Source organism: Oryzias melastigma, linkage group LG7 (genome assembly GCF_002922805.2).
Source record: "Oryzias melastigma strain HK-1 linkage group LG7, ASM292280v2, whole genome shotgun sequence".
Lineage (NCBI taxonomy): Eukaryota > Metazoa > Chordata > Actinopteri > Beloniformes > Adrianichthyidae > Oryzias > Oryzias melastigma.
Genome location: NC_050518.1, coordinates 11,681,974 through 11,754,062, shown reverse-complemented (window position 1 = coordinate 11,754,062; position 72,089 = coordinate 11,681,974). Strand labels below are relative to the sequence as shown.

Genomic DNA, 72,089 nt, shown 5'->3' with positions numbered 1-72,089 from the left:
CAGCAGCCAGCACTTCAGTCCCAGGCAGATTTTGCTCAACTCTTTCAGAAAGAAGCTGTAGACATGGAGAGACTGTGATCTAGGGCTGCCACAAACGATTATTTTAATAGTCGACTAATCACCGATTATTTTTTCCGATTAGTCGACTAATCGGGTCATGCACAAAGTTGATGTAAAACACAAATCTTAACCATCATTCATTTTAATCTAACTAAAAACTATATATATATATATATATATATATTCACACTAGCATCATTATAGATGAAATGTAAGCTGAATTTGGCCGCAAAAGATGCTAGTGACGATGGCTGAAGATGCTGATAGCCAACTAAAATATTAGTTAAAGGCCAAATTAGCCTAAAAAAAGCCTAAGTTAGCAAAGACAGCTAGCATGTAGCTGAAATAAAAACTCCAAAATAGCCTAAAAAACCTTAATAAATGCCAAAATAGTCCAATAAGCTAGCATAACACCATTATAACTTTCAACTTTACTACACTGACTACATTTAATATAAAGTAACGACTAATCGAATATTAAATTAGTCGTCGACTATTTTAATAGTCGATTAGTCGTCGATTAGTCGACTAATCGTGGCAGCCCTACTGTGATCAGAAAAATAAAAAGGATAAATGGTATAAAGGCCACTCTACCTTACGCTGAGCTCACGCTGTAAGCAATTGTGGAAGGGAGGGAAAGTGAGACAGCACTCCATCAGTGGCATGCAGGTTACGGTGGTTACGGTGGAGAAGCAAACTACACTGTAGCACTAAGAGGTCTCCAAAGTCCAAAAAGGTGCCTTTAGTGAGCGTTGGGATCATAGACTGTACAATTAACCAGGACTTAGATTTAATGTTTTAACCCCTGAGGCGTCGCCGGTGATGCTTAAACACAAAATCTTTATCATACTGTAACTTTTCAACCGTTAACACGATCAACGTCATTCCAGTAGATTTTGAAGGAGAAAAGCGGCGTCAATATGCAGTATTTTTCTCCAAACTTTTTTAACCGATGCACTTCTAATCAACAGCTAATTTAAAGGTAAATAAACACATCAGACGCATTATGCGTGGAAATTACTCTGCCTGAACCGAAGCGTTTAATGACTCATTTCAGTACAAAAGGGTCTAAGGTTGCAGGGGTCTGCAACCTATAATGCTAGAAAGAAAAAAAAACCAAAAACATTTGGCCCAGTTTCTTACAAACCAAAAACCCAGTAGTGAGAGCCGCACCTCACTGTTTATAGGAAAAAACGCTTTATTTATACTTTTGTGGTTTTCAATATTACTTTTGACAACAGCATATACAACTTCCTTTCAAAATAAAATGCATCCTGTGTCAAATTTACTTGCAGTTATACTCTGAGCAGCAGGTAGACCCAATAAGAGTTTATTCTTTTAATAAATCTAACTTTATACCAACATTTTGCTAAGTTATCTGACATGTGTGCATTTTAGAGGAATGGTAAAATGACTTGATTTAGTGAATTGTCAGCAATAGTAAAAAAAATGTTAATTTTACTGATGTAAAATCACCTCAGTTTAAAAAAAATAATAAATACATGATAAAACTTCACTAACAAACCTTATATTTATTCAACTATTTCTCTTCAAAGCCAAATGGAGGAATAAAAGAGCCACTAGTAGGTCCTGAGCCTCAGGTTGCAGACCCCTGGTCTAAAAAATGGTCAAACTACATAAAACTGGCAATTCCTCTCTTTTTTTTAGGGTTAAAAATGTCCTCAAGGATTATAGAGGGAAATTCCTTTCTGACATTTAAAGTACACATTGGAACACATCAGCATTACAGAAAGATGCTGAATAACAGAAAAAATACATCTTCCATGCTCCAATTCATGTCGCAAGGGAAACCCTCAGTGAAAAATGTAAAAGAAATCAGTTTATTTAAAGATATGGGTAGTCTATAAGTTTGAATTAGAATAATATAAATATTTTTTTGTTGTTATAGTTATAACAGTCTATTAGTACTGTTAAAAATAGGTTGCTTCCTTAATCGTGTTTAAAACTTTATCTTTAGTGATTTTTAATTTTATTCAGAATGATCATTGTGGGAGGAAATGTAATAAAAACAACATTTTATTTGATATAAACTTATCAGATGTTTCTGCTAAAAAAAGGCTTTAAATGAATAAAAATTCAAGTTTAAAAGCTCAGTAATTGTATAAAAGACAATCACTGAGTTAACTGATAGTCCCCCCCCAAAAAAGGAAAAAAATAAATCAGTTCTAATAAATCAGCAGTTTTTCTTTTGTCCACTAGAGGGCGTGCTGGTGCTTGCTGACAAAAAAAATGGCTGCAACCACTCCTTCACATGAGAGCAACAAATCTTGACGCACTGTACTAAAACTCAATTTAAAAATAAAAATAACCACTTCTTAAGGGTTTACCTAAAGCTTCTTTATTTTAATATTTCATCTTATGATATTATGTTTGCATTTGTATTTGATTTTTACATTACAGACTGAATGTGATGTCTCTTACCTCCTCCAGCTGACTGTGAACATGCTGAACAATCAAATCAATGGCCACCATATTGCCACCACCTACAGGATGATGAGCAGAGAAGGTTGTCTAAATTCATTTCCTTAAAAATCTACTAAAACAGACAACTTTAGAAGCACTAACACATTTATAGAAGCCCCAAATGATTATTAAAAATAATGTCATGATGCTGATGCAAACACAAAGATGAGTGTGCACGCACCGCGTGGCACCACGATGTCGGCCAGGCGCATGGTAGGCTCGATGTACTGCTCAAACGCGGGCTTGACAAACTTGTTGTATTGTTTGATGACGCCCTCTGTGTCTCTGCCTCTTTCTGTGATGTCCCTCCTTAATCGGCGAACCAAACGGATATCGGAGTCTGTTTCCACAAAGATCTTCATGTCCAGCAACTGCAGCCAAACGGAAAAAAAAGTAGATCATCAGTGATGCATTAGGAGTTTGATAAAAACACTAAATGGTTCCCAACCGCGGCTGTGTCTGCAGCTCACCACTTCCCCGGGTTCAAATGGAGAGAACACATTTTAAATATATAGGTTTTAACTTTTTAAGATTTTCTTTACAGGTTTATGTCATTTGAAACTAAAAAATATGTCACACTAATGAAAAAAAAGACCTAGTTGCTTGTTAAATACTAACTATTAACCACACGATGAACTTCATAAAATGTTGGTATTGATTAGAGTAAATGCTTTTTTTTGATAATTCAAAGAAAAATATTGTTTTTTCCACAGAGAAAAAGACTCCCCATGCTTTATTTTATAATAGAGAAATTAACTGAAATGAAAACACAGATTTTCCTCAGACATAAGAAGAAAATGTGTCAAATTAAAAGACAAAACAAACAAAAAAAAACTGGTTTAAATCAGTGTCATAACAGAGTTTAAGCATCAGAATTAGAAAATATTTAATTCAAAAAATAACAACCAATCAATTTACTGTAGGAATTAAACCCAGAAACAAAGTTACAATTAACAGTTAAAAATACAACTTTCAAATGAAAGAAGTTTGGCAGATTGCTCATTTTTTAGACAAAAATGTAAAACATATCAGTACATTTTTGAGATTTAGTAACATATTTGACATAAAGTGGGTTCAAAAAATAAAGGAGGAGCTTAGTTTAGCTTAGTAGTAGATTTACGCTACCTTTAAAAGTTCTTTATCTGCAAAGGACATGATCCCCTCAAAGATGATAACACTGGCTCCATACACTGTTTTCTGCAGTAGAAAAAAGCATCATGGGTAAATATTTAAACCAAAGTTATACTGACACAAAGGCTACACATATAGCAAAGGCATGAATGCTTATAATTAAATGATGATGAGAGCAAAATGTAGTCAAACAAAATAAACTGAAATCATAGTGAAAGTTTCTAAAAGATTAGTTTACAAACTCTTACCCAGTCCTTCTGTCTGCCATGCATCGTGAAATCGTACACCGGTATCTTCACGCTCTTGCCCTGTTTGAGTTTTCGTAGGGTGTGTGTAAGCAAATCAAAGTCAAAGGCATCAGGGTGGTCAAAGTTGTAGTCGCTGTTAGCAGCCTGGATCTGTTCTTCTGGAGACAAGACCTGAAAATGACAATTAAAAAAAAAAAACACACATAATAAAGACAAACAAACAAACCAAAAATCTGTGTTTGACTTCCATTTTCAATTAAAATTAATTTAAAAAGCTGTAATCGTAATGATAAGCGTAAATACTATTGCTGTTGAAGTTAGAGAACCTAAATTTAGGACAACCTCGTGTGCCAATTTGATGCGTATACCTGGTGTTGTATGAGGGTGTGTGGGGGTGTGTGTGTGTGTGGGTGTGGGGGTGTGTGTCCTTGGGCTGTTCAAGCATGGAAATCTCAGGCCTGATATCTCTGGCTGTTTATAAACAGCAACACCGCCGTCTCAAGTGAGTGGCGTGCATGCAAAATATGATGCAGGGATCCTAAAAGCTCTGATTGGTCTGTAAGCAGCAACAGAAGTAGACCATTTATGAGGAATATGAAGACAGAAAATCCAGAAAAGTAATATAATATGCATGCAGAGTTCAAGTACAAAGATGAGAAATCTGTCAAACTTCTTTTCTGGCTGTCAGACCGTGACAGGATGACACAAGAAGAGTAAAAAGAGATGATATGGGGAAGTGGAATGACTGTTGATTGGTCTGCTTTATATTTGCAAATATGCTTCCTCTTTTTACCATTTACACTTGCTGGTTTCACTTACGTTGACCTCTTTATACACATTTTGTGTAAAAAATGAAGATTTAAGTGTAAGCGCTAGCTCCCTCTGCACCACCATTAATACCACACGCACCGCATGATCATACATACCTTGTAAAACGAGTCCATGGAGAGTAAAACAACCCACGGAACATCGAGGGCTTCAATGATTTTCCTGGCCACAGTGGTTTTTCCTGAGGCGCTGCCGCCGCACAGACCTGCGTGCCAAATCGACACAGACGTTAAGTTATGCTTTCATATATTTTCAAAGCATGACTTTGCCATATACAAGAACATGGACCCTGAGGCTGCCTGAGGCTAGCAGTGAGGCAGCAGTACTGCCAGTGTCTCTGAGGGGAAACGCTTCCTTCCCAGCTGGAACTTCACTAAGTGATTCTTTTTAAACTGAGATTTCCAGACAAGAACCATGTCTTTATCAAGCAAAAGACTTAAACGTTTAAATATCTAGAAATAACATCAATATTAAATAGCTGCAAAGCATAAATAAGTCAAATCTTTTAAAGAGATATCACAATCCAAACAAACACAGACGTGGACAGAGACAGAATCCAGGAGAAGTGAGAGTTTCCTACCGATGACAAACGCCTCTTTAGACTGCGTTCCGTGCTCATTATACCAGGGCGGCCGTCCGGCCGTGTAGATGGTCCGCTTGGACGTGCGCAGCAGAGGCGGCTCAGACTTGCACTGGCTGGTGGTCCTTTTTCTGGGGGAAAGGCCTGATCCCACTGTGGGAAGTAACCGGTCTAGAGATCCTTCTGTGCTCCCACTGCAAATACACAAACACAGAACTATTTTTATTTTAAGTGAAAACAAGCTTCAGAAATCATACGTACAGGTAATCGTAAAAAGATGTTGATTTGCAGAACTTTTTGTTTTATGTCTCAAACACTGACTTTTCAACACTTCAGTGACAGTAAACCAGATTAGACAGAGGTTGATGTATTACCCCTGTTGTTATGAGTTAATGTTTATATATTTTTAATCTTCATCCAGTGAACTTTGTGCAATCTTGTGCAGTAGACCGTTTTACAGGTAACAAAAGTACAGAACACCACTGCTTTTCTGTACTATGGAAATGTCACAGCTTGAAGACAAAACAACAGCAGAGATCTGCTGATCCACACTGTTTTCTAACATCACAATGATCTGCTTTCTAAGGCTATGGATGTAACTGACATTATATGTACAGGATTATATATAAATATATGACTATTACAGGTGTGTACTGACAAGTTCCAATAAGTCAAAGGAGAAGTAAACAAAGTAGATTAGAGCCCTCCCAGTAACCACTTTAACATCTAGAAAAGCTTGTTTGGCAAACATGAGAGGATGAAAATCACGCTAACAAACCAAACTGGGTTTTCAGTACTGTATACTATTAAAATATTTTTTCTTAAAGGCACAGTTAAATAATACAGCAGTAACAGGAGGATATGTTCTGTTCATTTGTGTTTATGAAACCCATTCTCAACTAGGGCTGCCACAAACAAGCAAACTATTTTTCACAAAAGAGAAACTTTTGATCTCACTGACTCAAATAAATAAAAATGCATTTTCTGGTGCTGTGAGCTCACTGATGCATTCAACTTCACTAAACTCTGACTCTATATGATTCCAAACTGTACGATGCTCTTGGTCGTCGCCAGGAAAGTTAGCATTTCTACATGTCTTACAGAAAGCCTTGATCTCTTCTGAGAGCAGATGTTCCCTTCAGCAGAGATATTTTTTCTCCAATGAGGTAGAAGTTGCAGAAATGCACAGAAAACATTTAGCTCATGTTAGCTTAGTTTTCCTAGACTGTGATCCCTCTTGAGCATAATCATATTCAGTCACTCTTCAGGTGTTCATACATCACCGTAGTGCTCCCATGGAACACCAGTTCTGCCTTGCAGTTATTGCATTGGACACTTTTGTCTTTTATTTATAATCTTTCCTACTTTCAAACTCAGTTGGCGTGTTGTTAGGGTACCCGAGTCTTCCAATAACTTCCTGTAGTTAGCACTACTGCACATGTGCAAAGTAGTGCAGCCACAAACGATTATTTTAATAGTCAACTAATCACCGATTATTTTTTCCGATTAGTCGGGTCATGCGCTAAGTGGATGTAAAACACACATCTTAACCATCATCAGCTTTAAACTAACTAAAAACTAGATATATAGCACTACCTGCAGTAATGCTAGTGTGAATGCTGTAAGCTGAATTTGGCCGCTGAAGATGCTAATGCTGATAACTGAAGATGCTGAAATGATAGCTAAAAACGCTAAAGCTAATAGAGGAAAACTTAGCCAGCTATAATAAGAGTTAAATGCCAAATTAGCCTAAAAAACTGGAAAAAAAGACTAAATTAGCCAAAACAGCTAGCATGTAGCTAAAAATACGAGCTAAACTCCAATCTACCCTGGAAAAAACACTTAATAAATGCCAAAATAGTCCTGAAAGCTGGAATAATACCATTATACCTTTAAACTTTACTACACTGACTCCATATAGTATAAAGTAACGACTAATTGACTATTAAATTAGTCGTCGACTATTTTAATAGTCGATTAGTTGACTAATTGTGGCAGCCCTAGAGCAAAGACAATGGCAGACGTGGCATTAGAAAGCCCGCACCATAGTTTGAGATAAAAAAAAGATAAACTAACGACTAATTGACTACTAAATTAGTCGTCAACTATTTTGAAGTTAAAGAATCTGGCTCCTACAGGCCAGTTAAGGATTATTCTCAAAAAATTGGAAGTGAGAAGCACAGTTTGTGAATGTTTTAAATATGAATTATATTGTTGATTGTCCCTTAGTGTTCATGTGTATGACTCTTTCTTCACCACCGGGGCTTCTATGAAAAGGAGATTTTTAATCTCAATAGGAATTCCCTGGTTAAATGAAGGCTAAAGAAAATAGTCGTGACTAACTGACTAATCATGGGAGACATATTCTCTACTGATTTATATATAAGCAGACATTACCTCTTCTCTGCTGCTATGTACCCAAACATATCTACAGCCCTGCTTTAGTGGAGATCTTTAATAAAAAACCAAAAAAAACAAAACTACATTTAAGTATTCACCCTTCCTCTTTTTACCCTCTCAATGATGAACTTGATTTCCTGCGTTCACTGCAACATACCAGGAAGTTTAGTAGAAAAAAAACATTTTTTTCTTCTTTTCTACTTCTGTAAATAGATGCTGATTTCTTGTAAACACTATTGCAATCAGGCCATGCTGTAAATAAGATAAATTGTCTTCACAAACAAATGCCAGCAAGTCTATTCAAATCAGACAAGATCCAGAGCGTTGAAGCGAATTTGCATGAACTATACAAACTGAACTCAATGGTCCAGCCGTGTCTTCAGCAACACAATGATTGGCTTTTCAGAAAAGTGTTTTTAAAAATGTAATGCAGTATGCAGCGAGAATCATGATTTAATCCAGAAAAAGTGTGAAAAAATAAAGAGTAATATTTATTTAGTGGTGGTAGGAATGACCCTTAGAGGCATTGACTAAAGCAAATAAAATTAATAATAAAGCACAAAATAGAGGGATCTTTGTACAGTCTGTTTACTGGTTTTGTCAAAATATACCAATAGCCTCAAACTAAACTAATCTTTGCAGAATGAAACAGAAAAATAATGCTCACAATCAACCAGTTAAGAATTAAAAGTCCAATCACTTCTGAGACATCTTCACTTCATTCAAAGGATATTGTAAAATTGCCACAGATTGTGTAAGACATAGCACTGAAACACTCTTTGTTATCCAGACAAATTTCTGCTAATACATGTTTGATTAAGCCATACACATCCCAAGGTGGAGCGTCATGAGGTAAAAGGTGAAGCAAACAAGGGAGAGGAGAGATTTCTCTTATCTCCTCGGGTCACCTGGGCTTTGAAAAAGTCGGGAAAACAACAAAAGAGAGCGTGTCTGAGATACGACCTGTTCCAGTCGGGGTTATCAGTTAGAACCAAACCTCGGTGCCATAAAAGATTAGCCTAGTTTGCTGTGCTGAATCATGCTCTGCCTCACCGGTGAGGTGTTCCTACAGCCTAATGACTGAGCCAGGATTCACCTCTTTGAGGATTCTCACAGATGTTCAGCTGCTGCAGACGGAGAATTAACTGATAAATAATAGCATTTTTAATGTTGATCTTTGACATGATTAATACATTGACAAAAAACTATTTTTGTTTGTCACATACATAAATTATTCATTTTCAAAACTGTCAAATATCACATTAAATTTCAACTTTTTACACGAAGCAAAAATGAGTAATAATCTGGTTTAAAAGAGAAATAAATAAACATAAAAAGTGACTTACCTGCCATCAGATCTTAGAGTCCAACAGCCAGATATTCTAGCTCCTGAGTAAGATGGTAGAGAGTTCATAGCTACAGAGAATATACAGGAGGCTTCCAATATGTGTACTCCACACGTAGTATTTTAATTTTGCAGTACTGTCTGCAGGTATGCGCTGTAGTTTGACCACAATGACCAGCACTCTGGTGCAGCACAGATCATAGAGGGGTGGAGGAGGGATGTCGACTTGGGAGAAACGAAAGCTAAACCATCTGTTTAGATTTCTGTTTCCCCTCTTCTCACAAGAGAAAGAAAGTGAAGGCAGCCCGTTCACGAGAACTGCTGAACGTAGAAGGGCAGCCCCGCTTTTCCCTCCTCTTTCACCATTTCTGTGCTCCTCCCCTCAGCCGCCTGCCAACAAACGTAAGAGGATAACTGAGCCTCCAGATTATGTTCATTAGCTGGTATTAATAGCGTCGGGTTTGAGCCAGACCTCTCTACTACTGACACATACACAAACACGTTGAGCTGGAGTTGCCTGTCTCTATTAGTCAGGGTGCTTGAAAGTAAAGGAAGAAACAAAACAGAAGCAGAGATCACCCCTCCCTCTACAGGAGAAAAACTAATGATGACAAACAAATAAACAAACAAACAAAGTCGGGTAGAAATGAGCAGAGTCACAAACAGAAGCAGATGACTGAAGTCACAAGGGGGACGCCTCAGGCTGTGTTGGGGAGGTGACAAGAGGGGGAAAAATGAGAGGGGAGGAGCGGGGCAACACAGGGGAAGGGCAGGAGGACGTGCTGTGCTCGTACCCTGCAGGGGAAATGAAATGTCTCTATGTGCCAAAAACCAAGTCTGGATACGTCAGCAACACACCAGCTTGCACAACTGCCCTCACCAGGGGTACTAACTTCTAGTCCTGTCAGAATCATCTCTGGATAATGTCTAAGCCAAAACCTCAACCTGCTTCTGCTCACACCTTTACCACAAACTGGTTCCAACAATTTATGATTGAATAAGAAAAGGAGCAACAACACAACTACAAATCCACAAACACACATTCCTACCAGGGCAGGTGTGAACGAACAATCAATAAATGAATTATTCTTAGAGTTAAAAAGAGGCTGTGTAAAAAATATCTCTACAGAGAATCTACCACATTTTATTTAAATCAAAGGGTTTTGAAACATTTCAGGCGTTTTTTTTTCTCCAAAAACCACAAAAGAAAGAGATAAAGGAGCTTCTGGGATCATGATTACAGCTTTGAGGCTGCCACCGTAGCTTTTCGGTGCAGTCAGAGGACAGCTGCAGCACAAGAAAGCCACGCTGAAACAAGAAGCCTGAGCTCGTTGCTATGCCAAACATTCAAACACCTCTGTGAGGCACAGCAGAGTGAAAGCTGCACTAAAGTCTGAATATTCGTAGGAGAACTGGTCATATTTTAAATGTAGTCAACAGATATGAACACAGAACATAAATATATGTTTTTAAATTCATGTTTTGCTGCTTTGAACCCTAAATAAAACCTAATGTTTGCTGATTTTCTCTTTGGATAACATGAAAAAATATGATACAGTATAATAAATATGACAGAGCAAGAAAAAAAAAACTTTAAATAAGCAAGAAAATCTGACAATGGGGTAAGAAAAACTTTCTTATGAAGAATTATTATTTTAGGAAAAACAAATATTGTCACCAAGACATTTTATAAAATAAAATTGTTTTCCTGTAGTAAAAGTTTCTTAATCTGATAAGGTTTTGTTTTTCTACTTTCTTCAATATTTATTTTTTGCAATGCACATAGAACTAGAATTTTTAATTGTAATTCAAATTGTTTAATCACAAAAAAAGCCTTTTAAATGACAGCAAACTCAATTTGAAATGTGTGTCCTTTTTAAAAGCACCCTGTTAGGTGTGTAACAATTCAATTTGTATCATAATTTGTTGCTTGTAAATACGATTTATAGTCGATATTGGTTCATTTTTAACAATCCAATTCACTGACTTGAAATTAGAAAATTCCACCAGTGTGACTCGGAGATAAATACCTAGTACTGAACAGTGCAGGTGAAGTTTTCCAGATTCCTTGTATTTCTTGCAGGATAATCAAGATTAAATTAAAAATGTGTACAAACAAAAATTAAAGGCAAATCCATTCATATTTTAGTTTGATAAAGATCAGCCCACTGTTGTTTTTCCACATCAAAACAATACAAACAGAACATAATAGAATATTCTACCACACTATATGGTTACATGTCTTTGCAAAATTAAACCGTTAAATGTGTTTCCACACATTTAACGGTTATGATGGTTGATTACTTTTTGCTGTCATCACATGGGTATTGTTGGCTGTCATGGTTGTTTTTAAAATTACAGTAAGATAAACCTACCGAGCGTCAATCCGAACAGTATTTTCCATTATTTACACAAATGATGCATTTAATTTTTTAAACAATTTTACAATAGTATAAGTCGATAAGATTAAGAACAATTTGGTTAAATTGTAATAATTAATTATCAGTTAACTCGATTAATCATTACATGCTGCCTTAAAAACAGTTTCACACTCAGCCTCATGTACATCTCAAGCTACATATGAAAAAACAGGATCTGTGTACAGTACATCAAAGTAAAGCCCTCTAACCTGACATGTGGGACACAGTCCACTGATTAGTGTCATAAAACGTCCACACCCGCACTCAAAATCTTACCAGTAGAAGTTAGGTCAGACTCTGATAAGAGAGATGCATAAAAAACCTTCAACACAGTCTGGTTGATTGAAACATTTAGTGCTGGGCAATTATTGTTAAACTAGCAATTAACCTCAAGAAAAAGGCAAAGACATTTTGAACATTATAAATTATCACCAAGACAAACTCAAAATGTGAAATATACAGCTGGAATATAAAGTTCTTCATACACCCGTGTATTTTTTTAAGGTTTAAAATGTTTATAATAGTCTAAACTGGCTGATAATACTTGCAACTTCAGTAAAATCATTGGTGCATTTAAGATGAATTAAAACTTGGTCACTCCTTGAAAGTGCAGCATGTCCTGAATATAAATTTTCAGTTTTCAAACTGTTATATAATATGAATGTCTGGCTGTACACGCTGAGAACACCTAACCCCATGGATCAAGACAGTAACACCCTCTTGTGGTTCAGGGTTGTACCAAATCTAACAAGTTAGGATGTCAATGCGGTCCGTGCGCCACGTGCACAGTTTCAGTCAATGTGTAATAAATAAAGTCGGTATACTACTGTTATTATTGTCCAAACGTAATGACAAAACAAATATGTCATTCTTTTTTATTATTAATATTATTATTTAACAATATATTTATTTATTTATTTTTGACTAAACACATGTTTAGAGGCCGGCTCGTGTACATGCAAATGGTTCTTCCAAAGAGTTTCTAAAGTGGTGAGTTTTGTTTAAATGAAATAAACCCAAAACTATACATTAATATTCAGTTGTTTGCACCCGTCATCTACTGTTACTGTACGACAGCGTGACACTTCGTGTAGATGCTTCACTTAAATAAACCATATAATTAAAAATAAATAATGAAACAACTGAGGCAAATAATGAGCTCACAAATTATGGATTTTTTAAATAGCCTTCATCTGGTAAGTTTCTTACCTATTCGAAACAGAAGTTTTTTCTCCGATGTCCATATTAGCTAGCCTTCCTCACGCTAACAGTGGATTGTTGACAGTTTCCTATTGGAAGTGACGCAACCATTAAGGCATTGTGGGATATGTAGGCAAGTGAGCGTGATGACAACTAGAGCGGCATTCCCCCATAGCCCATGATTTGACTTCAAGTTCCAGAATGCAGGAGCCCTTCACCCTCACTTAAAAAAAATGTACGGTAAAAACTCTGAATATGGTAGCAGATAATGCGTATGGCACAGCAGATATTACTCATACGCATACGTGCCTAAACTAGCTAACATTTAGCAAACCACGTGCAGATACTGCCAGCCACTGTTTCGTAAAGTCAATATAAAGCATTTTTAAAATAAATCATATATTTAAATTATTAGTGAATAAATTAATGCTGACACCAAGAGAAATAAATAAATAAAATTCAATTTGTTCCTGTTTGAATTCATTTGATGACACAATTGCTTATTCAAATCAAGCTTTATTTATAAAAATGTAGGCTACTTAATTAAACTACTGTATAGTTATCAAGGAATTTGCAACCATGCCATAAAAAACAACTAAAACCCATTTTTTACCAGATAACACTTTAAAGAAGTGGAAAAGAGTTAGTTTTTTTTAGGGGGGGGGGGGGGTTATTAGTTGAAAAAAAGTATTACTTGTAAAAATAAAAAATATCCCAGCCAAAACTGGGTTTCAGAAAAAAATGTGGCATTCTAAAAGCAGGTGGGCGAGAAAATGTTCAAAATGCTTTTAATTTTTTTTATGTGACGTTCTAATTTATTATTAATATGTTTCTGCAGGTTCAGTGTGTTGAAGTTTCACTTAGCACACACTGGGGTGCTTCTTCTAAACTACCGGTAATTATCATACAAGATATCTTAAGATCTGAAGATGTTTTTCATTTGTAATTTAATGACAATGACAGAACAAGTCACCAAAATGGAGACATTTCCCTTTTCTCCAATAATTTTGTTTTTTATCTCCTTAACACACCATATCTAATGTAAAATAAACATTATATTAATTTAATTAATTTTTATTCAAAGGTTTCAAATGTTTACAAAAATGCATCTTTGTTATTTTAATATGATTCACAGCTAATGATCACACCTAAAAATACCTCCACTCAAGACAAGGCACCAAATATGGCTAAAAAGTGATGCTAAAAATAAACAAAAAAAAAAAAATCAGACACTCTAGTTTAGTCAACAAACTTTTATTAATTAGTTGAGGAATAATAATGCACAGATAATACAACAAGTTTGGGAGAAATTTGTAACAGATCAGACGCAAAGGAGGTCATGATTCCTCAAATGTTAGATACTGTACAGCTTGATATCAGATTTGGAATATCTTTATTACATAATTAGTCTCATTGTATCTTCTATGTATCATAAATAGTTAAGAGCTGCAATAACATCTCGTAAAACTCTCAAAAGTTTCATCACAATAGCCGGATGTCATTTCCTGCTTTTCAAGTAGGTAGCATACAAAACAAACCACTGTTATTTAAATAAAAGGTTAAAATTCTTAGGTTGTCTAAGGGGGTTGCTAAGGATTAAACCTCGGTTTTGGAAATAACATTGCTGACATTGGGAAGACATTTGAGCTTCCTGTTTCCCCAGGTACAAAAGTCACACCACACACAGTCCAGGTAACTAGAAAGCTCCAACGACACTCCTATTTCAAGCCTAGTTCATGTTATAATAAGTGCACTAAATACAGAAACAAACACACATACATATGCCTTGTTGTCCAATATTCAATAGATATTGAGAAAAGAATCTGTGACCACCATCATGAAATGAAAAAGCTCAATTTATGTGCATCATCAAAATGGATCAAATAACAGTGTATGCCAACACACGGGCTTGCAAGGTTCTTCGCAATCTACAAACTTTTTTTTTCCAATTTTTCTGTAGAATTTTTAACTTGTAAAAAGCATTTTTCAAAGCAATCAAAGATAAAGTAGGAGAGTAAAAAAAAGCCATACAGGTCTGACCAGACACATCGATATCAAAATTGTTGCAAGCCAACAAAAACAGCTAAATATGGTGTATTGCTGTACTCTCTAAACATGTTGCAGTTCGTTCACACTGCGGAATAGGTATGCGTTCTCCACTTAATAGGAAGACAGATAGTAAAGGGAGTGATAAAATATAAAATACTCACTGTTAAAAGCAGTGCTAAACTATCATATTGCAACACCAAAGCTTTTTAGGTAAACCAGGTTAATGTGACGCCATCGATGAGACAAGAAATAAGCAGCTAATGAAGTGATCCTGTGCTACAGCTTAACACTTAACAAGTGTCACCATTTTAACATTCACCCATTACAAAGGTGCTAACTGTTTGAGATACACACACATACTCACAAACGCACAGAAGGTTCCAACGACTCGTTTTGAACAGGTCCACAGACCAATCAGTGCTTGTCTGAATTCCTCAGCAAAAACTCCACAGAAGATAAAGGTCCATCTCTAAAACAAGTGCAGCCATTCCCGACTGAATGAACTCCATCGTCGGATTAGGAATTTAAAAAAAATCAAACTGGATCTCTGGTTTATGCTTTAAAAGTTCAGAGCTGAGGAAATTAATTTATTTTTGAATCAGTTCCTGGTGGTTTTAGGAACACTTGACCAGTTCAGTTCTTCGCTTGATGACATGATATTTTGGTGCAAAATTCAGACAACTTGCAAACATGAAGAACATGGCAGAATGGATCGATAGATGTGCGTGAGTTGTTTCAGGTCTTTAAGGTAGAATGGCTAGTAAAGCACCCTTATATTTTCACCAAAATATCCTCACACCACAGTTTATTTTTAAATTTAAAGAGTCCACATTTCAGTCTTATAGATAGTATTTTTGAATTGATACAAACAATAATATATTAAATATTTATGGAGCTTCCATTTGCTCAAATTACTACAGAATCAAGATTTCCATAACCAAGCGAAAATATTCCACGCCTTAAAATGTATATAATTTTTTTAACAAATCTGAATCTAATAATTAGTGGCAGCACACATTATATTTATAACCAGTTATGGCTTTCTGATGTAAATGTTACTGTCATCCTAGACTCAAAGTGTTAACTGTGCTGATTTTTTATTTAGTTTTTAACCCCAGCTTTCATTGGAGATAAACGTATTCCCACTCCTGCACTTGGATACAGTTGTATATTCTTGGAGTGCAAAAAGGCAAGCATGAAAGCTCGAGTGTTAAAGTGCAAGGCAATAACTTTGAGCTTCCAGGAACTCATGCATATGCATTACTTTCTGTGAATTTTAATCTGATGTTTTTTTTTTCTTTAATAAAGATGTATTTTTCCTCAAATACTCTATAAAAGATATATATATATATTTTAAAATTCTTTCTTCAGCTTAGATGTAAGATAAAGCAGTTGCCAAAGCTTGGCCCTATTTAAAGTGGTGTCACAATGATGTGATTGTGCTGCAATAGTCTTTAAGTTGATAAGTTTCACACAAAGTTCTTCCATTTGTCTAATATTTACCTGTCCTGGGCCAATAATAGAAGGAGATTCTGTTTAAAATATTGAATTAAACATAACTTAAAAAATGTATTTAAGATTTTTTGATAGTTTTTTAGGGGGGATTTAGTATGTCAGTTTCAATAAAAAAGAACTGAAGAAACAATCTGTAAGGCAGACAATCTTTTTCATCCTGTCAAAGTAGATTTCAAGAGTAACTTAAAAACTGACCAACAAATGAAAAACAAAGTAAAAAAAAATGTACGCCCATTAAAACTTAGACTGCCAACTGAAGTAGCTCAACTTGAAAATGAATATTTGCTTTAAATATAGACATATACTGACTGTTTATGTACACAGAAAGTCTATCTGTGACAACACTAGCTTTCAATAAATGGCTTCATCATGCTGATATAATTTCTTTTTTTTTAAAACCTCTCAAGCACAACATATATCTCACAGAGAAAACTCTTCATTTAATATAGAGAATTATGATTGTTATAAAAAAAAATGAATGTTTAAGGTCTGGATTTGCGATTACGACCCCCCCTGCTGTGAAAACACAAATAAAAATGAAAGCTTTAGAAGGAGACAATGGTGGAATGAAGGAAAAAAACCTTTGTGAATATTGTTCATACCAGTGCAAACACGAAAAGTCTTGAATCAGAAACTTTTTTTCCTTCTTATTGGCTGTTTTCTTCATAAGCCCCGAGTTTCTGTGGAGTCCGAGAGGTTTTCCATCATTTACAATGTTTGAAGCTCCTCGCCGGCTCCAGTGGGGGTGAAGGCAGAGCTACTCTAAAAAGGGCCTTTTGGGTTTGCTCCGTCTGGGGGTCGAGGGGGCAGGCTGTCTGTTGTGGTGTGGAAAGTCACCGTCCGTACAGTCGGGAACCAAGGCCGGGGACTGTGCTGGTCCAGAGGGAGGGGCCACAGTTAGGGCAGTATTCTGAGTAAGTGCTTCGATATCTATTTGTGGAGGGGTGTCCACAGTGAGGCGCTCTTTTGGTTTGCGGCCTCTCTTCTTACCAGTGGTGGCACCGTTCCTCACTTCGGCTCTGATCCCATTGTTTTCCTCCGCTTTGCTCTTGTTACCAGACACCACATGGCCGGCTGCGGTACGAAACCAGTTCTGAGAGGGAAGCATACAGCAGAGAAAGAAGTCAACTGCATGCTGAGCTCAATAAAATAATATGAAAACTTGTTTAAAATGTAAAGTAATAATATGCTAAAATGAATATGATGTAAATACTACTGAAACAAATAGTACATTTAAAACGTAAGCTTGTGTGTTGTTTAAAAGAAAAGTGTCAATATTCACAAACATTACATGTTATAATTTGTTAAAAAAAAAAAAAAACACTTGATTTTCGTCCTTTTACATTTGGTTTTCACAAGAGAACTAGTTTAGGAAATTATGCACAAGTACACTTTCTTTTACAGCACTTTTTAAGAAAAGACCACTGTCGGCTGGCTGTAGTGGCTTCCTCACACATTTAGGTCAGAGCGTTAAAAAGTTGGTCCCATTTCTACCAATATGATACTTAGAAGAGCAAGAAAGCACTCAAGTACCACTATTAGCCTCTCATTCACTGCTGTATTATTATTAAATTAACTTAAATTTGATCTTCATTTACTGTTTACACTGTTTATACACACTGTCATTGACAGAAAAACTTAAGTCAAAATATCGCGTTAATTGTGATTATTTAATTACAAATCAGTGCATTTGTTTGCATTAATCTCATGTGAATCTATAACTATTGTTGTGTTCTTAAATATTAAAACACAACAAAACAACACTTTATTTGAACTCAGCTGAAAATTGGCTTACATTGCTCTCAGTGCAGGTCGAACCAGGTGAGCAACTTTGTAGCTCTTAACAGAACTAATCGAAAACAGTGTCACAACATCACAGCTGTAATCTATTAGGTAAGGGATAAAGCCTGACGAGGTGTTCATTATCATAAATTAATGGGGTACGTGGATCACATGGGATAGTTAACTGTAAAATAGGGTTCATCAACATATATATTATGGTTTTAATAAGTAGTTTGTGGTAAATATTTTTTTGATTGCTCAGAAAAGTGTTAAATTAGAGCACTCTGGACCTGATGTGTTGTTCTTGTTTTTAATTGAAAAAAAATACTCCATGGGGGTTTAATAGTAAGGGTTGGAAGTCTGTCTGTCTTCTTCGAAGAGGACCTGGTGGCAGACAAGATGGTGACTGAAAATCATTAGCTGGAAGCAGAAATTCCACAAGATTTTAGAGTTGTAGCCACTTTTACTAAAACTTTTTTAAGTGTTCGAGATTATCTTAAAATGTGTCAAAAGAGGGTAAATGCTTTATTAAAGTATATTAACAAAAGTGTTCAGATTTGTAAAACTATTAAGACTTTTATTTTGGTGCTTTAGCTTCAGAACAGTGTTTACATTTGACTGCAGCTAGCTTCAACCCATTACGCGATCAATGTGAATCAGCTCTGTTGTGGAGAAAAAATTACTTTATATTAGTAATGTGTTGCATATTGGTGAAAAGCCGCTTTAAATCTCACTTTGTTTAAAGCATGTCCAACCAAAAAACAGCTACCTTTCAACCACTCTCAATAAAAGCACAAGCAGCCATTTCAATGCAGACGTGTTCCTTTGAAACATGATGGAAAAACAGCTCATGTCATTGAAGACATCAGTGTTTGTTTTATGGCTATGAGGTTTCCACGGAGGGGGAGGGACCCACCTGTGAGTGTGTCTTACTTATGTGGTACTTGACACCACTCTCTGAGCTAAACTCCTTCTGACAGATCAGACAGGTGTACTTTCCCATCTCACCAGCACCCTGCAAAACACCAAAAGTATGGAGGCGTTTTGACATCTGCTCATACTCCACTCAAATTCAATAAGGAAAAATGGAAAATACACGTAACATACAGACAAAATATAACTGAAAAACACCTTTTTCCCTTATTTATCCTTTAAAGCTTTATTTTAGATTATATGTTTGCCTTAATGAATTTGTTTTTCCTTTTGGCATAAATAGTTGCTTTTCGCAGAGGTTTAAATATTACGACAGCAGTATACAAAATGTAAACCAGGAAAAAAACTTCAAGCTTAAAAATATCCTACACGTCTGTGGAGAGTTGTTTGTGTGCAGATTCTGAATGATATAAAGTGTCACCATCCACATATGAGAGCTGGCGGATTTGCTGCAGTTGTGGGCGTGTACCTGGCTGCAGTTGGCAAGGTGGGCCTTCAACCCGGACACACTGGAATAAACTGCTTCACAGTTCTGAGACAAGTGACATAAACATGAGGAAATTAACTGCATTTCTATAGAAGCCCCAGTATTAGCAAACATGAAGTGATCACAAAGAGAATCTCACAGTATTCGAGCAGCAGATGAAACCTTTTTCCTTGACTTGGTTCTTCCAGGACTCTAGAAGCTCGGGGCTGAAGCTGGGGAGGCCGGGTCGAGTGTAATTTAACTGGACAAAGAAGAAGCTTCAGTTAGTACCACATGACTAGAAGGTTTTTGCTTTTTCCAATGTGTTTTTTCTTATTTAGATAAAGTACATGTTTGATTGCTTTCTGGGTGTGTCTATTAATGAGCCAAGTTTTTTATTGGCCCTAATCTGATTCAGTCTTTTGATTTTAAGTATTTGCTGGCAGCGAATTCCACTTTGATACTTTAGTAACATGTTAAAAATGAACACATTTAATAAACAGACCCATATTGTCCCTTATTTCTATTTCATTAACTTTCTTTTATTATTTAACACTTAGAGAACCACTGTGATATAGCTTGAACAATCAGGTGAAATAATGCAACTTTCAACTAGAAAAATAGTTAACTTTTAACCGGTACGGGTCCAGTTAATTCTGATGAGCGTTTCCACTCGGTTAAGCCTCGCTTGCACTGAGCTGTTTGTTTTCCCAGCGTGATTAGCGTTTGTGATTTATGTATTTTTGCGTTTTTGGTTTATATCTTCACAAAAAAAACATTTTCTTTTAAAATCATTATTTTAGCATGAGTATGATGATGAGTATTCATGACTAGCTCATATCAACGGAACAATTTATTAGTTTTCATCAGTTTTAAAACATTATGAAGTTATTTTTTTCAAACACTTTTTCTCAGAGCTTGCACTTTGTAGACGGTCCCTTGGAAGCCATCTCTGTGTCGACAGCCTGGAGAGAGCAAATCTCATAGAAAATAAACAAAAAACAGTTTTTTTATTTTCTTTCTGAAATGCCTTTGTTGAGTGAAGACAAAACCCGAGAGCCACTTGCTGTCAATGGTGAATATTTATTAAAAGTCCTACTAAGCTCGTAAGTCTGAATCTATGAATATTTTGTTAACCTTACAGAACTGTTTTTGAATGCCTCCTGCTCAAACTAATGCTGTATTCTGCTGCGTTTTATGGCAATAAAATGTCAAGATCTGTAAATGATATGGAAAATTCTAGTAGATATTTATCTGTAGAAAAAGCTTGAAGAATACATATAATTAGAATAAAATAAAATAAATATCCAATCCCTAATCAGAATACAACATTTGATTCCGATCTTGTCTGAAACTACGAGATCAAATTGGGACATCCCTGCTTTAGCCTATGTACACTTATGAAATGTGAATCCCACAGTCCGTCCTCCGTGCTTACCCTCTTGCTGTCAGGCACCAGGTCATCCTTAATGCGGCGCTTTGTGCCCCAGTCTTTCGCCAGCTCGTCCTCTGCTATCTCCTGCAGGTGGAACACTGCCACCTGGGCTGACCGCCGTCTTACTCTTCCACTGGGAGTCCTTTCAAAGTCCTCCTCCTGGATCTGAGTTTGTGCTGCTTTTTCCTTGCTTTGCTCCTTCTCTTTTACCTTTACTTGCTCCTTCTCCTTGGGCTGGAGAAGTGGTGCTTTCTCCTGCCAGTCCTTCCTCTCAGGCTCGCTTTGTTCCCTTTTTCGTGCTGGTGCTGGATAATCCTCTGACACCACCTGAAGCAACAACAAGTCATCTTTTAGATTGATAAATATCAGAACTCCACAGCACTTTAATAAGTAATCAATTTGGAAAAGCAGATTTTAGGAAACACTGGCTTTCTGAGATGATCTCACCCTGTCCTTGCCATTATTGTTGTTGGTATCAGTCAGGCTGTCCTTCCTGTCATTGGTGGCTGTGGCTGTCACCGTGGTGATGCTCGGCGCGTGTTCTGTGCGTACGTGGTAGTCCCTGCCTGCCTTGGAGCGGTAATTCTTTCCACAGTGCTGGCAGAGAAAAGCAAGCTGCTCTTCATCAGAGAACTCTCTTCCACAACGCTGCTGGTGATACTGATAGCCCATTAGGCTTGAAAAGTGGGCCGAACACCCCTAAGAATGATGCAGAATGAAAACGATTTTGAGCAGCAATGCAGAGAAACAGCCACAGTTAAGAAGAGTTCTGTGGTAGCTGTTTAAAAGATGGGGAGAGTGGGCAAACACACCACTTTAGAGTGGATTTTTTTTTAGACCCTTCTCTGCCTTTTTCATTCTGGTGTGAGTGATGGGAATAGAGCATTGCAGTTTTGGGCTACATGTTGAGAAAAAGTATTTAAAAAATAAAAGTTAACATGAGGCAGAAACAAAAGAAGAGCTTTAGGGAAAAGGGAGCAGCCAAATTAATAGAATATGTGATGCCAATGGAAACATTTGTAAAAAGTATGTGAACGGAGGTTACAGGAAAACCGGAGGATGACAAAAGAAGTGCATACCTCAGTAGGACACTTGATTCGTCCCATCTGTTTGAGCACTCGTCGCAGCCTTTCTCTCTCCTCGTTCTCGTTGCTGGTCTGGCCTTCGCTCCCTGAGGGCTGAGGAGAAAATAAGCACACCGTCACATCATTTTGTCCCACAACAACACCTCCCACTCTGTTGCGAATTTAAAACTATGAAAATGTGTTTTCCATCTCCGGTGTTCACGCTTTGCCGAGATCATTAAGTGATTGTCATGGTGAGGCTCTTACTAAAGGCATGTTTACGACAACTGTCAAACTGGTGTTTTCACTTGTGTGTCGGCTGTTGCCATGCACAGCCAAGACCAGAACAACAGATGGTGGGGCACCAGGGGAAGGGAGAGAGGTGCAATGCACTTGAGAGTCTGCTCTCACCGAGGGATCCCACTGGAGTCATTTTTATGCGTTTACTCCTGAGGTAACACAGATAAGATACACAGCCCTAAAGATGTTTTCTGTAAATGCACGGAGGACGTATCTGATATAACACTGCAGAAAAAAAAAAAACAGCAACCAGCTCAACTTGAAATTTCTACCCAAAGATTAACACCACAAACTTGATCAGATTAATACCTCTATAGATCAGAGTAAAAGACTGAAAATAAAAAAAAACATATAAGAGGAATCTGGGCTTGAGATGCAACATTAAAGATTAACTGTCTAACGATGCTATTTAGACTCAAATGTGTGATGGTACTCTCTGGATATTTACACAGAAAAATACGGGATTAACATGAAGTGAACAATTTCTGCCAGCAAAATAAAAGGGAACTAAATTCCCCAAGTTGATGAATCTTGCCATTTCTATTTAAGAAAGGAAAAAGGGAAATGTTTTTCTTCTTAAGCAAAAAAATGATTTTTTATTTTTTTAATCATTGGTTTGTTAGATCTATATTTGCCAACGTTGATCTGTGAAATAAGCTGTTTTAACTGTTAGAAATTTCAGACAATCAATAGACACCAACTTCTTCAATCGTTTTTCCACTTGAAAGAATAAAAGAAGAATGCATGTGTGGGAGACTGAGCTCCTGAGAAAGATTTATTAGAAGAGCAAATCAAAACATCATGTGACGGCAAAAGACCATCAGGAAGATCAATTATTGATCCATCTGTCTGATTTCTAATGTCTAAGAAACAATATGTGGACAAAACAGACAAGAAAGGCACTGTAGGCGTTAATAATTATTTTGCTAACTGCAGTAAAGAGTATGAGGAGGGCTCTTTCAGGGACACTTTTTTTTTTATTGGGAGGCAATAAACACAAGAGAGCCTCAAACTTGACTTTGTCTGGGCTCATAGAAGCCAAGGCAGGTTGTTGAGCTGGGCGGTGTGAACTTCAGTTAAAAGTTAAAACGAGATTTATCATTCTTTATTTCTTGCTAATTTTTTATTTTCATTTTTTTGCATGTTCTTTTTCTTTTTACAGCGCAGTGTTCAGTATCCTGACTAGCTGTAGACCTTGTCAATCAATCTCCTCCGCGCCATATGTCGTGTACAGATTGCATTCAGTTTGCCACATCTATGTAAATCTCCAATCTATATACTGATCTTATTTTTTGACAAAGGTTTGAACTTTGAGAGCTTAAACAAGAGAGAAAAGTGTCAAAATGTCTGTCTGAGAAAAGTGTATAACGTGTTTAGTGAAGAGTTTTTTACAGCCTTAAAACATCTAAAACTACTGCAAAAACATAAAGTTAAATACTTTTCACCTACTGATCATTTTAGAACATGACTTCAGCAATAAACAAGGGAGAAATGTAATGTGCCAGTCCCACTGAAGGGTTTGTTTTTGCCTTTCAGAATTCTGTTGGTGGTGTCAAAAATTCAGTGTAATCTGAAAAATGTCTAATATTGAGTAGTATATATATTTCTCTGAAAGCATTAAACACATCTATAGTTTATCTTAAAAAATTAAATATTTTCATAAAGTTGAGAAATTATCTGCAACTCTGGTGTTGTCTTTTCTGCTTTTCTTCAAACTGTGAGAATGTTTATAACTCAAATACTGCTGAGATTTAAATACAAGCAAATGAGTTAACTTGTCACTTTAAAACATCTTGCTGCAAATAATTGTGGGATAGAAATACATATTTTCCTTTAGAAAGGATTATTTAGCTTACAGAAAATAATGGATAACTTCTTGCACTTTGCAATTAAATATATGAAAACTGTTCTCAACAAAGCAGCAGTTAGAACTCATACAAGTCATTTCACAAGTCTGCTAAGTTCCTCTGATTTTAGTGTGTTTAGATTTTGCCCAGTGTTTAGAAAGTAACCTAAGGGGCATAAAGTCTAAGTTCTGTCACAATCAACAAGACTTTGTAAAAATCAGAAAGTCATTGTATTTGCAGCACAAACATGTTCTGAATGAAGAATTGGCACAAAAGAACCTGAAAGTGTCAAAACTAAGTACACTAAAAATATTAACACACAAAAACATAAAATATGATTTTTTTTCATAAATTTAAAAAAAATATTCAGATAATGTATAACTTCTGTCACACTTTGACAAAACACCAAAACCACCTAAAACTACCTAAATCAAAAAAGAGTTTCACATCAAGAGTCTGTAGGCAATATTTCTAAATATCTACTGGTGTCTCACTTCTTTTTTTACAGAACGTTGGGGAAAAAAGAAAGTATCACCTGTCAAGCCAAGAAAGATAAAAGCCACCAATCGTCTTTCTTCCTCTTTCTGCCAGAGGGCCCAAGGGAACCCAGGAAAAGAAGACAGACAGATGGAGAATGTGTGTGTGTGGGGGGGTGCTCCCTGGCAGTTATACACCTGTCATCAATTCATTGATTCAGCAGAGGGATCATAAGCTCCGCTTTGCCTGCAGTTAAATACCACAGTCATCTGCTCACAGATGACTTTGTCTCATCTCAATTTGTTGTTCTCCCCCTGAAGAAACCTGAGCCTCAGAAGTGACTGAGTCTTTTATGTTGCAGTAGCAGTTGCATAGTTTTCTATGAGACACTTGCAGAACTTTGACTCCTGTTTTGTATTTTTACAATTTGCTGCATTTTCATTCAGATTATTGGCTAATCAAAGCCTGATTTTGAGTTTCAGAATATTGTGTGCATGTAAACACCCCCAGCTGAGAGTCCCTCTTTGGCAGCCAACAGCCTGCCACTGTCTGCCAAGAGTCAACCAAAGTTGGTCCAGAAGAAAAGCGACCTGGCTCTGATGCTGCGTCCTCTGCAGAGCCCCCAGCGCTGGTCAGCAGTGCATCGTGTCCAAAGCAACATTTCTAAAGTTCATTCACGAACTGCGTCTGAGTGTGGAAACCACAGCTCAGAAAACATGAGCTCAGAAAAATCAACACAGCATCATACAGTGCTCTGCACTCGTATAAACATAAACAGAATGTGTTGCAAACATTAATGGTTGAGGATTCATTAATTTTTCATGACACCTTTGGAAACAAGTACTTTTAAATAATTAAGGAAAGTTGACAGAGGTGCCATTGTTCTAATGCAGGTGTCGTGGTAATATCTTATTGTCAGATTTAAAACTGAAAGAAATGTGAGCACTTCAGAGCTCTTATTTTGAAGAGTCATTTAAGCACACAAGTTGCAGCTTGTACGTCCATTTCATATACTATAGATTGAAGACCTAAGTATTAAATGTGAGTTCAAAATGTTCAGTTTCAAAGGTTTCTGCGAAAGCAGTGACCTAATCGCTCTTCAAACAGTTTAATGATTTTGGGTCACAGAGAATAAACTGAGTACTGGCGTTAAAGTGGACGTAAAATTTAGAGTTCTTTTCCGTATAAAACTAGACCTGAAGGCTTACCTTGGTGGTGTGTTCGGCCATAGTGTGGTAGTTGAGGCCGGCCTTAGACCTAAACTGTTTGTGACATTTCTGGCACTTCAGGGCATCCTGGAGCTGTAGAGGTGGAAGGCCAAACATGTGATCAAATAGTCTCTTTGTGTCAAGGAAATACTTTTGCCACCGCTGTCCTTTATTACCCTGTTACTAAACCAGTTTTTCAATTGTAACCTAATACAGCAAAAAGGACGCAGTGAAACGAATGAAGCTGGATTAACACTATCCTCAGTGCAGAAGAGATTCCCTCTTATTTCAGTATTGATTTGAAGACAGAGGTGCTATGATGGTGAGCGACCCCGCGTTAATGTGATAATTCTGTCAAAGCCCAACAGTAGAATGTCACTTTAATAGAGTCGGTCAGATCACTAAGCCAAAGAGCTGTTAGGAAGACTAAAAGGACAGATCTCTCTGGGGGCCAGGCCACTGAGCCATTGCACCTGGTTTAGTCAGTGAAAACGCTTGACTTAACTGAAGTAGTTTTCTCCTTTAAGGAAAACTATCAGCCACTAATGGCCGTAACAGACACTGTTAGCAAACATTGGGTCAGAAATAGCTTAAATAATCAGAAATATTAATTGAACAGCCAAACTAAGGAATTACAGTTTGCTGATGGGTCTTCAACAATCTTCAAATATATATTTTTTTCTGTATAAACTCCTGAGACTATGTAAAAGTGTCAACAACCCAAGATCCTAAACATTAGGAACATTAGGGAAAATGTTGCACTGCAGGCAAAAATGATCTAATATACAACCTTTACTTTTGTTTTTACATGTTTTTTTAAGACATCCTTTTTCTTTAAACACTGTTAGAAAGTTTGCTGGACTCCCGTAGTCTAAGCCTGTTCACAGATGAATGGCTTACTGACCTTCTGGCAGATCTCCATGTGTTTCTTGAGGCCGTGGATTGTTTTTCTGGTGACTATGGAACAGGTCGGACACACAACTTCCCCTCGCTCGGAGATTGTTCGCTGCCACTGAGTGTCGTGAACAGCACCTGAGCAAATCACAGGATGCAGTCTGAATAACACAATAACACAGATTTGATTGTGGGCTACCGTTGTGTAGTGAGGTGAGGGGAAAAATGTAAAAACAAGCGCTGTTAAGAGATGCCTCTGGGCCACAAACCGTTAACTGAACTCTGACTATCAGGTGGAATTCCAGAACAAGGAAAGGTGAAAAACACACAAGTTTGAAATAGAACTAATCTTAATAAACATTGAGCTTCTTTGTTTGATTATTCAATGATAAAAAATACAGAGATCTTCTTCTTTTCCTTTCGGCTTTTCCCTTCAGGGGTCGCCACAGCGAATCAGTTTCCTCCATCTAAGCCTGTCTTCAGCATCCTCCACTCTAACACCAGCCACCTTCATGTCTTTATTCACTGCATCCATAAACCTCCTCTTTGGTCTTCTTCTAGACCTCTTTCCTGGCAGTTCTAGACTTAGCATCCTTCTACCAATATATTCACTGTCTCTCCTCTGTATGAAAAATACAGAGATAAAATATCCATTTACCAGAGCTTGATAGTGCAGGCTCTTTCTTTGAGGACTGACTTGAGGAAGGTCGTCTCTGATGCTCCTCATTGAATCCGCTCCCTTCTTGTCTTTTCATTCGACCGGCCTTTAATTTTTCCTCTACTTTAGCCATGCCTACAACGATACACACACCGTTATGGCAGAAATCAAAACATTCAAGAGGAAATGACAACAGAATAAATATGCAGATGTCAGACAATGATGGGAAAATTAGGGAAACAAGTGAAAATGAAACGAAAACAAAAAATAAAAGACAGGAAAGGAACTGATTGAAAATGATAACAGTTTTCATATACAGGTTGGTAAGTGAATATTTAGAGCATATGAATGAGACATTGGTGTAAAGAGGTTATCAAACCTGTAAAAACGATGTAGTATGTTTCTAAAATGAGATGCACATTTATTAAGCTAGTTGGCACTCTGGTGCAGTTAAAAAATAGCTGCTTTAAACAAAAGGTTTTATTATAATGAGTCTATATGTGTTGTTTTATTAGAAAAGTCATCCTGTAATCTTCTGGAATTCACCTGCGGTTAAAAACATTTATCTAAATACATTTTTATGAACTCTTTTCTGCATGAGCAACACGCTCATGCATTACAAATAAAAGAAAACAACGTGTATATAGTGAAGAGAGAGTACCTTTCAATCCAAATGTTCCAGATATAGATGGCTGCTCTCCAGTGAATTTCTTAGGAGTTTTCTGCTTCCGCCCTGGCTCAAGATAAAAGCAGAAGAAGGTCATTACAGGCTTCTAGAGCAAAACATGAAGCGGTTACAGAAGGGCTGCCTAAATCTTACTGTGCTTCATTCGTTCTGGGTCCTCATCAGGTAATGAAGGGGGAAGACTGCCGCCCTCGCTTTCACTCCCTCCTGCATCAGATAATGTGCTTTGGGATTGTGATTGAGAGTGGAGTGACTGGACCTGCTCAGATTGCTGTGGAGGCTGGCTGTGGCTGTGCTGTTTCCTCTCACTCCTCTGGTGAGCCAGCTCTCCATTGTAGGAGGGCGTGGACATTTCGTGTGTTTTTTTCACTTTGAAAAACACAGGAGAAGGAGGACTGTTCTCCATTGGCCTAAATTCACAGAGAGAAGACAGTTTTGTGATGCATTCGCAACATTTTTTTGGTGGAGAACCTGTTTTTTTTTTGGCTCAGTCACCTTTTTTTGATGTTGGACTTGAAGTGCGTCTTTTGAAGCTTAGGTAGTTCTTCCTTGGTATCCTTAGCGCCTTTGTCTGGATGGTTCCATAGCTTGTGCTTCTGCAAACGCACTTTTGTAGCAAACGTTGCCTCACAGTAGGGACAGCTATGACTCAGCTTTTCAGTCACTGGAGTCTGGGTATGGACATGAGGAAAGGGGGTGTGGAGTTAGCTCTTTTACTGTGCAACATTTCTTCACAGTGGGAGTCTAAGGGTATACTCAGACTGGAAAAATGATTTGTTCCGGCCTGAGTCTGGTTAATCTGATCCGGGTTGAGTCTTAAACCTTGCGTTTGGTCTGTATTCAGACTGGGATCTATCTGAGATTTCTGTTCCGGACCAAAAATTGTAAACAAAACCACGTGACTAAAGATCTCTTCAGTCATTGGCCAACAGTTATGGGGGCGGGTAAAAACAAAAAGAGAAAGATGGATGTGCTGCACTTTGCAAATACTTGTCAAAATAGCTCACTTATAGTTAAAACTTTTTATTTGGTTGGTCAATTTTGAACGTCTGTTTGAAGACCAGGTTCGACACTTTTTTCTGCTACTTTGGTACGACAGAGCCATGCAGTAATGCGGTGCTGGGGAAGCTACGGCTACGAGGTATGTTAATGAGTGTTTGTGGCATATAGACTCTCAGTAAAAAAGTGTGAGAAACAATGTGCATTATGTTAAAAGTTGTTTTTGTGAGCCTGCATACACCCGACCACATTTTAATGAGCTGCTGCTGCATCGCTGCTCCATGTTTGTCCTCTAATAACCGCCTTCGGTGGCCATTTTGGTTCAGTTATTTCGATTTCAGAGCGGATCGTATTAGGACTGAGGAATCTCAGAGCGAACAGAAGTTAAGTCCAACTGGAATCAAATCCAGACCACCTCAAAAGATGGGTCCGAGAGCGGTTCCTAGTCCTCGAGCAACGTCAACTTCGGCGTATTCAGACTGAAACTTTGTTTTGGATAATCATTGGAAATGAACTCCAGCCTGAATAAACCCTAATACTCATTAAAATAAAAAATAAAAAAACAACAACTAATAACTGGGTTTTTAAATACATCAGTGGGTAGTTATCATATAAAATTATGGTGTATGTGCTTAAATTTCTTTTGGAATTATAGTGAAATGCTATGATCCTCCACTACAGGGCATTAAGTTAGAGCAACAGTGAAAAACAGAAGCTATTGACTCACCCCCTGGCAGCGTTGATAGTGGTACTTGACGCCATAGATGCTAGGAAACTCTAACCAACAGCCTGAACGTGGACATTTAACCCTGGAGTGGCGCTTAAACTCTTCCTTCCATTGTACTATTAAATGAGCCTGGTTAGGGAGGGGGTGAAGAGAGAGGTAAACACAGGCAAATTCTACTGCTCTGTTTTGTTTTTTCTCTGAAAATAAATGAGAGCCTGTCTGTTATAAGTGAATAAACTGAACTCCTTTTAAGCAATCGTTTCAAAGTGAAATACTCACAGGAATACTTCTCAGTTCCTGCACTTCGGGTTTGGGCCGGCTTTTCCTCTTTCCATCTGCTGAATCATCAAAGTCCAAACCTGGAAAAACCAGGGAAAAAAATGGTGCACATAGTTTTTATTCACAAAATGTGCAGAACGTTTGAATTATAAAGTTTTAGAACGTTATACACCTAATCTAAATTTAGTATATTTGATCTGTGCAAATATATTATATTTCCAAAGACGTTGAATTCATATTCAAATAAAATATAACAAATTGGGAGGAAAATGAAAGCAGCACTGTTTGACTGCCGACTCTGCTGTTGCCATGATGACCATTCTAGGCCATGCCTCCTGCTGCCACTGATGAAGCTCACCTCTTAACATCGCTAGAACAGGCGATAAAACTATGTTTTATTTGGACATTTAGGGTGGAAATTCAAAGTGACAACCTTAGACTTTTTCAAAACTAAATATATGCTCCTATTTCCATGCCCGCACCCAAAAGAACATTTTTATTTTCACCTTGGCAATGGGTGATAATTTTGGCCATGCCAACATCTCTAATATAATATCATTCAAATAAAAACTGATGGCTGGAGGTTGTATCTAACCACATATGCAGTCATTTATTTTTTAGAGAGAGGGTATTAGTTCACTTCTTTAATTAATCCATGTAAGAACTTCAAACTCTGTCAAAAAAACACCTTATCTATTGTTTTTTTTTACAAATGATTGATGTGAGGGCAGGCCTTCAGAGATGTGTTTACAGCAACTTCTAATAACGTGCAGCAAAATATTTAGTTTGTTAATAAAAACAGTTACTCATTCATTTATTACCATAAGCAGCTAAATATGCCCATTTAAAAATGTCAATTTATGGCAGAAATTACTGTCAATGCTGCATTTAGTCATTTAAAATTCATCAGAGTCTCAGTTTTACAAATTTCAAGTCATACAATGTGGTACAAACATGTAAAAGCACAACGTTAAAATGTTTTCTAAAAAAATGATGCATAATCCTGCGCTGTAAAAACGAAAACAAAGAAGCAGGAGCTCTGCACACATGATGGAAATTCAGATAGGAATGAATGGACTGCCAGTAAACTCACTTACACAGAGAGTTAAGTGGAAACAAGGGATCAGATGCTTTCATGAGCCAGCTCACTTACGAGGGGGTATTTGTGTGTGTAACTGAGTCAAAGACAGAGCGGTGTAGGCAAAAAGTTATCAATCGCTTGAGCTTGTCTGAAACTCTGACGCAGCAGACTGTCGACAGACTGCCTCAGCTCTCCCTCTGCTCTCTGATGCCATCCTTCTTTTTTCCTGAGTTTGACTTTTTCCCCTTTTGTTCCCATTTTCTCGCTCTTATCTTCATCTCTGATTGTTAATTCCCACTCCTCTCTTACAGTAAGACCTCTGAAAGCCCCTATCTAACAACTGCTAAGTAAAAAAAAAACAGAAAAAGGCTATCAGCCCCTTTGCATCAATGACGGATAAAATGAAGACCAGCTAAGATGATAAGAGAAAGAAATGAGACTTGGAGAACCGACTGACTCCACAGAACAATACATCTTGATTCCACGCTGACATGACACCACCACACAAACAAGGCAAGAACAAACAACTACAAACATTTTGTTTACATCAAATTATGTCCTTTTTAACTGTGCATTGTAAAACAAATAGCATCAAGACATATATCCTTACTTTTAATGTACAACACACAGAGATTTCAACTTCCTTCCTTTAACCCATTAAGACCCAGATCCATTTTCCTTAAAAATAAATCATGTAGAATGCACCATGAACCAAGTGGAGCACATAACCCATTTCTGATATTTTTCTGGCACACTGATTTCACTATGGGTTCTTATGGGTTAGGATTATATTTAATCTCTTATCCACATCAACAAGGTCAAAGAAAACAAACTAAGAATGATTGAAACAAGGCATAGCAAAGCACAGCTGTCTTGATTTTATCATAGTTTGTAGTACAAAGTGAGAGCATTGTTTACAAAATCTATACCAAAGAGTGTGGCTGCTGTCTGGGTATATATATGACTATGAATATTGTTCCAGTGACAGGGCAGATCTCCATGAGGTGTAAGCTGTGTGGGAAATGTCTGTAGGGCAGCTTATGCTGAGAAAAAAAAATCACATATATTTAAAAAAAGTGTAATGTCATTCATTCATATTTTTATTTTTTATTTATATGTGTACTTACTTTATATATACTTTGTAAGACTTTTTAAGGAACCAAGAGTTTTTGGCAACAATTCCTCTTATTGAATGGGGCAATATCAAAGAGTGTTTGGTCTGGAACAGAGCCTTTTTCTTCAGAAAGTGGGCTTTATTTGTGTGGGGTTGAAAGCTTTGGTAGGAAGCAAAAAAAAAAAAAAACTTGAAGCATCAAAATGTTTGGGTCTTGTTTTCCTTGCAAGTGAATCCTGGGGCCCGTTTCAAGAAGCAGGTTTTGTTGGAACTCTGAGTTCGTGAACTCCAAATTCATGAATTACTTCTGAATTAAGGTGCAATGATTAAATCCCACTACTAATCAGACAAATCCTAAACCACACAAGGCCCAAACCTTACATCAGTTTGGCAGGAGTCTATGCCTCTTTGAGGAAAATAAACAAATCACCACACAAGAGTTTTCTTACCAATGAACACTTTCCTTCAATCCACAGGATATCCTCAGCTCAAAGCCTGACGCTAACATCGCTGAACTTGTTTCCAAAATGAAACACCAAGTATTTCAGACAAGAGACCATACAGCAAAGCAGTCAACTTTAGTGAAAGTTTCTTTGTTTTTAAAATACTGCTACATTACATTTTGATTTTAATGTAGAAAAATGTTGACAGTTAAAGACAAATCCAGAAAAAATATAGAAAGAGCTTCAGAAAAGAAATACAACTGATTTCTCTTATATATGAGGCTGTAAGTTTTTTTTTTCTCAATTCCAGTTTCCAGAATAATCTACTGTAAATTGCAAACTAACTTTAATACAAAGTTCATTTTGAAACATGAGGTTTTATTTATTTACTTACTTTTTTGTCATTGGAGAATGGGAAACGTTTTCATTAAAATTTTCAATGGAAAGCTTTGGGTAAAAAATAAAAACAATAATTTAAAAATGTTTTTGTATTTTGGTTATTTTTTTTGCTAAATTTAGGATTTTTTTTTCATTTCCATTGCATGTCCTCAATAAACAATGACTAGTTCTGCCCTGAATTTGAACATTTTTTTAGATTTAGGACCTCTTGAGTTTGATACTCCTGGTCCAAGTAGTAAGGTACTCTCCAATCTTGTTTGATGGTACATTACAAGATGGCAATTTAACAAAAAACATTTTTTTTCTTTTTCTTTAACTTTTTCTTACTCAATCTGATATCTGATACATCAAGATCCCTCAATAACGTTGTACATTGTCTTGTTACAAAACAAAGCAGGTCTATTTTGTCAAACCCAACTCTCTCTCATGGGGACAGAACAGCTGTTCAACTAATGTCAGTGTGTGACTCGCTCCCAGCTGTCTGCAACAGTTGCAACACACACACTACTTAGTGCAGAAAAGAGCAACCAGAGAGGACCATGAGAAGAGAAGAAAAGAGAAGAGATGAGAAGAGGGAAAGCCAAACAGAAGAGTCTGGACCCAGGAGTGTCGACAGCTGCCTAATGATCTCAAATAACCTCTAAGTTCTCTTTGCTACGCCTGCAACTGTTTACCCTAGTGCAAGGGTTCACACTTTGCCCACAAACACACACACAGAACAGTCACTTGTTTTCTTTGACAGACTCACACAGAAACCTTTGTCTTTTTTTTCACAACAGATTTTAGACCTGCAGCAGTGTAGAAAGACATGAAACAAACAACAGTCACTTCTGACACAAACCTGGAGGAATGAGGACTTATCTTCATCTTCTGACCAGATAAAAATATACACGAACTATCACACCAGAACTTTGTGCACAACAATTACACTTACTAATCCCTCAATGTGTGAATTCAGTTGTGTTTTTTTTTTATCTTCAGCAACATTGTTTTTTGTTGCATCTTCGTTTCCATTTTCTTACATTTTTCACTGCCTCACACTTGTATCCTCGTATGAACCCTTTGCACTTTCATTTCCTCTCTGGTTCACTGTTTCACTAACATGCACAGACTTCCTTTGCCTAGTCATGCTCTAACCTTGCTTTGACGATGTGCCCATTTGACCTTGCACAAACACCTGATCCTGAGAAGTTTCAATGACGCTGCGTCAGAGGAGTCTATCGATCAAGACACTGACTTACTGAAAGAAGACAAACATGATCACAGCGAGTCTGGCTCTCACTCCAGGGCTGTCTGGATCTCCCTGCCCTTCTCTATCTTTTTTTTCTACCCCTGGCTGGCGGCGGCAAACTTGATCTCTTACAAAGATACAGTGGTTGGCATACACAAAAGTTGGTGGAGATAAACTATCATGTTACAGCAGCAATGTACATTTGTTTTATGGATTCTAATACAAAAAGATTTTTAGGTAAAATAGACTTAGAGGCATTTCTGCTGAGTGAAGAAATCGGTGACCGATTATCTGTCGTATGACACCATGAATCAATGATGCACCATAATGTGAAAATGAACTGAGGGGTACTAAATCAGACCAGGGTAAGAATTGTTTTTACCCCAGCGGTCGCTCTGTATGAAAACTCAGATTTATCTGCACCTTGTGAAGCACATGAAGCTCAGAGCTTAGAACAGTACTGCAAAGTCAGCTGTTGCCCTGACAACATATTGCTAATTAGTTTCCTAATATGTGAGAATGGAGATTGATGCTACTTTAGCACCTACATAATCATGTATTTCATTTAAACAGAAAGTTGACAGTATGTAAAAGTATGTCAGAAAATAATCTAATAGGCTGGGTGGATGATCTGTGAGGTTGTTCTATAGCTGGTCATGCCTCGGTACAAGAAGTAGTGTTACCAAAAGATCTATGGTCATTTGTACATTTACATTTATGTTTGGGTAGATAATAAGTCTCAAAGGCCGCCGGATTTTTGGCCACATATTTGTCTTGACTTGCATGCTAAATATATAGTAACATATCGTTGCAGTAAGTTCAAGCCTTTTTTCGTATTACATGCAAACTATAATCCTCAAAATACTGAGAATTCAAAATCCAGTGTCACAGAAAAAGTTAATTGTAGAAATGTGTGGTGTCTCACCTTAATTAGCTAATTAAATCAAAACCACTGCATAGGTTTCTTGAGCCTGGGTAGGCTATGCAATCACGGCAAAAAGTGCTGACTCAACAGACGTGCAGAAGACAGTCACTATGTACAAGGAGAGCAAGACACAACATTTTTTTGCTAAACAAGCAAAATGAGGCGCTACTAAAAAAATAGTTAAAACGATACAAGCAAATTCATTAGAGCTGCTGCTCCATAGATCTACATGTTTTGCATTGAATCTAATTGGGCTTATGTTCCTGAAAACAAGTTTTTTTTTACATGTAACTAATTAAAAGTGCTGTAAAAATTGTGACTTTTTGAATATTTAGTCTCAACATTTTGCCAGATTTCTTTTTGTTATTCTTTTTTTTGTGCTTATTTTTCGACATGGTCTGAACCTGCACAGTGGTGTGGGGACCATTAATGTCACCTCACAAATAGTGAATGTGAGTCTGTCTGTGTGTTGCCCTGTGATGGACTGACAGATTGTCCAGAGTTTAGCCTGCCTTCACCCTGACATGGCTCAAATAGGCTCCAGCAACCTACAGAACCATCCACAAGTAAAATCTGACATTTCCAATTGAAAATTAGGTTACTGCTCTAATCCACAAGCTGTTGCTTTTCTTCAGCTTACCATTAATTATTTGATATCATCAAAAACCTTTAGACTAATTTTGAAGTGCTCTAATGTGTGATGAGTTCAATGGTGTGAAGTAAAGTCTACTACATTCTATTTTGTCTGAGTTTGTGCCAGGTCGTGCCTTTAACAAAGCGACAGGCAAAACAGCTGTTTTGCCCATAGCCAGAATTGACCTCAATTGATAGATCAATGGACGTCAATAACCAGTATTAGGGAGCACCGGATTATTCAGCAAATTTTCTGTTTTTGAAAAAATTACGGAATTTTAAGTGTTTTGAAAAATAGGGCAGGGATTGCTTAATAAGCTTGGATTTTTGACAGAGATGCACCAATAACAGTGAAAGTAACTATTTTTATTTAATTACTGCTGACATTAACTCGCTACTATTACTTTTGCTGCATTGAGATGATCATATGTGACAGGGTGTCTTTTATTTTGAAAGGAACTTTTGTCAAAAGTTGAAAAAAAAACAATTTTCTTTTACCGTTTGTGTTTTATTCATGCAAAATGATAGCATAAATGCAAATCAGTCTTATTTTTAAAGGGGGAGAAGGAAGACTTTTTGGCTCTTACTGGGTTGTAGTCAGTGAGAAATCAACGCAAATGGCTCTTTCGGAGTTGAAGGTTGCAGACCTCTGGTATAGGCTCTTTATTGTCTCCTATCTCATTACATGTTCTGAAAAATAGTTGATGGGACTTAGTTTTTTTGAAGTTTCACTGTATAATAACACCATTGGTTTCACAGAGCTTCCCTTTTTTGGCTTCTATTAATACCAGAGAGGAATTGGCATTGCTTCTACTGTTAACTATTACACTTATTTATTAAGTCTTTTTGAAATAATTTTTATTGAAAAATTCTTCTACTTACTAAGCTTCATTTTCTATTGATCATGTTCCACTCCTAGCAGATTGATAAAGGTATAACTTCTTACCATATAACTTTAAAATTAGCGACCAGTGTGTTACGGCCTAGTAAAAAAAAAATTACCTTTACCTCTTACATTATCCTCCTAAATTATAGATGCTGATCTAAGAGCACGGACTCACTGGACAGAGTAAAAGCTGGCTAACAGCCGACACCACGGCTAAACCACATGTGAAGCAGCCAAATAGAAGAGGACAGGCCTTTCGATTTCTAGCACATAATGAGCGACTTGCAGCATTTACAGATTACCACATAAACTGTGTAGTTCATCTTATGGCAGAACTACTATATCAGCTGTTTCAGACTTGGCTTACACACAATGTGATGTTCAGAGGCTTTACGTCGGCAGTGTGAGACTGTTGGCTGCATATTCCCTCAGAAAATGGCAAAAGGAGAATCTTTAAAGAAAAAATACAAATAAATGAAGATTGTTGCATTTACAGAAAAATGGAAGCTATAAAAATATTTGTACTTCATATTTTATTTTTTTCTTGTGTCTGAGTTAAAAAGTAGAAAATATAAAAATGATGGCCTTCATAAAACGCATTTATTTAGGGAACAGCTCAGATTTCTACAGTACAGAAAAACTATCTACTTTAGTCAAAACTAATCTCAGATATTTGTTTGATTAATAAGTAAACCATGTGCAAGAGCAAAACAGAGCTTATTCATGCAGCAAAGCATACTGTGCTGTATATGAGCTAGACAGGCACTGCCTGCTCCAGACTGTTTGCAGTGCCCTCCTTATGGACAATGACTCACCAACACAGCTTCTCTCCTCACCCATTTCCCATGCTTTGTCTCATTGCCAGATAAAAGGTTGGGCAAAGGACCCTGCTCAAAACAAGACACGGCACTGAAAATTAAAGCAATCGGCTCCAGCCCCAGACCCTTGACCAATCTACACATGGTAAAGGAAGCTGAAACCCTGGCTGGGTTTTCATGGTGGGATGAATGATGCTAATTTGTATCGCTGTAGCTCATAATAAGGCCTGTTGATGGAAGTAACAGATGTTTGCATGTGGAGAAGAGACAAAAAGAGTGACATTGGAAAATTTAAAATAAACCGATAAATAGGAGGTGTTAAGATAAAGAGAGGAAAACTCATTCAAATGTGGGCCATTATGCAGATACTGCAGCTGGCAGCAGTGGAATGAGGGTCAGCAACAACAGAAGACGAGGCTCAAATGAACACACACTGCTTGCATGCACATAAATGTGGTTATTAGGGAAAAAAGGTTCCAAAAACTCTTTGCACTACCATTAAAAAAAACAATCTAAAGTGATGTATTGTAGTGTTTATTAGTAGAAGTTCTGGTGGGTTCATGAATTTATTTTATCTAAATGGCCTGTGTCTTAGTTGTAAGGTCTGCTGCACAACAGCAGGTGTTTCTCAAGGTGTGAACAGAACCCAAAGACCATTTTAAATCTGAAAATCCTCCACCTTCTCATTGGGTTGAAAAGTTTTACAGTTAAAAGCTACAAAATTTTCAAAATGTGACTTTGTATCCAAAATTTAGTTTTATCATCTATAGTTTGTTTTTGGCGCACATAACACCCCGTGAGTAAATGAATTCCCCTTTTCTCTAAACTTCACTAAAAGCTGAGTAAATCATAAGCCATAGCAAACATTTAGAAGTTGTGTTTTGGGGTCTCTGAAGTTGGACTTTCTACATCTTTGCTTTGTGTCTTGCATCCTCTTTTGTGGTTGCGTTTTGTGTGTGCACCTCTAACCATACCTTAAAATATCACAACAATGACACAACATTTCCTGCAATAATCACAACTTAAGAAAAAACTGCCAAGTTTAACATGTGAAACATTGAAGAACAAATTCAATGCATACCTGGGCAGTGTAGTTTCTTGTCTTGTCAGTCTTTCAGAAAATACATGGTCATATCAAAACCACCAGTATATAATGTCAGCAGTATCCCAGAGAAACTTTGCATATGAATCAAGTTAATCAACTGACTAAACAGAAAAGTAAACCACACGCAGGACAAGCATAGTATGAGGTTACTTGAAAAAGTACCAAAAAACCCAGAACTGCTCCTTCGCCTGCGCTATTCTTACACACTAAAGCACCAACTCACACACACACACACACAGAGTTACAATCATCCTCCTTAAAAGCAAAATGTCATGCTTTAACTTTTAGCCTAAAGTGAAAGAAACGTCTACTAAACATGAGACCCATAAGAGCTGTTATTAAAACTGACTCTTCTACAAAACAAAAATAAAAAAAACCTTCAGCTCACAGAAAGAGCCCTTAAAACACACAAACAGTACATCAGCGTGCTGCCTGTATGCACACATGACAGATTGGACAGCATATTATGAGCCAGTGCCATATTGCCAATGAGGCAGATTATCATAAACAGATGTAGTATAGATTCTTACAAGAATTTTAGCTCTCTGAACCTCCTGCATTATTGTTGCACTTGTGGCTCTCTATTTTGATAAGTTTTTTACATGCAAATTCAAGTGTGTATACCGACATGAGAAACAACACAGAAAGACAACAAACCTAATGGCCTCAGCTAGAGTCAGAGCTCTGTCAGGCTATTTCTATCTTCCAAAACAACATTCACTTTTAAAAAGCCCCAGCTCTGCAGGATTGCTATTACCAAATGCATAATGATCTGCGAGTTATTGGTTTGAAAAAGATTTCCCCAGTCTTGTTTTGTCTTTCCAAAGCCTTCCATTTGCATACAGATGGCTGGGGGTTTCACTCATGTCAGAACTTGGAAATACTAGTTTGTTTGGTTTTCGTGCTGCAAGGCAGTCTTTGGAAAAATGTTGTCGTTTCCAGTTTTTCCAGGCCCTTCTGTGGTGAGAGAAGTACAACTACCACAGAACTGGAACTATTGATTCGTAATAAAATATAATAAACCCCCTCAAAAATAATGTTCTGAAACACATAAAATGCTGATGGGAAATAAGTGTTTGGGACAAAATGCACCTCCGAGTGCATTTATGCTATCGACAAAGGGTTAAAGTTCTGCACTTTGCATTGTTATACACATTTGAATGACCTAAAACCACAAATCACAAACTCAGGCCAGTAATTTAAACTCAACTCGAGCTGCAGCGCTTTACTTACTATGTTTGCTGTTGTTTTCAGATGCTGGTGAGGTTTTAACAAACTCCTGGGAATCCAACTGTTTAGTCCGGCTTCTTGGCAGACCCAATGAGGACATCTTTCCAATCCTGGGGCCACTGGGGCTTTCCATACCTGTAAAGTAATATTGTAAGGAATCTGGAGGAAGATATTTGCATCTAAAATCAATCTTAGAATATTATTTATTAAACTGTTTATGTTTTATATCAAAACATTATTAGTGCTATAATACAGCCTGTTATGACACTGTCTGTAATGCACTTTCTTTATGTTGATCGTTTAAGGTTTTGAGAGGAGACGCACACATCATCTGCTGTAGTAATGAGGGAGTGACCTTCCATGTTTCATTTCAAAATCAATATTCTCTCTAACACACTAACTTCATGCTCTTCCCATTAGATAAAAGGTGAGTTGGAGAGGTGGAGGACAGCAGTAGCTTTTTCTGAGCGAAACTGCTTTTCTTCTTTAATTATGACTGGATGCATGAGGCGATGAGGTCACCGGGTCAACAGCAAAGTTTTCTGCTGAGAGTTTGTCCTCATTTGTCGGCTGAAAATAATTTGGACCCCACAGACCAGGAGTACCGTTGGGTTTTTATGCAGCCGTCATCTACAGAATGTCTTCTGCTCTTGTTAAATTCTCACTATTGTCATGGGAAAGTCTAATGACAGGATGCTGACAATGGATTATTATGCTGAGCGCTAGCGACTGTGATCCAATATGCTTTTGTCTTGTCGTGCCAGTCTTTAAATCAATTACAAAAGCCCGTAAAAGAGTCCCTGTGTGGGCCAATCAGTGCTCATTGTCCTGCCGTACTGTTTAGGATGAAAATGATGGCTCGTCTCTCATGTCAGTTATGTAACATGCTCACAATTTTGTTTTAAAGTTTTTCCTTTTTCATATGCTTTAATCTAAATGCTATGCCTTAGTCACAAGCTGCGGATTTTTGGGTTGTCCGGGCCCGTGAAGGGTCGTAGACAGGTGCTGTCGCATTTCCTTGCATCGTAAAGGGAACGTAGGTGTGTCTTGAAGTTCCCTTGGGCTCCTAGAGCAGTCTGCAGGTGTCAAAAAGGTTATAAAAAAAATGAAAAATCCATGTGAGATGCCTTCGTCTCACCTACATTCACCTTTCTTCACTAGTATGCTTGCAGAAAAAAATGTGTATAAACATTTTTACTCTATGGACTCACTGAGTGGTCTACGATCCTTAAATCATATAGACCACCTGTGTCAAAATAACCATTCTAACTTTTGTAGCATGCTTTTGCTAATTCTATGTTTATTAAATATTTTTTTTATGCAGTGCAAGTTACTGAAGTTATAACCAGATTATTTGATAAAAGTAGGTGGTCTCATGTCGTACATTGAAAACATTAGATTGACAGATTCTCCTGAGCTTGCTTTCAGAGAAAATGGTGTGAATTTCAAAGTGGCCGCCATAGAAATGTTGATTCGAACCAATCAATGCTTATTGACTTCACCTGGTTCCAACCATAGACAGTGTATAAAGAGAACTGGACAGACTATCCCCCCGCCCCAACACATTCCAAATAGGAAGTACCAGCTGATCCCAGAAAGCCAAAATCCCATAGACTTCTATTGAGAAATGAACAGCTATTACTCAGTCATTCTGTTTGTCAGAGTAACCATTCTTGCTCTGGTGTCTCTTTTTAAAGTGTTCTTGCTAAAACATTTTTTTCTTTCCATGACATATTTTCTTTGTTGCAAGTTTTTCGAGTTATAATCTGGCCAATCAGATGCATCAATGCATGTGGTGCCCACTGACACCCCCCTCCCCAACATTCAAGATGCTTGATTGACAGATTTTGCCCTAGCCCACTTTCAGGGGAAGGGGTGTGGCTTTCCAACAAACTCATTCCTGATTTGCAAGAGTGGTTGCCATAGAAATGATGACTCTGAGCAAACGTTGTCTGGTTCCAAAATGGCAAAGTCCAAACCGTTAGAACCAGAGGTAAGGTATTTTCTATTTGTGATGTCACAGCCTTGGTTCATCTATCTTTATATATGTCAGTAGTTCCAAAATGTCAGCATCCGTAACGTGGAAAAATGGTGACTGAATTGACTTAATTTCATTGAATCCGGAAGTAAGTCATTTTCTATCGATGACATCACACTAACTCGGTCCAGTTCTCTTTTACAGTTAATGGTTGTGACTAAGGCTTTAAAAGTAATACTGATTTTTTAAAGTAAAACAACAACAACAAAAATAATAGTAGGTAAAACAAATTAGTTGGGTTTAAAAGACAATTGTGAATATTAATCAATACGTTTTTGTCAAAATAATTACCTGTAAGGAGAATTTTTTATAGTAAAACGTTTTAAAATAAAATATCAATTAAGATAAAATAAGGCTTAAATGAAAATATTAAAACAAAGTGACACCCACTCACCTCTCAAATTTATTTTTGCTGACAAACCAAGGTAGAAACTACAATTTTTAATAGCACGTGGCATCGTGCAGATGGTTAGCTACTACACTGTTATATCGGGCTGAATTACAACAACCAAACAGTGTTCACCCTCGCATTCCACACCCACCTGAACAGTCGAGCAGTCACCCAGCACCAGGAGCCGAGTGGCCCCGGGTCACCCACGTGATAGGGAGGGGGGTCAGGAGACAGGCACCGACGTGGGCGTTTTTCCACCAACGCTATGTTACATGGCAATCACACCTGCCGAGCGCCAAGGGCCGGTCACGCGGAGGTCGGGGAGGCTGAGAGGAAGGAAGCGGCCACTGTCGTCCTGTTTCTCTGTGTGTCCCACTCCTCCCCACACAACACACGACGAAGAGGAGCGGAGAACTGGAATTTCCTATTCAAATGATGGGAGAAAATCCCGGATAGTTCCCTCTTATTTCCAGTTTCCCGGCGCAGCGTCCCCTCCTTTCCTGCATTAATATGTACACCACGAGGCACTTCTCCCAGCTCCGTGTTTCCTCAGACACTCCAGAAAACAACGGAAAGACAGCTGTGTTCCACACTCCTTAAGGAAAAATATTAGAATACGGGATGGTTTATATAGGCAGTGAAGCAAAATGGCGACTTTATTACGAAGGAGGAGTAAAAAAAAATCCTCGCGCTGGCCGGAGCAGAAGAAGGGAGGCACTAAATATGTTTAGTGCAGTAATGTCGACGGTTAGTTGGAGTAAAAGAGAAAAAATAAGAAAAATGTGCAAACACGTCAAAATCTCGGTCGGCTCGCCGCTCCGCTGCTTACCTCGCGATTTTTCGTTAAACGTTGGCCGCCGTACACTGTCACAGTGATGTGTGTTGGCTCGCGCGCACTCCACCTTTGACAGTTGCGACCGAAGCCGTGCGGTAACTTGCGAGCTCTCGCGTTATTGTTGTTGTGGATTTCCAGTGGGGGAAAAAAAACAAAACAAACGGGCAGCTGATGGACTCGCACTCGCAGCCGCAGCCCCGGCGACTCTTCCGACGTAACGGCGCTCTTGCTTTGACGAAAGAAGAAGAAGGGAGGAAAAAAAGGGGGTCAGGGCTTGAATTCCTCATATCAGCCCCTCGCGAAGTGTTCGCGTCGAGTTACTGAATGTCGCCTCCATGGGAGCTAAAAAAGCTGCCAGAATGGACTCTCTTTGAGTCTCTGTGGGTTGTTGTACTTGTCACAAACCGGTGCTGCTGTCACATTAAAAAATAAAATCTAAAAACGTGTTCATCCCAGCTGCATACTTTATTTTTTTCTAATAAACCCAGATTGATGTCATAATTTGTTTTTGATGGAGTTCCAAAATTCAAGGTCAATAGCCATTAATCCCGCTGATGTAAATACACATCACATGGTGCCGCAATAGATGCAGGATTGGATCTGTAATCATTGCTGTAGCAGCAGCTGCACATGCAGGCATTTATCACAGCTATTCAGAAGTCTTTCATATGGTGTAAACTCACAGCTTCCTAAAGGACTCCTTCATGGCATCACCGCTACTTTTTTTTAAATCTTTTTTTACATTTAACAACACTGGGGATTTATTTTCTGTTTAACTGGTTCCAGGCATTTTGGCCTAGGTAAGAAATTTGGGAAAACATGATGTAATTTATGCATCAAAAAAGTTCTAACTGTGACCAGTAGGGGGCAGCAGAGTTCAATGTTCATCTCCTCTACAGCTTTCAAAGAGCCACTCCAATCAAATAGTGTAGAAATTTGGTCTTCTGGAATTTCTGAGTATTTCTTTATTGAAATCATTGTGAATAAGGAGCAGACAAAAAAAAAGGGAAATAGCTTGTAGGTACAACAGTCGCGGGCCACAAGCTCCCTGCATCTACTTACAGATACATGTTCGTTTTTCCCATTCAAGCTTACATTTGGCTCGAAACTCAGAAACTCCAATATTGCATACCATTTTTGTTGCAGACGTAAAACTAGATTGAGGTGTTGTAAGCTTGCGGGAGAAAGTGTAAACACAGGGATTATGGGAAATGAGGGAAGGCTTACTTACCATGCCCATAACTCAGAGGCGAATTTAGAAAATGACACAATTTGTTGATTTTAGCTAAAAATGATATAATCATAATTAAAAGACCACTAGGAGTGGGAATGCTTATAAAATAGATCAAAAAGTGATTGGAGTGAGGCTTGAAGGCACTATTTGTTTTTCATCATACATCATATGTGCTAAAATATTACAGATATTGCCTCAAATGCAAAAAAAAAAAAAAATGTATTAAAAAAGCAATGTACTATTAAAGCTTATCAGCCAATTATGCACAGTTCCAGATGGTCCAGAATTTGGGAATTAAATTTTCTGATTTCACATAAAAAACACATACATCATAAGTTAATAACTATGATTATTTCATCCTCAGATTCCAACCACTTCTCATTTTGCTTATAACCATTTTACTTCCACATGAGGGCAATGTAGTTCTGTGGTATGACACAGCTCTGTACAGATGTCACTAATACATCACTTTTAAATGAGCAAACTGTTGACTTACTAGCAATTGCCATTCTCATAAACAGCATTTCCAGCTGTCAACGTCAAATCTGCTTCCCGTCTTTTCAACAGATGCTGATAAATGCCTCACATGTGATGTTGTTTGACCCATGATTATTCATTTGGACCACAGCAGAGATTTATGTCCCCACTTGTGCTCTGCTGAGAGAGCAAAAGGGCTCTTAATGGTTTTTAAAAGAAGTGACCAGGTGGTGCCGGCAGCTCACTTAAAAGCTTGAAAGAGTCAATCCTGAAACATAATGCATTACATCGTCTTTGCTCCCTTTAAAGTTCAGCGAGCCTGCTGTACTTTTTGTGGCCAGCTTTCACATTTTCATGCCATCAATCAACCTAATTGAAGCAACCGTTAAGGGGTTTCTTCACAACTAGCTGATGAGAAATTTCAGTGTGGCTGGAAGGAAGAACCCAGAAGTCCTTTGGCAGATGAAAAATGTATATTTATAGTTCTTGAAACATACAAAGAAAAAGCTTTCCAAAACAGAGACAGTGTGGATTTTGGACAGGATGGATCGTCATACACAATGTAATGTCAAAATGTAGTTTAAAAATATTGCTTTTGTTATTTTTTAAAGGATGTATGTATTTGATTTTGTAATTTTTCTCAATAATTGTAATAATAACGATAATGAAAGCTTTTTGCTCTCCCTGTGGCTCCGCCCCTGATACACGTGCAACTCTACTATGATTTTCGACTCCTTTTTTCATTTCTCCAAACTGATTGCACATAAATTGATGAGATAGATATGTATAGTTGCACTTTCAATTGCTTTTCAGCAGTATAAAAAAATATGGCCTAGAAATTGTGCAATCCATGGAGTTTTACTAAGACATTGCAAAATCCAAATCTTCTTTTCCATTTGGGTGATTGAGTGGTAAAGAACTGGAAGACTCCAGTTGAAAGAAGAGTGTAGTACATTTCAGGATGAACTTGATTGGAAAATACTGTGGCCTTGGAGTAACTTTATATTGTTAGTTATTTATAATATGAGTATATAAAATAGGTTATGAATATTTTTCAAAATGTGCTTTGTCTTCAATGGTCCAGCAAACCATCCAGAGAATAACCTGCCTTCGCTCAATAGTGGATAGGCTCCAGCATCCCCTTGACCCTTAAAGAAATGAAGCGGCTTTAGATGATGGATGGAAATCTGAAGGTTTACTAATGTTTGCCAATAGTTTTGCAAACTTGTCAAGTATGCCAGCTTCATCATAAGAGCAAAACCATGGAGAGAAAATAGACTCATCCTGATTTATACCTGCACAATTCTTGATTTGTCTTTAGATTTGTGTGTGTGTAATTCTTGATTTGCATAATTAATGTAAAAAAGTCTAAATATGTGTTTTTAAATATTTAGACTTGATTCATGTGTAATTTTTAAAGATTTGTGTGTGTGGTTAGTTTCAATCTGTTGTAATTTTTAGTTGTGCATGTATAAAATGTACATATTTTTTGAAGTTCGTAATTTTTGTATATGTGAATACACAATTGCAAGTACATAAAGTTATGCACAAAATGCATTGTATGAGCTACAAATCAAGATGTATGGGCTGAGTCTATTTTCCCTCCATACAAAAAACACAACATTATTTTGTTATCACCTTTTTTCTTTCTTTTTTATCAAATTCTATTCAGCTGTAAGCAAATACGAATCATAAAAGAGGATTGACTGTAAAAAAAAAAGTCTGACCTCATTCTGAGTTTAAATGTGGTGCTGTGCGCACACATTAAATAAGGAAATGGAGCGGGTGGAGCAAACACAAAATAAAAGGTTGAAAGCTTTATTGTTCTACTAAGAGAGACTTAAACATGCTCTTTTAGGAATGTAAGCTTCAAATTTTCTAGAATACTCCAGAATTCTAGAAGACTCCCCCCAAAAAACTTTCACAACAGCACCACACACTCCCAAATGTCACAGAAAAGACACTTAATAGTAAACAGTCCCCAATTAACTGCAGCATCCAACCATCTGTTGTGCAGATTTATCTCCTGTCAAAGTTGAGAAGGTCACTGTTCACTGAATCTGTTTATCATACATGTGCCCTGTTATTAACAGGTGAGATGCTTCACGTCTCTCAGTAATTGGATCCCAGAGTGTTTGTGAGTCTGTCAGTGTGTCACACTGAGGCAAAACGTGCGTCTATTTAAGTAACGCTGTTTTGCATTCACAGCTGAAGCAAAAACTCAGAGACCCTGAATGACCCCAAGAAGAAACTGAAATCTGAGGCATATTGTGTTGTAAACTTTTCAATGGACACATGTTTCATATTGGGCTTTAGATCAAGTTCTTCTAGTATATATGTGTGTGATGTACATGACTCTTCTGAAGTGTTTTTGTTTTAATTCTGTAGCCTTCAAAATAAAAGTATTAAAAAACAAAAGAAATACAAAACTCTTGATGCAATTCAAGGTTAGGACTTCATCCACTGTCAAAGTTTTCAAGATAAAAACTCAAAACTCATTTATTTGGCTTAGCTTATAAGAAGTTTACACATGTTCACGTGTTTTAATTAGATTTTATGTACTGATTGTTTTTGTGGGATTTGTGTGTGTTTTTGAAGTATTATTGCTATTTTGAACTACATTTTTTATCATTATTTATTTATGTAATGCATTTTGACGTGTTCCTTAGCAGGAATAGGAATATATATATATAAATAAAGTTGATATTGAATATGATATCCACTGAGTTAGAGTCTCATGCAATCTAATATTTGTTTCACTTTCCATCAAGAGCAGGATGGTTTTGTGATGAGAATAAAGAATACAAAAACTGTATCTAAGCTTTAGTTTAGCTAAAGTGACCCCATCTAAACATATATGTAGTTTTCATGGAAAAAATATGACATATGTATATTTTTCTAAGAAGTAAAAAAAAAAAACGTTTTTGAGCCTAACAGTATTTATGTACTGTTAGGAAATCAATTTTTTTTTTCTTTCAAAGAGCTACAAATTATTTTTTTTTAAATCACTCTTAAATAGATTTAAGCAACTTCCCTCCTTTTCAAAAATAAACTAAGTACTTATTTTTAAATGTTATTTAGACACACAAGAAATGCTGATTGACAGGATTTTTTGTCCCAAATAATAATAAATAAATTATAGAAATGTTAAATAAACTGGATAAACTTGTTATTTTGAGATCATGCATAAGTTCACCAACAATTTGTTGTTTCCTTTTCTTAAGGATATATGTTTGCATCTATGTGGCTGTAGTAACATCCCAGTGAAGAAAACAAAAACAAAACAAGACCATATGTTCATTTTAATTGGTTTATTCCAAAAGACAGTTGTCCTTTCATACATATATGCATCTTTGTTATTATAAAGTGAAAGAACCTTTAAAGTTGTCATCCATTTTGGAGAGCTAATCAAAGAAACAGAAAATGGTAAATATACAGATCATCTGGTAATTTGAAAATAACAGTTTTTTAATACTAACAGTCAGTAATATACATTATCCAAAGACAACTTGTCAAAAGACTGAGAGAAATAAAGGTTTTGCTTCTTGAAAATGTGTTTTTATCTCATGTCTGTCTACAGTATAGACTTGCATTGTATATAATTAAGAACAGTTTCTTCAGGTGTTCTATTTTTATCTGTTATCATGTAAATGATAATTTCTCCAATGATTATTATGTTAATTCCTGGAATAAATATAGGAACCATTCATTCAACAAAACACTAAAGTACTGCTACAATATTACAGTATCACAGTATAAAGTACATGGAACTCTACAATACTATCTCACTGGCGTCCTGCAGGGAAGTCTCAGTACAAAAAGCTTTCTCTTTGAAGTGACATTCAGAATTGTGTACTGAAATATTTAAAATGATGAACAATAACACAGCTCTCAAAAAATATTTTGGATTAGGTAGTTAATAGAGTTCTTTTGTTTGGAAATGTTCAGTTTGTACAGGAGGAGATGAAGACGACGGATGGATAAAAGTTGTTATGATATGAAACAACAAATGTACAATTCAAATTTATTAAGAAAAGCATGTATATGCTCAGAAGAAATGTATATATTTTTTATTTGCTTAAAAAACCCCAAAAAATCTCTCTCCAGTTACATTAATGATGCTTTTTTATGTTGCAGTCAAGCCGGACATGATTCTCTTTTGATGCGCATCAGATTTACCGCTTATAGCCTTAACGCCCCGGCGGTGGAGCAACTGCCAAAGTTGTCCTAGACTTCATTCGTTCCCACATCACAGAAAACATGGATGATGTTGAGCGAGTAGCTTGGATTTATATGTTTTGGAGAACCCCACAGAGGCACCGGCCAGCACGTGACTGTGTCTGGGATCACCAGATCATCCGGAGTCTCTCCCGGGACGGTGCACTTCGCTCTTGCAACGAGAGATGTGCCTGACGGCCGTTTTAAACATTATTTTTGTCTGTCTGTGGCCCAGTTTGAGCATTAACCCGAGAGGGGAAAATTCAAAATAAAACTGGAGGGACCTTTTATTGGTGTCTTGATAAAAATAGGAAAAATATCATAAACTCATGGAGCTGGAGCGATCGCACCCACTACGATGGCACCCATGGTGGCTCCGTAAAACGGAGGCTGGTCTGCATAGTCGGCGGTGCTAGTCGCTAGGTCTTTGCTAGCTCTGCCGGACCCTGGGTGGTGCTAGCATGCTACGCTGTCCATTGGGTGGCTCGCTGGCGTAGGGGGCGTGATCACTCCAGCTCCATGAGCTCTGTGACAGGCTGGTGGCCTGTCTAGTGTGTATCCCGCCTTTGCTCAACAGTTTCTGGGACAGTCGGTTAAGAAAATAGATGGAAGTTCCGCACGAAAATCCCCGCATTGAGCAGCCATATTGTTTTTTTTTTCTATCTTCTGATCGAGTCACTGAAAATGTCACATGTTCAAAGTCCCTGATTGGTTGATACGCTCACTGCGCCCAAATTGTGCAGGAACTCAGATTGTGTCTGTACCTATCCTTAACATTGAAACTTGAAGCTTCTGCCGCAGTAATCCGGTGTAAACGCAGCATTAGTCCTCATACAGGGATTCCAATGGAGTTTATTTGATTTATTTATGAATTGTTTATCTGAGTTTCAAGAAAATTAGAGCTTAATTTAAATCCGTGTTTTTATCATAATACAATAATTCATTCGTTTAGCGCCACTGAACTAAAACCATGTCAGAAAAATAATGTATTAGTGCTATGAATCCTAATTATAAAAACCATAAATCAAACTCAAATTTCTGTTGAAATTGTAATATCACTCTGAACCACATGAGACACAAAACTCTGTGATAACCTTTCAAGATCAAACTGGCATCCAATCTAGATGATCATCAGGCCGGTGGATGTTTCGTTGCATCATTAGGCTAAAGTGGGTATCCCTGCCTCAAACGAGGCTTTGTCTCTGTTTCTGTAAACCACATTGGCCGGGATGAATGAGAATCCTCCAAACCAGCTGGCATGTAGTGTGGAGGCTCATCCTCTTCCCTTTCACTTGTCGATTCTCTGCTCGCATATCTGAATACAGCAGCTTTTCCACGGCTCCTAGAGACGTATTGTGATGGGGGGTGAGGAGAAGGGCTGCCAAACAGATCCAAAGCTGAGCTAAGAGTAATTTCCAAAGGAAGCTGTGAAGAGAGGAACGGAGAGAGGGAAGCGCATGATTAGAATTCACATGGTGGCAAAAGCAGAGGTTAAGGAGCAGCAATTGAGTGTTTAGCAGATCTGTCTCTTTATGAGCCAGGTGAATGGTCACAATAAAAATCTGTGACACCAGATTTTTAGTTCACAAACACACGAGTTGTGAGAAACGTATTTCACTGCGTCTCAGCCTTGAATGCTGAGCCCATGATTGTCCAGAATCTGAATGAAAAAGCATCAAATGGGCCAATGGAGAGCTGTTGCTGCTGACCTTTCTTCACGCAACACGCTGCACGTCATAATGAGGATTAATAACAATAATTTAGCCCAGAGAAAAATATGGCAGCCATGTTTTATGACAGCCATTGTAAATTAATATAAATGGGATAAAAACTGCATTAGAATTAAAAGAGGACCAAATAAAGAGACACTAATGCTTTGTGGGAAACAAAATAGTCATTATTTTTAAATAGTTTTAATTTAAAAATAATATATTACAGAGTTGATTACACATTTTTCTTAATTCCCTTGACTTCTGACTGAACAGCAAAGTGGTTTTACCTGAAAAAGTATTTAGCTTCATTCTAAAAAGTCCCAGGTGTCAGTGGGAAAGCAGAAATTGAGCTTTTAGCGTTTCATTTTAGAATTAAACCCTCCTCTCCTGAGATCAGTGGAGGACACAGCACCTGTTCCTGAATACAGAAAAATGCAAATGAACACCTGAGTGAGGCAGAACCAGGAGCTGACAGAGTGTTAGAATCGAATCTCGAGCTGCCTCCATAGGAAAACTTTTTTTAGCACATCGTGAAGCCATCAGCGCGACAGAAATGGACAGTGAGAATAAAAAGAATGTGTGCTGAATTTGACCTTAAATCTGACACACCTCATCATCTCCTCTGTCTGTCATGTTCAGCTTCATTCAAGCTACAGTTCATGTGGCAGGGACCACACTAAATTCTTATTTGCATGGGTAGGACCCCCACAGCTGGGAGGTTACCTCAACGTTTCAATCGCTTTACACAGGTTTGTATTTTCATCACTTTGTTGAAGTTAGATAAGATTGTGGCTTGAGACAGGGCTTTAAAGAAGAGCACAACTGACTTTGATTTAAAATTGACCTGTCAGGGAAGGAAAGTGCAGGAGAAAACAACAACCTATGACTCAGCTGGAGCTGGCAAACAGATTTTCACAGGTCTTTAAACCACAAGTTTTTTTCCGATGTTTCTATTTCTGTGTGATCCTGAGGACTCTCAAATGGCCACATCTCCACTATTGAAAAGTTTATTTTTTATTGAAACTTAAACCATTTTGAAAAAAGAAAAAAATGCAATATTTAAGAAAGATAAATGAAAAGAAGAATCAGAAAGGCCACGTTTTAGAATATGTTGTATCTAGGTATTACTTCTAGAATAATAACATTTTTAAGAGAATTCATGACACACACTTTATTTTGTTCAGAATGAGCACTAAAATTTAAAACTTGCTTTGCAAACACAGTTTTAATAGAAAAAAGTTATTTTTTTAAATTTTATTTTAAAAGGAGTTTTGAAAACTGTTGTAAAAGTTAGTTCCAATGGGAGGATCAGCACCGTGTGTTTATGTTCTTGGATTTAGTGTTCAGGTTATGTTGTCAGATTTGTCAGTTTCTGTTACAAAGTTTTATTTGTTTTCTCTGTGCCATCTTCCACTTTTTTTATTTTATTTTTTATTTAGGTCATTTAGGGTGTATTCAGACTGAACAAGTCCATTGGTCTGGACCGAGTCTGCTTATTTTGGTCCAAATCGAGTCCTGAACCTGCCGCTTGGTCTGTATTCAGACCATCCAGACTGCTGTCAAATGGGCATTTCTGTTTAGAAGTTTGTAGACAAAAACTTGTGACTCAAGATCTCTTTAGTCAGTCACGAGGGTGTGGCAAAACAATGAGAGCAGGAATAACATAAGTTCTAAGCTTTGCAATCTTTACTGGGATGGTTCACTTATTCAAACTTTATATTTTGCTGATCAATTTTGAACATCTGTATTTCAATGAGTTGCTATGTCTCATTGTTATTCCACGTTTGTCCACAGCGTGTGGTTCCTACTGTTTACATCCCATAATGCCTGGCTACGGTGGCCATTTTGGTCCAGTTGTTCCACTCCGAGAATGGAGTCTATTCAGACTGAGAAAAAGCAAACAGGCTCAGTCCAATTAAAAACAAATGGTAACCCAAAATATGGGTCTGAGAGTGGTTCCTGGTCCCAGAACAGGGTCCGATTTGGTGGATTCAGACTAAAAATTTGTTCTGAATTATCAGGGAAAAAGAACTCAGGGTCACTTTAAGTGAACCAAATGTGTCCACTCTGAATACACCATTAGTTTTTACTAATGTATTTCAGTTTCTATCTGTTAGAATTCTCTGACCATGCAAGTCCATTTTGGCTCTTAAGGAATGTGTCATCTAACAAGTGAGAACAGTAGCTTTCAAATACATTTTTTAGAAATGAAGAAACGTTTTGACAGTTCTAAATATTTTAGACCTTTGTCTTTACAAATAAAAGTACCGGTTTTAGATGAAGATAAAAGCTGGGGAAAAACTTACTGAACATAAAAACAGACTTTCAACATTTTAAACATATAAATGCACTGTGAAGCTTCAGTGGGTTTTATGGTTCAGATTCAAGACAAACATGTCTTATTTGGGTTTCACTTCTGTATTTTCAATTTTTTTTTCAAAAGTTATTGTGAGATCAATATCTAATTTTTGCAAGTCAGTTGCAGATGAATCAGACTTGAAAGGTGGTATGACAGCTCAGCTAAATCTACCAAACAGTAAGCATATAAGGAGAATCATTCAGGGAGAAAAAAGTGTGTGGACTGCTGTGGCTGCTAACACTTGATGTGCATCAGTTACTGTGAAATTCTATGATTTTCTGCTCTCTTGCTGTTATCTTTCTTATTTTCATTTACAATTCGTCTACAAATGCACTTTACTTTAACAGATTTTCACAGTTTTAGTACTCTAAACTTAATGAAATCAATACTAATGGAAAGTTGCAAGGGGGTTTTGGAAACAGAAGTAATATTAATTTAAGACATTTATTGTTTTTTGTATTTGTCAGACCCCAATCAAAGAATAAAGTGTCTGGCACGGGTTATGGTGTCTATATATTCTTTCCAGTGCCGACAATATTGTTAAAAATGAAAAGCTTCAGTCAAGACTTTCATTTTTACCCTCATTTGGTGCTTTTCCCCTTTCTTCTCACTTTTTACTCATTTCATTGAAAATTGAAGCATCAATTTAATCTCTCCTTCATCACTTCCCACCTTGTCGCGTACCTTTATCACCCCACAACAGCCTGCAGCCCGGTGAAAATCAGGTGTTTAATGAGGCCACCTAATTAGCTTGCCCTTATAGCTCCGAGACAGCGCCTGATGAACTGAGAAATTGCATTTGCACTGACAATTAATGGAGGTTTCCAACAGCAATTTAATTCTTTCTCCTTACTAATCAATTGCATTGCACCTTCAATTTAATTCCATTAAAAATGCACTTGTTTGGTTCGAGAGTTAAGCACTTTGCCAGCTATGTGTAAAATGTATCTAAAGTTTGTACACACCAAGCTTGTTTGAAATTATTGATTAGAAGTTCTTGCTGAGGGGAAAAAAAGGAAAAAGGATGCAGGAAAAAACACTGATCATGCAAAAATAAAGAACTCTAAGCTAGTACTGGAAAATAGGGTCAATACTAAATCAGAAAAAGGAAAAGACGGGGTCTGATCGATTGTTGGGCGTGTGGTCCTACAAAACCAGTACAAAGGGTAAGATTCTCAAAAAAAAAAAAAAAAAAGAAAGAATAAAACATAACGCATTTTAAATCATCCATCCATTTTCTTAGGGTTGCTGGAGCCTGTCCCAGTTACTGAAGGCGAGGTACACCTAGGGACACCTTAGAGCAGCCGTGTCCAAATCCAGGCCTCGAGGGTCGGTGTCCTACATGTCTTCCAACCAACCTGTCATTGAAGCTCCTTATTTTACACATTCTTACTCCCAACTGGTCATATATGAACGTATGGTCTGGGCCCCCTCCACGTCACTTTTTGACGTTTTGGGTGCCCCCAACTCGTTATTTTTTTGATGTGCTGGCTGTTCATTTTTTAAAGTTAAAGTCCCATTGCTTGTCACACATATAGATGTATTCTCTGAATTTGATCCATCCCCTGGGGGAGTGGTGAGCTGCGGACACAGCCGCCCTCGGGAACCATTTGGTGGCTTAACTCCCCAATTCAACCCCTTAATGCTTATTGTCAAGCAGGGAGTCACTAGGTCGCAATTTTAGAGTCATTGGGATGACTTGGCTGGAATTTGAACTCACAACCTTCCAGTCTCAGAGCGGACACTCTACCACAAGGTCACTAAGCTTTTTGATGTGTTGGCTGTTCCTATTAAATCATGGGTTCCGATTCCTCGGGATGCAGTACCAGATGCGGAACCAATACCGGGTTAAGGTACTGGTACTGGTGTGCTTCTTAAGGGTTGGGCACCCCTGATTAGCCTCTGTGGCCTAGTACCAAGTGGCCCCTGGATAGGTACCGGTTTGTGGCCCGGAGGTTGGGGACCCCAGGTTTAATGGGAACAGCCGGCACATCAGAAAACAACTAGCCGGGGGCGCCCAAACATCAAAAAGTGACGCGGAGGGGGCCAGAACCATACGTCCAAATACGACGAGTTGGGAGTGAGAATGCATCGCCTTATTGGCTAGACATACCTAATTCAGGTAATCAGCAGCAGATAAGGCAAGATTTCTGGAAAACCAGCAGGAACACCTCAAGGCCTGGATTTAGACACCCTTGATTTAGAGTAACCAATTAACCTATGAAGCATGTTTTTGGACTGCTGGAAAACCCTGAGAAAACCTTTACAGGCACAGGGGGAACTCCACATAGAAAGGTCCCAGGTGTGACTTGAACCAGGACCGTCTCACTGTGATGCGAGGGCACTAACCACTGCACCACGTGCAACCTGGATTCAAGCCAATAAACAGAATTTAGAGTATTTAGAAACTCCAAAAAAGTAAGAGGGAGAAACAAGAGTAAAAGAAAATGTACCAAAAACTTAATTCCAGGTGAAATAAAAAAAATAATACTTCCAAAATGACTTTAAAAAAAATAAATTACAACATATGTCATGAACCTATACTAACAATTCATTTGATTAGGCAAAGACTTTTTAGTTATTTTTAGAATCTTGAAGTGTTCTGGACGTAGGTCAAAACATTTTTTGCTTTGTCTTTGCTTCCATGCTGGTCCAAGACATAAGGTCGTAGAAAGGTTAGTACACACAAAATATGTATTTGTCTAAGTGACTTACCTCAAAGCTGTCTGTGGTGGGAAGGAATGTGAAAAAAACCAAACAATAACAGTGTCAGCGACATGCATCCACACAGTCAGACTGTAAGCTGTTCAATGAGACAAAGATGAACGACAATTTTGATGTCACTGGCGATCATAATTGAACATATTACTTTTAATGATTTTACAAACACTTTTGTTAAATTAGGCTTTGACTTCCTTCACTTTGACAGCTCATTTCCTTTAATGTCAGTAGGAAAGCAATGATAAAGGTCAAATAATAATCTGAAACAAGTTAAGGGAACACTAGTCAGTTATGATTGCATAGACCTATTTACTAATGACTGAGGAATTAACATATACTAAAGTCATTATTCAAAGGCAGTGCAGACTTTACATCAGCCAAAATACAAACCAAAACATTTTGAATGTTGTTGTCCAAGTAAAACACAGCATCTCTTACTTGTAACTTGTTCCCACCAGTTGTAAACTTAATTTTTATCTAATTTCTTTTCACTTTTATGCCAGCCCAAACTGACATGCAAACCCTCAAACACTGTACTCACTTCTGCTAAGGAGCTGCAAGTTGCGGACTTCTTCTCTGACTTGTAGCTGGAGGACTTGTTGGAGAACTTCCTGTCGCAGAGTCTCCTGGACAATTCCCATCCTCTCTAGCTTTTCCCCATTCAGGCGTAACAGCGCTCGTCCTGTCGGGAAGATCTGTTTGTCAGTAAAATTTCTCCAACCTCTAATTATTTTTGCAAAGATTTAAAGCAAAACAAAGAAATTTCATCTTTTCTTCGCTTGTAAATTGTTACTCTAGAGAAGGACAAAAATTGTTGTATATTTTTTTCATTTGTCTTAAAGAAAATCAGTTCCATATTGGTAAATTTTGGGCTAAATTTTGGGCTACCAGCAAGGGGCTTTCATATTAAAGCGTGAATGACCCTATAAGTGTCCAAACTCCCTAAACTACAAGAAGTTGCTTTTGAGCACATATGGTTTGCAATCTATTTTTCCAGATAAAAAAATCAAAGGCAGAATGGGTATGCATATAGTTATTTACCACAATTTTAAAAAATGTATTTAAATACTAAACTTAATCCCATTTACATAATATAAAAAAGCTACTTTAACCCTTTAACTCTCAGCATTTAAAAAACAGTTGATTAAAAATATTGATTTGTGTGTGATAGTCCCCCATGGGAATAAGCAGCAGAAAAATTCTTTAATTTATTTTGTCTTTGTTGGGTAGTTAAAAAGTCAAGAAGTTCTTTAAATTCATTTAATTTGATGCTTTGGCTAAGAACACGGATTCATATACAGCGGACAATATGTGCAAGGTATGAGGGGCCGTACAAGACATTATTTATTCTGAACCATTCGCAAGGTGAGATTGGAGTTCTTGGTGTTTTCTAAGACTTAAAAAAAAAAAGAAAAATTTATGATTTAACTTTGCACTTGCAGATGTGCATTTAAATTTCCCAACATGGCTTCTTTTGGTGTTTATGTCCTAATAAGTCTTTTATTTACAAAGAATAATCCACCTTAAAAGCCCGCGTTTAGCAAGACAATATATTACCATACTGTCAATAGACAAATACGGTGCCACCATGAAGGTCATGGAAAGCTGGAGGTTTAGATACATGAATGAGAAGTACACTGGTGGGAGGAGCTACAGTGTGTGTCCTTCAGCAAATAATAAGAAGTCCTTTTTATCTATCGCTCTGGACCCTCAAACATAATTAGAACTCCAGATCCCTCTCTATATCCTTCAGTTCATACCGATTTTAGTTCAAATTGATTTTAAGACCCACTCCTATGAAAATTGTGTTTTTGGTGTTTTTAACCAGGGGTGTAAGAAAATATCTATTCAGTGAAATATCACAATACTTCATTTTTCACAACTTGTATCGATTTAAAATGTTACGAGATGATATTTTAAATATTTTTTATTAGCAAACATGTAGTTCAGCGTCTCCCTTTTGTTTTCTAATTAAACCCCCAAACGTCAGTTGGCAGCACAGGACACTGAGTTTCTCTGAGCAGCTATACACGCACCAAAACAAGAGCAAAATCTCATGAGAACTATTTGTGTTAGTACTTGAGTTGTGAAGTCATGATCCGGTTGTTGTTGTCACATACCAAAATTAGACATTTACAACTTAGCTTTAATTAAGGATGAGATTTTTGATCTAAAAATTGGTGCCTAGTTGGTATTGGTAACGTTTAACCACACAGATTATGGTGCTTCGTGGCTGATGTAAGAATGAGTGAGACAGCACACATGTGCTGCATCCACTGTGCGTAGAGCTTCAGTCAAAATGCTAAGGACAAAGCGGGCCAACGTTCTGCTGAACTTCACAACAAATGATTCAAATTTAACGACCTGGTTGATCAGAGTGACGTGCACAACGCTCTGAAAATAGACCAGCTTTGTGGCAATGAGTGGGGAAATAAGTGTTTACTGACATGTAGTGCAGATTGTCAAGAAGAATGAAAATTATTTTACAAAATAAAGCATCTTCAAGCGCTGTCCTTCAACCTGTCAGGCAGCTTCATCACACTGAAATGTTTCTGGGAAGCACCTGTTACAGCAACCTGAACGATTTTAAAGTACACGTTTGACTATTTAGCAGTGTGGGAAATAAACAGCTGTTTATTTTCACTGGTTCACATATACGGGTCACTATCGTCATGAAGAACAATGAGGGAAATTTCATTGTGATATTGGGCTATATAAATAAAATTGAATTAATTGAGGCATATTTTTTTCTTTGTGTTTTATTTTTTTCTATGCTGAAAAATATTTTTTTTTGTGATTGTTAAAAAAACATTTCTTAAATTACTAAAAGAGCATGAATTTGCTTGGTTAAAAGCATCTTGTATATAAGATACAATTTCAATACTTAATTTTCTGATCATTAAATAAAATATACTTTACAATTTTATTGATATGTAAAGTGTATTAATATTTAGATAGTTTTCTCTGAGTCAGAATCTTAAAAAAGTCAAATATTGTCTGATACTGTCTTAGAAAAATTCGAGATAAGTATCGTATTGTGACATGCATCGTGATATGTATCGTATTGCCAGACTTGCCAATACACAACCCTATTTTTAACATGCTCTTATGGTATGTCTCTTATGATGGATAATTTATAAAATATTTTAGGATTAAAACTTCATTTCTAAGTATTTCTTCATCCAAATCTTGATGGATCAGGAGCAGATGATACCCATATTTGAATAACTCAGGTTTGTGACGCAGCAACTGCAATGGATGGGCTATAAAGTCTCCCCTCTAAATCATCCACTTACAGACAATAAGATCCATTAACATCTTTATTTTCTTCATCTGAGCTGCCATCTGGCTCCAAACTGTGCGGCTCGTCATATTTTTTTGCTACGCTAATGTTAGCTGGGGCTTGTGAGGTGCTATAAGCTAGCGGGAGAACGTGTAAACAAAGGATTGCTGGGTATTTGGCAGAGCTAATTTCTGTCACAGTGCAGAAAATGTCTTAAATATAACAAAGGTTTTTTTAATTTTTCCTAAAAAGTGCATAATCATAATTAAAAGACCACTGGGAATGATTTTACAATAGAAAAAAATAGATATTTGGAGTGGGACTTAAGGATTTGTGAATTATCTCATTGTCTGTTTTTGTCTCTTGTTCCTACATGTTGTTTTTGCTTTAGTTTTGGTATGACAAAGAGGAGCTAGCCATGTTCTATTAAGTTTGTCGGCTTTTACTTGTCAGTGAAAACACTTTGTCTGTTCAAAAAGAAACTGTGGAGGCAACACTTCAAAAAGCAGCAATTATTAGGGCTCCTCTTTCATGTCCCATCTCTTTGAGATGTAATGTAAAGCTTTCTCTGGAGCTGCACAGAGTAAATGAGGACCGAACTGCCCGTCAGTTTTTGCTCTGCAGCCAGACAGTTTGGAACAATCAACACAATTGTTACCTTGGATAGGTGTAGCTTGGATAAAAATCTATCACAAACCAGTTAGCTTCCACAATAGCTGAATAATTGGCGTGTGTTTGATTGTGTCTGCAATTTTCTGCACATGCTTAAAAAGCATTCGCTGCTTCATTCAAGTCCAGGTGCTCTCCGTGTCCAGCACTTTTTATGGCAGCATGATCATTTTGCATTCACTTTGTGTGCCCCCTTGTGTGTGCTTCTGTCTGCATGTGTGTGTACACTTGTCAACCTCTTCACCTCATCCCCAACAAAAGCCCTGTCATGTGTGCCTTCCAAGATCCCCGCCAGCGTGTCCTAGAAAAGCCCCTGCCCTTCGCTGTGGGAATGTGTGCCAGCATGTGTGTGTACAAACGAGACAAAGCCAATGAATGGAGCACAAATCAATTCACTTCAGACGGCCTTAATACAACTCCTAATAATTGCCCGCGGATAGGGAAAGTATGCTGTCAGAGGGAGAGCAGAGAAAACAAAAACCTGTTTCAGTGGAGATCGCTCCACTCAATTTGGCTTCAAAATAAATAGCTTATTAACGATGCCTGTGGGCAAAAGGAAAGCAGTGATGCCTTGGCTAGGACAATAATAACTACTGAAGAAGTCCGAAATGTAATCCTAAAGGGAGGAAAGTAGACATCCATTTAAAGTATTATTTTTAACTGCTTTATTTAAAAATCAGTCTGTTTGAGTTCTCTCACAAAAAGCTCTTTATGTCTACAACAGTATATAGATCTACAACTTTACAAAAGCAATACAATTTAACTAGCCTTCATTTTTATCCCACCTCCACGGTGGATTCTTTTCTAAATACAGCTGATATATAAAGCTCTAACCTGCATTATTCAAATAGAGACACATAAAATGTAATTTCATGTACCGTATCACACTAGGCAACACCTTTAACCAAGAGAGGAATTGCACTAAAAGAGGACAGGAGATGACAGCGTGCAAGGGCATGAAAATGTATACACTGTGAAGGCTGTACTGCCGTCTGAAGGCCCTCGCAAAGACACAAAGACTGACATTCACTTTTCGGTCACTGAATTAACATGACACGGGCACATAATAAAAAAAAAATACACCGAGCTACATAAATCCTATTCAGACATCACTGCACATGAACCCAGGAGCTAATAACAAGATAATACTCAATCCAGACAGATATGAATCTGATCTGAGCTGTTTTCTCATGTTTTGCTGTAGACATCAATAGAAACGATCAGTGGTAACATTGTTAACCCTGAAGTCACTGTGTGCACATGAGGCATGTGTTTTTAAGTGTCTGTGTGCACACAAATGCAGCTAAGTGGTGGCAGAGCCTGCAGCACAAAACAACAATCTATTCTGCACGAGAAGCTGACATAGAGACTGTTCTTCTGGTCTGTCATGACTGGGAATACAGCATGTGTGATTTTATCTGTTCAAGTGTCTTTCTACATATTCATGCCTGTGTTTTTTTCTATTCCAGGGGTCTGCAACCTTTAGCTCTTAAAGAGCCATTTAGGCCAGTTTTTACCCAGTGAGAACCACAAAGTCCCAAGAAAAAAATCACATTATTTCATTAATCATGTTTTTGTTGCAATGAAAACATTTTAAAAATGTAGCATGAATATTTTGCAAAATATTTTGCTAAAAGTTTTGTATTTTTCTAAATACAATTAAATTATTATTATTTTTTTTTTTAGTTTTGACAGCAGAACTTAAAACTTCCTTTCAAAATAAAATAATTTCTTGAAGCTAAAATTGCAACAAAATAAGTTGCAATGACATTATCTATCATTATGACTTTGGAGAACAATTATTCTGTTCTTAAACCAACAAAAAGTAACACAATAACATTGGTGTAGAATACATTTTTTTTGTATCTATGCATGTAAATGCAGTTAAATATTTAAGAATGTTGCCTCTGAATGTTGTGTCCTAGTTGTGCAGCAGAAGATAAGAATAATAAATCACTGACAATATATTAAACCTTTTACCATCATTTGGCTCAGTTATCTGACATGTTAATAACGCAAATGACAAAACTCTACTTATAAATCCATTATTTATTTAAAGGGTTCACATTTTTCTTCAAAGCCACAAAGAGCTACATGTGGCTCAGAGCCTCAGATTGCAGACCTGGTCTATGCTTTATGTGTTGATAAAGATTGTATATTTAAATGTCTGTTTTGTGTAATAACCTGCTAGTTTTCTGCATATTTATCCATTATCTTAAAAAAAATATTTTTTTCCTTTAAATGAACCCCTTTTCTTTTAGTACCGTCAGTGTTAACCATTTTTCCAGTTCAACAGTAAATAAAAAGAAATTAGGAAAAAAAATGTGTTTAATATATGAAATGAAAGTAGAGTTCCTAATTAAATTCTGATAAATATAATAAAAAAAAGTTTTTATTTAGCAACTCTAATTAAACTCACCTATTCCACAGTACTTAATTCCCCTAAAGTTTCCAACAAAAGCTGAGACATTTTTTTTGCTTCCATATTTTCTCACCTTTTTCATCAGCCTTGACCAAAGACTTTTACTCTACATAATATAAAAACTGCACAGAGTTTGCTCACTGATTAAATCAGAAAAATAAAGTCTTTTTTTCTCTTTTTGTATGATAAAAAATCAATTATGATTACGCAGGATCAAACCAGATTGACACATTAGTTCTCCACTCCAGTTATGCTAATAAAAGTACTTTTATTCCAACAAATTAAATTAGTTATAAATGTTGTAGGCACATTTCTTTATCTAGTCATGTTCATGCATCTTTGTTTTTCGGGCACCTGTGATGGCGTGATGGGAGAAGGCCTCTACGTAGGTCAGGTAGTTGTGAGGACAGTGTTTCTTAAGCCACTTGCAGACATCCTGCTGAGTCCACAGCACCACAGGTTTAGACAGACTGGACAGAGTAGGACTGGTGTGGTAAACAGTGAAGGCTTCACCTGGATGCAGCTGAAACACACAAGAAACACAAGTTTAATGTTTCTCAAGCCTTCCTCTGATGTTGATGACAATGTGTGATTAGTATAAAAAGAATGGATAATGACACCATTGAAAGTCTAAGTGCGGAAATAAACTAATTAGCACAATAAACTCAAATACACCTGGAACTGTTTGTGAGCAGAAGGTTTCAAAAGCTTGTAGGCATTCAAGGGCAAACAGATGCTGCTTGATTTAACGAAGGAAGCCCATTTTCACTTCACTTTCTGACTCAGAGGGACAGATGTACAGAACAGAGGCTTTTCAGCCTTTGTGTAACAGCATTTTCTTAACTAACTTTTATTCTTGAAGTTCAATAATCAAAGCTTTTCCTGGCACATGTGTAAATGCTTTTCTGTCTTTGCCTTCAGCTTTAATGAACACTAATCATTTGAATTTCTATGTTATACAAGGTTCATACTTTTTTAGCTCTTTTTGCTGCTTTTTTGGCTATATACATACTGTAGATGCATCCTTGTTAAACACAAATTAAAAGTGGTTTGTCCAGTGCATGACAATAGTGTGGGTGAGAAAAGATCAAATCCATTTTCATCTGTTAATGGGTGTGACCCATGCCTCAATCTGAGCTGCCACTTAGCTGATGCAGTTTTTTTTACCTTTCTGATTGTCATTTTGATCTTAACTATAATGTTTTTTAACTGAATATCAGTAAGAACAGCCAAAATACATGTCAAATAAAAAGGTTTCCAATGTATCAAAAAGCTGAAGAATTTGAAGGCAATATAAAAAGAGTTTGATTTAAAAAATAGAATTAAAATAATACTTTTTTTAGAGACAAGCTATTATTGCTCAAGTGTCTCTTTAAAGGTGCAGCATGTCTGAAGCTACGTTCAAACCACGTTCTAGTGGCCACTTCCAATGAAAAGTCTGTTTAAATAAGTGCAAAAGCGGGTTTCTTTGTTCAAAATTCTCACGTTTACGCATAGCTACGCGAGTTATTACAACCATTTTCCGGCTCTATGTACAAAATGTGCAACCACTGAAAGAGCGTTGAAAGTTAAACCAGGTCAAACTTTGACCAATCAGATATGGTAGTGATCATATAAGTGGCGTCCCCTTAAATTCACGAAAGTGCCAACCGTTGGAAAATTGATCTTTAAGGGATAGTTGCGGTTTGCGCGCGAATGGAATTATAGAAAAAGGCTGGAGCAAGATTTGTGAGATTTGCACCCCTTCAACATTTCACAACAAAGCCTCTTCCAATTCTAGGGGGTGGACTTGTGGAAGTAGAAAGAAGAAGAAGAGGAAGACCCCTCCCGGTTTGTCCAGTGTGAACACTATGGACAAAAAGCGGGTCTCTGTCGCTTGAGAGCCAAAACAGCATTCATTAATTGTAAAATTCAAATTGTAATATTTTTTTATTCAGAGTTTAGTTTACTGAACTATAAATAAATGTGGAAGGAGGAAAATAAAACAAAAAAATGTATATGTATTTCAATTTACATTAGTTAACTACACAGACTATGATCCATCTATTCATCCATTCATTATCTGTCAATCTGGGGTTTGGGTCACAGAGTCAGCAGTTTCAGTAAAGATGTCCAGCTTCCACTTCCCCTCTCCCACCTCGTACAGCTTTTCCTGTAGGATACTAAGGAATTCCCAGGCCAGTCCTGAGATATAATCGAAACAATTAAATCAAGAAAATCAGCCAAACAAAAGCAAACTAACCGCACAAATACACTAAAATGCATTAAAAATTCCTACTTTTTCCAGATGAAAAAAAAGATAATTCTCCCCCATGCCTGCCTCTCTAATGATGAGTGCAGGCTTAGCATAAGCTCCTCTCCAAACATGAATCTCCTTCCATTAACCTGATGGAAACCAGAGGAGTGCGCTCCATGTCTGCAGCTGTATGTTGTTGGGTCTGACGGGATGCTTTCATCTATAAATTGCAGCAGTGATCTCTATAGGGTTTGGTCAGAACCCTCCTCCCCCTTTCCATAAACCCCAAGTTTGAGCTGTGTGCAGTCACATCAACATCCTGGGTAAGATATATATAATACTTTATTTGTAGATATCCAAATCTTTGTGACATAACAGAAGCAGTGACAGCAAATGTTAGCATGCAATAAAATTTCCCACAGCAACATGGCTTTAGTGGTAAAGTTATTCTCACAGGAAAACAGCTGGATCGTTTTTTTTTTTTTTTTTTTTCATTTTTGAGCTGCTGCTCAGCTAATGTCTGTTTAGGAAAAACACTGGTTACAAGTTCAATCCAGGATTCACTAAAACATCTTAAGAGTCATCTTACAAGTAAAATAGGTGTTTTTTTATGAAATTTGCAAATACATGCCTGGCAGTGCAGTGAAATGACTAAATGAACATTTATAGTTGCCAAAATCTATTTAAAAAATCAAATTCAATTCAATTCAGTTCAATTTTGTTTATATAGCCCAATATCACAAAGAAAATTTGTCTCATTGGGCTTCAAAATTCACGAGTTCCTTTAAAAAACAAACCAAATGTCAACTTTATTCTGCCAGCTAAACCCATCATATACTGTAAAATGTGAAACATTTCATCAATTAACATCAATTCTGTAATTTGTTACATTTGAAATTTTAGTTTTCATCAAATAAAAAAAATTAGTTGATAGTTTACTCACATCAACAATCTAATTGGATGAAAATTAATATTTTTAAATATAAGACATTAAAGAGCTTCTGGTTAATGGATCCAATGTTTCCCTTTTTACATTGAATTTTAGTCTTTAGTAAAACAGCTATATATTACAGTATGAGTCATTGTATTTAAAAGAGAAACTTTTATTTTGCAAAGATTGCACTTTAATAACAAAACAAGGCAGAAAGGGGAAATAAAAAATGTGTTTGTGATTAAATAAAATAAATATATATGCCACATTTGCATTTCAGAAATACATATATTACTATGCACTAATTTATTTTGTAAATATGATTTTTTTTTGTTTTTTTTGTCTGAAAAAAAAATCTTCTTATTCTGTCACAGTAACTATAAATAACACGTGAAAAATTCTTGACTGCAATCATTTGCTTTAATTTAATGTAACATTTTCTTTCTAAAAAAATCTAAACAAATGTGCAGCAGTGAGGACAAGAAACAAAAAAGAACATGGGCAAAAAAATGACAAAAAAGAGAGAGAGGGGGGGGGTTGGCTCGTCTTTGTGTGAATAATGGCCTTCATCATCAAAAAGCCAGATGGAAGGGAAAAGGAATGATAGCTTCCAATCATCCCTCTGTCTCCTTTCTTTCCTCCCTTGCTCTTCTCGCTCCATTTGTGGCCATCCATCAGACTCTATCTCCTCTGGCCAGTTCTATCTCACCCCTGCTCACCCTTTACTTCCTGCCTGCTCCTCTTGAGACCTACTTCTGTCCAGCTGGAGGAGGTCTCTCATTTGTTATGTACAGAAGGGGGACGAGGGGGGGCATGATGAAGATGGAGGCTGTATGTGGAGCAGAAGTCAATGAGGGATTAGGACAGACAGAAGAGATAAAACGCAAATAAATAAAGATGCAAAGATGCCCTTAATCCTTAGATGAAATGGATTAAAATAAAAGTATTTGAGCAACTTCTTAGAGGCTTGATGGATAAATGCTTACTGATAGGAAGGCAGAATTTAAAATTGTTTAAAAATGAATCAAGAGTCTGTGTGCAAAAGTGTTAAGCTACAGCAAAAAAATTGCAAAAACAAAAACAAAAAAACCTTCTTATAATATTTGTTGGCTTTTTTGGTGGAAGATAAAATGTCTGCATTTATCAGTTGCAGGGTTTGTCTTTGAAGAGTACTTCAATTAGTCTATAAATGCAATCAAGCAAAATAATAAAAATGTTTGTCCTTGTCTGTGTTACTTTTAGGCTGTTCTAAAGTAAATTTGGCGTTAAAATTCATAGAATAACCTTTAAATAGTTTCTGTTCAGTAGTTCTCTGATAGTGGATGTGCTTATTTTTATATCAATCTGTGCGAGGATTAAAATTTCAGTCTTTTTAAAAATAATTAGTGAGTTTATTTATTTGTTTTTTGTCATTTTTTTTTTCTTTTAAATTGTTTGCTTTTTGCTTCAACATTGTTTTGGAGTAAAAAATAAAAAAACATCTCAAGTCAATCTGTGTTCTTTTCCAAACATCCTTAATTTCTAAAAATATCCAAGTAATACAAATCAATAATTAACCCCTGAGCAACTGGAAAAATAATTAATCCAAAAAAGACAAATAAAATAATAGTAGTTGGAACATCTCCAACTCCAGCAGTTGGAGGCACTTCCTGTATCGGTGCCATCTGTCTTCCTTCCTTCTTGCTAATAAGGAGTTTGCAGCGTGTGAGGTAAACAACTCATAAAGTTGTTTTTCAGAGGAAACCCTGCAGCCTGCTAGCAAACAATGTAGATATCCACTGAAGTAGAAATGCACACTCAGAAATCCGGGGAGTTCTGTTGGAGAAAATGCTGCGCTTTGAAAATCTAAACACTTTTCTGGCCTGTATACCACTGAAGAAATATTCAGCTTTCTTTTGCTATAAAAATGGGCTTTCATCATTTTGTAGAAGAAAAAAACTTTTAGAAAACAAAAGCATAACTTGAAAATCACAGAAACAACCAAACAAGAACTGTCAACTAAAAGGTCAACACTACTTCCAAGAATAGAAAATACAATAAGTGAAAGGTACATGTAATTCTGCTTTATCATAAGTATATTTAGCTATATCACTTTGGCAAAACTGTGACAAGAAAACAAAATTTCGATCCTCAGCTCAGCAGGATGACATTGTCATGTCTGCACATAATTGTTGCTCTTATTTACTGTACTTCCCACTCAATAAAGCCTTATTTTTTTCTAATAATAGTAATAACAGTGCACCTTATAATCTGGAGTGCCTTATACATTGATTTTATTCTGGTAGTGCTAACTGATGTCAAAGCAATTTTTAGAGGTATACACTGCTCTGTCAAAATATCAATCTGGTTTTTTTTGGTAAGTTGCAAACAAATTTGTGTGTTATTGTTAATGCTAATGTGGCTAGAATGCAGTGATGCCAGATTGTGTTTTTTTTAATGTAGTACTAACAAGGCTGGGAGTTAGTGTAGTTGCAGTAACGTTTCAGTATCAGTTTGTTTTTTTATGTGTTGCTAAAAAAGTTGGGAGTTACAGGTACTGTTAATATGCCTAAAGTTCCACTCCAAACATATTTTTTTCTTTTGCAAAATCGTTCCCACCAGTCTTTTTATTATGACTGTGAAGTCTTTCACCAAAATAAAAAAGCCTTTGTTGTTTTTTAAGACATATTTTATGCCCAGCAGCAGTGGCTCCTTAGGTATCCATTTCTGGCTTGTGGGCGGGACTATTGGCTCAGAGTAACCCCGCCCCCTTTCCCTCCCCCACACTGGGAGCTCTGTCTGCATGCTCATGCGCAAGCTCATAGCCCCAAGCTAGTATTAGCGGCCCAGAAATAATGGAAAGCAATACTGGGCCAATCCAGTTGTACAATACAGTTTGGACTAGGGAAATGAATGCATGCAAGGGGGCGGAAGAGAGACTTTGGCACACCCAGGGGGTAGTTGTGTCATTAGCCTCATGTTTTTCTAGCATCCGGTTTTCTGATCCAACGCAGTTTGAATTAAGAAATAATAACAACCGCAGTTTTAATCGTAAATCATTTTATATAAGTCCTCTATTATGAGAAAAATACTACAAGAACATGTTAAAAACACAAAAACATTTCATTAGAGTGGGTCTTAAAACTCTTCTAACGTGGCTAACGTGGCCCGTCTTACAAAAAAGCAATAAAGCTGAAGTATGACTGACAGACTTATCTCTAAATAAGTCTGTATATTAAAAAAAAAAAAAAAAGATCATGCCTTATAATCTGATGCACCACATGTATTTCATATTGCCATTGATATTTGAACTCTTTAGGTGAAATGAATCCTATTAATGGGTTAATATTCCAATACCTCTTTCTACAAACTATATTTTAAAGTAATCTCAATAAACTAAAATGTTATCAATTGATATCTAGATTTCCACCAGACATATTGTTTTGTTTTCTTCAGATCTTTCTCCACATCTAACTGTGACTTTTCCTCACTGTTCTCTAGCGATCATTCAGTTTGTATCTTGAAGCTCATGTTCTCTACTGCTATCTTTAGTACAATCACTTGGTCTTCATACATTTAATTTTTCTGTGCTACGGACGGTGCCTTCCCTTCACACCTTTTACTTTCTTTCTTAACCCGGATGTGTCTCCACAGCGCCCTGATTTTTACCCATTGTGATGAATGTTGTCTTGTGTGCACGTTTGTAGCTGCACATTTCCTGTCTGTGCGCGTGATGCTGAATGGAGGATTAGATGAGTCAAGAGAGCGTGGGGAATCCTTGAAGTTCACCCACTGTAACTACTAACACCTCTCTTCCATTGGCTGCGTTTTTGACTTTGCATGAGATCGATCAATGATGCTATGCTAATTAGCAGGAAAAATGTGAGGGAGAGTGTGCATGAATGAGCAAATCAATGTTTGATGTTCTGCGACTCTTGCTCTTTATCATACAACTCCTCTCTGTCTGATGTAAATCTTTGTTGTTGTCATTTCACATTTCACAGATTGCCAAACACTTGTCCTCCATCTTTCCTGAATGAACAGTTCTGTTTTCTCAGTTTATCTCCTATAGTGCTGTCTTTTTAAAACTAGATCAATCCAGATCCTTAAAGCCAAGGACACTTGTTGATCTCTAGTCACCACCATCCATCCTGAATGCAGATATCGACAACCTTAGTGGACAGACAAAAGTTCAAATGAGACTTTGGCAGAAGTTGTCTGTTTAGAAGGAGTCCAACGTGTCTTGGGCAGAAGAACATATTATAGAGACGGGACAAGGACAAGGACAGTACAGACACCCAGAACCTGACTTGTTTTTCTCTCAATCTTTATGTCTGTTCAACTACACACCTCCTTCATCATCGTGTCACTGGGGCAAACAGGCACTGTTTGAAATGTGTCAATACTAAATGTCCATTTAGATCAAACTCTGGGGTATTAGGGGAAATGTGCCCTAAAGAAACCTTTATTTATGGTATTTTTGTGAAAAAAAATCAAAATTCTCTGATAGAAGGAGATCTGGGCAAGCTAGTTTAAGTGTTTGAGAACACTGCATTGTGGATGCTTCCCAGAATCCTATTACCAGGATGTGTGAAAAATGCTTAAAAAAAAAAAGATTCAAAGTGGATTGAATGCCCCATGACCAGGTCTGATAATAGGATACGAAACAGCAGAGGGACACCCTGCTGCAATTCTTGGTTTGCAGATAATAAATCAATGAAGGATGAGCCTCTATGGTGAATTTTCTGTCGACTTGCAAACCAATCAGAGCATTTTAAACAGACTGAGGTAGTGTTTTAAACCATAGCAAGAGAGGTGGACTATGATGCAGCTAAGCACATTTTAATTTATTGTCTTCCATGTTATGTTTATGATATGCTTTATTTTTACAATGTAACTTTTGAAGCATTTCCTTGTACACAACTATTTGTATCTGATTCTTTATGCTTTTATTCTGTAAATACTCAGAACAATCCGTCTGGCATCAACAACCAGGCCACATTTAAAGTCACTTTAATCACCTTTTTCCCTCCATGTCTACATGCCTAAATGCATTGAGTTTCTGCTATGTGATTGGCTGATTAGAAAGGTGTGCCTGTCACTGAAATGTATCATATTTAGGTAGCAACAAAGAAGCTTAGGAAAAAAAGGTCTTGCATTTAGTCATTTGACAACAATTACAAATAAAAAACACATTTGTAAAGCTTTAGTGAGGAATAATTAGGTTTTAAAAAGTTAAAAAACCTTGAATTGATCTCAGGGGAAGGACGTTTTCAGCTGTTCTTCCATGCATATTTGTAACTTGCCAATAATTTGCTTCTTTGTGATGGTGTCAGCTCACAGGGTCAGCCCCTGCACTCTGTAATGAGGACAAAAAAAGTAATCACATACTGGTGTTTTTCATTCGCCCACCCAGAAAGGCAAATTAGTGCATGGCAAGGAGCTTTACTGCCTGTAACAGGCTCGGTCCTGGTTTGGAAAAAAGGGAGGCAGTGGCTGCTGTTAGTCGCTAAATTGTTTTCCGTTATTCCCCCTATTCCCCGGTCTCATCTAAAGGTTCCTCCACAAGCTGTGAGGCAGACAGCAAAATGAGGCCGGCACAAACCCCTTCTTTCACCCCATCTGGCAGCCCAAACACCTGCCAATTTAATAATGGCACACAAGGTGCGCCGACTAAAGACTAGCTCATTATTGAAGAAAAGAAAACCTGGAGTTGGCTTTCTTTATTGCTCCAACACAATTTAACACAAAATATTTATTCTTGCAAACAATGTATGCTTTAATTATGTGAGGAACTGTAGATCTTTAATTTACTGCCCGTTTAAACATGGAGTAAACATGGAGACCGGGAGTAGATATGGCCTCTAATAGTGCTCCTATGTCTTTTAAACTAACTGCAAATATATTTCCCCACATAATTTGGTAATTCACATGTCCCTACACAATTTTCATACAAGCACACAAGTGCTGGGGACATTTTCAGTCCCTTTGAGCATGAATGAACAATAACATCCACTGCTTGTGTCCTCTCTCCCTCACTGCCTTTAGTGTTTCCTGTCTCCCCTGACTGGGAGTTTGCACAGCAGTGCTTAATGTGTTATATCAGCTTTGTTAAGCACATAAGGAGGATTCCCAGGGTCCTACCTTATATACAGAAATGGAGCTGTGTTTCACTTAGCCGGCTCTCTCATTACAGCCAGTGTGTGCACAGCCGGTATAATAGAGAATAATCTAATCATCAGTCCTGACAAAACTGCACAAACAACACGCAAAATACACATGTATGCCGCTCAGACACACCAATGTTTGGAATTATAGATGCATGACTGGACACTCAAACAATCAGAAGGCAAACATGGAGTGAGGGAGTCAAAGAAGGAGGGAGGAATGGACTCTTTCCATTTGTTAAATAATTCATAATAAAGGTTTTTTTTTTTTGCTGCAAGAGAGTAAAAAGGCTCATGGCATAGATGAGGTTTGATTATCCAGTCTGTGCGTAATCACTTATGAACTCTTTCTTCTGTTTCATGCTTGTTCAGCTGCTTGAGTTGAGAGTAGAGGTTATTACGAGAATCCCAAAAAATCAGCAGTGTTTCTGCTTGAACTTATACAAGCTTCTGCTGATAAAAGCTTTAAAAAAAAACTTGCAAGGGAAAAAAAATGGAATACCTTAAAAAAAACTTTTTGGCAACACTTTATAATAAG

General features: G+C 37.2%; 3 protein-coding genes across 10 annotated transcripts in view; all 3 read right to left on the bottom strand.

The window, feature by feature from the left end:
* The window catches only part of uckl1b (uridine-cytidine kinase 1-like 1b), a gene marked incomplete in the record, with an annotated part of 18,676 nt that extends 5,846 nt beyond the window's left edge, over window positions 1-12,830 (bottom strand). Inside the window, 8 exon segments of one of the 2 annotated variants that reach the window (XM_024294054.2) lie at window positions 655-671; window positions 2,503-2,564; window positions 2,726-2,915; window positions 3,670-3,741; window positions 3,924-4,094; window positions 4,850-4,956; window positions 5,332-5,525; window positions 12,706-12,830. In XM_024294054.2, the coding sequence (XP_024149822.1) occupies window positions 655-671; window positions 2,503-2,564; window positions 2,726-2,915; window positions 3,670-3,741; window positions 3,924-4,094; window positions 4,850-4,956; window positions 5,332-5,525; window positions 12,706-12,740 (848 nt within the window). 2 annotated transcript variants of the gene reach the window in all.
* A 1,104-nt stretch (window positions 12,831-13,934) lies between these two features.
* Window positions 13,935-43,654, bottom strand: znf512b (zinc finger protein 512B). Of its 6 annotated transcripts, none has more exons than XR_002921537.2 (18): window positions 42,460-43,650; window positions 39,883-40,014; window positions 30,015-30,094; window positions 29,736-29,864; window positions 28,505-28,680; window positions 28,145-28,419; window positions 27,986-28,057; window positions 27,325-27,459; window positions 26,677-26,804; window positions 25,773-25,865; window positions 21,956-22,054; window positions 21,324-21,575; window positions 20,880-21,203; window positions 19,602-19,703; window positions 19,445-19,507; window positions 18,959-19,057; window positions 16,863-17,353; window positions 13,935-16,776 (listed from the first exon to the last, which is right to left on the bottom strand). XR_002921537.2 is itself a non-coding variant. In XM_024294052.2 (18 exons), exons 2-18 carry the CDS (start codon window positions 40,010-40,012, stop codon window positions 17,018-17,020), a joined length of 2,376 nt encoding a protein of 791 aa, XP_024149820.1. In that variant the 5' UTR covers window positions 40,013-40,014; window positions 42,460-43,635; the 3' UTR covers window positions 13,935-17,017. The 6 variants fall into 6 exon arrangements, 5 of the variants coding, with proteins under 5 accessions (XP_024149820.1, XP_024149817.1, XP_036068655.1 ...); XM_024294052.2 differs by having other exon boundaries at window positions 13,935-17,133; window positions 17,251-17,353; window positions 42,460-43,635; XM_024294049.2 differs by having other exon boundaries at window positions 13,935-17,353.
* A 4,496-nt stretch (window positions 43,655-48,150) lies between these two features.
* The window catches only part of samd10b (sterile alpha motif domain containing 10b), a 52,485-nt gene continuing 28,546 nt past the window's right edge, over window positions 48,151-72,089 (bottom strand). The window contains exons 3-6 of one of the 2 annotated variants that reach the window (XM_024292983.2): window positions 62,593-62,761; window positions 56,406-56,546; window positions 55,859-55,869; window positions 48,151-50,497 (exon numbers count right to left, since the gene is read on the bottom strand). In XM_024292983.2, coding sequence (XP_024148751.1) covers window positions 50,237-50,497; window positions 55,859-55,869; window positions 56,406-56,546; window positions 62,593-62,761 — 582 coding nt within the window. In that variant the 3' untranslated portion in view covers window positions 48,151-50,236. The remainder of the gene's footprint in view (window positions 50,498-55,858; window positions 55,870-56,405; window positions 56,547-62,592; window positions 62,762-72,089) is intronic. The other variant, XM_024292984.2, reaches the window with a different exon arrangement.

Coding starts and splice junctions, on each gene's coding strand:
- znf512b (XM_024294049.2), bottom strand. CDS start 40,012: ATGGAAAGCCCCAGTGGCCCCAGGATTGGAAAGATGTCCTCATTGGGT. Junction 21,204..21,323: donor ACAATAATGGCAAGGACAGG/GTGAGATCATCT, acceptor TTGTTGCTTCAG/GTGGTGTCAGAGGATTATCC. Junction 19,704..20,879: donor TGGTGCCTGACAGCAAGAGG/GTAAGCACGGAG, acceptor TTCTTTGTCCAG/TTAAATTACACTCGACCCGG.